Genomic DNA, 72,089 nt, shown 5'->3' with positions numbered 1-72,089 from the left:
ATGTGTGGCACCCAAGTGTCCCATCAGCCCATTCCAAACCGTTTATATCAGCATGATCTTCGTGCTAGACGACCTGCAAGGGTACTGGACAACACCACAAGGCATCTACACCGGATGTGGGACCCTTGGGGCTCAATGCTGTTCACTGATAAAAGTGGATTCACACTGATCAGAAATCATGGCCTCCAACAATGTTTTAGACGTCAAGGAGAGTACTATGCATCAGCAACTGTTGTCATCAGATGAGCCTTTGGTGGAGGTAGTGCTACAGTGTTGTCAGGTGTGTCTAGTCAATACAGAACTACCCTACACTTTGTGAATGGTACAGTCACAAGCCCCTACTACTAGAATAACCTCATTAATCCGATCATTGTGTTTCTGCATAAACCACACCGGCATAACTTAATTTTCATGCCCGACAAGGCTCCAGATCTTCGAGGTCGCATAATTAGGGAACATCTGCTGGAGACTGGAGTACTCAAATGAAGTGGCCTGCACTTTCTCCAGACCTTAATCCCATAGAAAACCTATGGGTTCCTCTGAGTTGCGGTTTGGAGGCTCATGTGATGCCCCTGGACTATCAGGTCGTCACAGGGTACTACACAAACTGCCCTTCCGTGCAGTATTCCAAGTCCCTCATGGTTCTGGGTCCCTATCTAATGGTGTTGCCTCCAACAGCAAATCAAATCCTAGATACACACTACACCACACCCACCAGCAGGGCTGTATTTTGCCTTCATGCTGCCCTAGGCACTTTAAGTGGTCGCGCCCCTTAGTGACAACGTAAAACTGAGTTTTTGCACACGACATCTGTTTAAGGCAGATCTACTCTGTAAAACACTTTAAAAAGTATCAATGAGAAACGAAGGGCACTAACCCCCCCAAATGGGGATCACACCACAGGCACACCAAAACATAGCACGAGTATAAAATATTCCCACCACACCGTCCCCACTTATATACTGTGACTGTCACACTGCCCCTAATAAACTACACACTGCCCTCCCTTATAAATTATATTCACCACACCTTCCTCGAAATATGATCTGCACATTGTCCTCACATCATGCTGCCCCCTCCTCACAATGTCCCATGCATACTGCCCCCTACTCACAATGTCCCATGCATGCTGCCCCCTCCTCACAGTGTCCCATGCATGCTGCCCCCTCCTCACAATGTCCCATGCATACTGCCCCCTCCTCAGAATGTCCCATGCATGCTGCCCCTTCCTCACAATGTCCCATGCATGCTGCCCCCTCCTCACAATGTGCCATGCATGCTGCTCCCTCCTCACAATGTCCCATGCATGCTGCCCCCTCCTCACAGTATCCCATGCATGCTGCCCTCTCCTCACAATGTCCCATGCATGCTGCTCCCTCCTCACAGTGTCCCATGCATGCTGCCCCCTCCTCACCGTGTCCCATGCATGCTGCTCCCTCCTCAGTGTCCCATGCATTCTGCCCCTTCCTCACAGTGTACCATACATGCTGCCCCCTCCTCACAGTGTCCCATGCATGCTGCTCCCTCCTCACAGTGTCCCATGCATGCTGCTCCCTCCTCACAGTGTCCCATGCATGCTGCCCCCTCCTCACTATGTCCCATGCATGCTGCTCCCTCCTCACAATGTCCCATGCATGCTGCCCCCTCCTCACAATGTCCCATGCATGCTGTTCCCTCCTCACAGTGTCCCATGCATGCTGCTCCCTCCTCACAGTGTCCAATGCATGCTGCTCCCTCCTCACAATGTCCCATGCATGCTGCTCCCTCCTGACAATGTCCCATGCATGCTGCCCCCTCCTCACAATGTCCCATGCATGCTGCCCCCTCCTCACAGTGTCCCATGCATGCTGCCCCCTCCTCAGTGTCCCATGCATGCTGCCCCCTCCTCACAGTGTCCCATGCATGCTGCCCCCTCCTCACAGTGTCCCATGCATGCTGCCCCCTCCTCAGTGTCCCATGCATGCTGCCCCTCCTCACAGTGTCCCATGCATGCTGCTCCCTCCTCACAGTGTCCCATGCATGCTGCTCCCTCCTCACAATGTCCCATGCATGCTGCCCCCTCCTCACAGTGTCCCATGCATGCTGCCCCCTTCTCACAGAGTCCCATGCATGCTGCCCCCTCCTCACATTGTCCCATGCATGCTGCCCCCTCCTCAGTGTCCCATGCATGCTGCTCCCTCATCACAGTGTCCCATGCATGCTGCCCCCTCCTCAGTGTCACACGCATGCTGCTCCCTCCTCAGTGTCCCACGCATGCTGCTCCCTCCTCACAGTGTCCCATGCATGCTGCCCCTCTCCATGAGCTCCTAATGCTGCCTTCCTCTTTTCCATAATGAACCCTCCATTTTGCCCCACTCATGCTAAGACCACCACACTAGCGCTTATGCTGAGACACCCCCCCACACACTACCCCACTCTTGATATTGACTCCCCTACATTACTCCACTCCATACTGAGCCCACACATGCTGCCCCTTCTCCATAATGAGCTCCCAATGCTGCCACCCTCTCATTCTGAGTCCTTACACTCCCCCCACCCAATCAATTTGTCATTGCACTATCCCTCAACCCTTGTCCTCTGTCTCTAGCATTAACCCCTATCTCCCACTCCCCCAGCAGCAGCCTCTCTCCCCCCGCCTCCAGCAGCAGCCTCTCCCCCAGCATCAGCCTCTCTCCTACCAGCCTCAACCTCTTTTCCCTCAGCATCAGCCTCTCTCCCCCAGCTTCAGCCTCTCTCCCCCTAGCCTCCCCCAGCATCAGCCTCACTCCCCAGTCTCCGCCAGCATCAGCTTCACTCCCCAGTCTCCGCCAGCATCAGCCTCACCCCCATCCTCCGCCAGCATCATGCTGCCCTAGGCACTTTAAGTGGTCGCACCCCTTAGTGACAACATAAAACTGAGTATTTGCACACGACATCTGTTTAAGGCAGATCTACTCTGTAAAACACTTTAAAAAGTATCAATGAGAAACGAAGGGCACTAACCCCCCCAAATGGGGATCACACCACAGGCACATCAAAACATAGCATGAGTATAAAATATTCCCACCACACCGTCTCCATTTATATACTGTGACTGTCACACTGCCCCTAATAAACTACAAACTGCCCTCCCTTATAAATTATATCCACCACACCTTCCTCGAAATATGATCTGCACATTGTCCTCACATCATGCTGCCCCCTCCTCACATTGTCCCATGCATGTTTCCCCCTCCTCACAGTGTTCCATGCATTCTGCCCCCTCCTAAGTGTCACACGCATGCTGCTCCCTCAGCATCAGCCTCTGCCTCCCCCCAGCCTCCGCCAGCATCAGCCTCTGCCTCCCCCAGCCTCTGCCAGCATCAGCCTCTGCCTCCCCCCAGCCTCCGCCAGCATCAGTCTCTGCCTCCCCCCAGCCTCCGCCAGCATCAGTCTCTGCCTCCCCCCAGCCTCCACCAGCATCAGCCTCTGCCTCCCCCCAGCCTCTGCTAGCATCAACCTCTGCCTCCCCCCAGTCTCAGCCTCTGCCTACCTCCAGCCTCCCCCCAGTCTCAGCCTTTGCCTCCCTCCGGCCTCCCACCAGTCTCAGCCTCTGCCTCCCCCCAGTCTCAGCCTCTGCCTCCCCCCAGCCTCCCTCCAGCCTCCCCCCAGTCTCAGCCTCTGCCTCCCTCTAGCCTCCCCCCAGTCTCAGCCTCTGCCTCCCTCCAGCCTCCCCCCAGTCTCAGCCTCTGCCTCCCTCCAACCTCCCCCCAGTCTTAGCCTCTGCCTCCCCCCAGTCTCAGCCTCTGCCTCCCTCCAGCCTCCCCCCAGTCTCAGCCTCTGCCTCCCCCCAGCCTCCCCCAGTCTCAGCCTCTACCTCCTCCCAGTCTAAGCCTATGCCTCCCTCCAGCCTCCCCCCAGTCTCAGCCTCTGCCTCCCTCCAGCCTCCCCCTGTCGTCTCAGCCTCTGCCTCCCTCCAGCCTCCCCCCAGTCTCAGCCTTTGCCTCCCTCCAGCCTCCCCCCAGTGTCAGCCTCTGCCTCCCTCCAGCCTCCCCCCAGTCTCAGCTTTTGCCTCCCTCCAGCCTCCCCCCAGTCTCAGCCTCTGCCTCCCCCCAGTCTCAGCCTCTGCCTCCCTCCAGCCTCCCCCCAGTCTCAGCCTCTGCCTCCCTCCGGCCTCCCCCCAGTCTCAGCCTCTGCCTCCCTCCGGCCTCCCTCCAGCCATCCCCCAGTATCAGCCTCTGACTGCCCCTCATCCACTATCCTCACATTGCAGCCTCTGCCTGTCCCTCGTCCACTATCCTCACATTGCAGCCTCTGTCTGTCCCTCGTCCACTATCCTCACATTGCAGCCTCGTCCTCTCCCTGTCCCTCATCCACTATACTCACATTGTAGCCTGCCTGCCCCTCCCCCAGAATCCTCACTTCACAGCACTGGAACTTGCCAGCGGTTACCTGCTCTTGTGCCTCCCGCCTCCTCTTGCTGCTGCCGCTCCTCCTACGGTGTCCGTCATCCTCCTGCTGCTGCTGGCTCCGGTGAGTGTTCTGTCCTCCGCGGCATCTGCAGCATTGGATGCCACAGCATGGAGCTGATTGGCATGCCCCTGACCCCGGAAGTGCAGGCGCCGGCACTTTCGGGGTCAATCAGTTCTCTGTGCCCTGCGGCGCAGGCGCCGGCACTTTCGGGGTCAATCAGTTCTCTGTGCCCTGCGGCGCCCACAGTTTATCTGTATTCGCGTCTTAAAAACGCAGATACAGATAAATGGAAGTGCGTCTCTCACCCCCGGCCCCCTTCCCCTGCCCCTCCGAAAACACAGCGGATTTAATAGACTGTCCGGAAGGGGAGAAGATGTAAAAAAAAAAAAAAATTTTTTTTTTTGCAGCCAGAAAGTGCCGCCCCCCCCCGCAACGTGGCGCCCCAGGCATGGGACCACAGGTGCCTAATGGTAAATACGGCCCTGCCCACCAGGCACACCAGTGGACGGCTTGAGTGGAATAGAGTCGCCCACCTGGGGGGTTAGGGAGGGCAGGTGAGTAGTGTAGTCTTTAGTCATTTAGTGAGGAACCCTCGAGCTGTGAGGAGCTCAGAGGAGGTTGGGAGTGGTGGCTCCCAAGTGAAGCAGTCTAGGTTGCAGATGGTGGTCTGGACCTAAAGAAGTTGGACCCCCGATCGCAGGGGATTGCGGCTAGGTGCCTGAACCTGTCAAGGAGGACAGTCAGCAGCCTGGCACTGTCACCGGTCCGGGACCGAAGGCACGACGGAGTACACAGACCATAGGTCGGGGAGAAGCTTCAGGGAACCCAACAATTTACCTGAGGAGAACGGAGCCTTTATGATCTGTTCCCACCGCTCCAGAATCGGGGCACTAGTGCAACGAGGGAGATAGGGCCTTCCAATCAAACGGTCCAGAAAATCCCAAGCGTGAGCCCTGAGAGCAGGCTCCCACACTTAGCCACAGTGGGGAGCGGGGCCCGGCAAGTTTCAGACTACTGGGCCACCACGTTGAACTTAGTGCCAGGAGGCAGGTCACGGATCACCAGGCAACACTATTGGGGATGGGACCCGGACGAGCTCCCCTCAAGCGGCATCGATACCCCAAGATTTGGTTTACCCGGTTGTCAGCATCTGCTTATTGACTGAGTGAGTACCTGAGTGATCCTGCATCCCCACTATCCAGAGCCCTGGGGCCTTCCCCTACCCGTGGAGGGTGACGACATCTAGCTACCCACTCCTTCTCCCCGGGTACTCTCAACGGCAGCGGCAGTACTCCCAATTACCGTACACCACGGGTGGCGTCACGAACTATATCTCCCCTGTAAATAGCCCCTTTCTGCATTCGAGTGTGGCCCCTAGCCTCCGGATCCGGAGACCCTCGAGCCACGAATAATCACCCCCGGATCCGAGCGGTTCAGACCGCTGCAGGGGTGGCACACTCATATCCCTGCACCCCAGAACCTTAATGACCTGAGGGCCACCTTTCAAGAAGAGTGGGATGCCATGCCTCAGCAGACAATAACTCCACTTGTGAACAGCAAGAGAAGTCGCTGTGAAGCTGTAATTGATGCTCAAGTCCACATGAGAAGTTATTGAGACACTGAAATTTTTTGAGGAGGTATACCCACCACTGTTCTGGGCTTTTGTTTCAATAAATTGTATGAGATGAGGAAATCACCATTGCATGCTTCTACTTAAATGTCCTACTTTCACGATAAAATATCACTATAGCGTGAACTTTTTACGCTTTACATAATTTTCACCAAAAGTTAACTTTTTGTAACCAGTATATTAAATAATAATATTTGGGCACCAAGCTTAAGGCCACGTCACACTAAGCAACATTGCTAGCAACATTGCAAGCAACATCGCTGCTGAGGCACGACTTTTGTGACGTTGCTAGTGATGTCGCTGTGTGTGACATCCAGCAACAACCTGGCCCCTGCTGTGAGGTCGCTGGTTGTTGATGAATGTCCTGGGCCATTTTTTAGTTGTTGCTCTCCCGCTGTGAAGCACAGATCGCTGTGTGTGACAGCGAGAGAGCAACAACTGAATGTGCAGGCAGCAGGAGCCGGCTTCTGCGGACGCTGGTAACCAATGTAAATATCGTGTAACCAAGAAGACCTTTCCTTGATTACCCGATATTTACCTTCGTTACCAGCGTCCGCCGCTCTCAGCTGCCAGTGCCGGCTCCCTGCTCCCTGCACACATAGCCAGACTACACATCGGGTAATTAACCCGATGTGTACTCTGGCTAGGAGTGCAGGGAGCCAGCGCTAAGCGGTGTGCTGGTTGGTTACCCGATATTTACCTTAGTTACCAAGCGCAGCATCGCTTCCACACGTCGCTGCTGGCTGGTTGCTGGTGAGATCTGCCTGTTTGACAGCTCACCAGCAACCCGTGTAGCGACGCTCCAGCGATCCCTGCCAGGTCAGGTTGCTGGTGGGATCGCTGGAGCGTCGCTTAGTGTGACGGTACCTTTAGGTGCCCATTTATGTCCTAGTTATTTTGTGGGCTGTTTTCAAGAATTATTCACTTTAGGGCAATTCATTTTATAAGTACATCACACAGCAGGATATCAGATAACACAGCAGGACTTCAAATACAGAACACATGGACCAGGCTGTAGTCCAGGGGAATGCCAGTAACTGGATATATTAGGCTATGTGCCCACGGGAGCTTGCATCTGCGGATTTTGCCGCGGAAAACCTGCGTATTTATCTGGATTTTCCAGATAAATCCGCAGGTTTTAGCATGTACAGTCACTCCCCATGTTATCCTATGGGACATGGGGAGTGCTGTGTCCACGCTGCGGAAGGTGCAGCCGCCGAACATGCTGTGGATGTCCGCATCCGCATGTAAAATTGCATGTCAATTATTCATGCGGAATTACCTGCGGATGTCCTGGCCCTCCGCTATGGAGATAGAGGCCGGGACGTCCGCAGGTAATTCGCATGAATTACCACATGTTTCCCGCAGCTATTCCGCTTGAATCTCGCAGCTAAAAATAGCTGCGGACGCCGGCGGGCAGCTGCGGGAAACATGCGCTCGTACCTGCGGATACATCCGCAGGTACGAGCGCCCGTGGGCACATAGCCTTACGGTCCTTGAATACGCAGGTACCAGAGTACACCAGGACAAAGGTTAACTGGACCACAGACAGGATACCAGACACAGACAGGGGACCAGACTCAGGGAGTATTCCGGACTTCAGGAACAGAAGACCCTAACCCTTCAGCAGAAACACAAACAGGACAAACACGAATGGAATGGATTGGAATACAACATAGCGCTCTGCACCTCCTATCGGGGAGGAAGAGGCGCCTTAAATAGCTGGTGCCTCCTAGCGATAGGCTGGGGACACCTTAGCAAGGTGCACACACCTCCCTATAAAGGATTAGGAAGTATGTGAGCTCCCCCTAGGCTGGAGAGCAGGAAACCCCACACAACATGTGCAGCGCCTGCAGCCTAGGTGGGAGTAGAGCCAACCATCACGTGGGCATCCACAGGGAACCAAGCCAGGGATTGCACTTATACGGATACGGCAAAGCTGTGGAAAGATAAGGCGCAATAGGGTCTTACCCGGTAGACAAAGGGTGGCGAATGTCAGGAGAAACACTCACCTGGTAGGGTTGTGACAGTCACAACTCCTTTAAAAGCATGTAGATAACGTGGACGGCAGCGGACCCGCAGCAGGAGTGGTTTAAATCAGCAGAGGAAATGCAGGATTAAAATACCGCGCCAAACCACAGGAGTCCAGGTGGAGATAGTAAAACTCTTTTCTTTATTTTCACAGGTCTTTACACAGGTCTACGCGTTTCAAGGACATATCCGTCCTCTTCCTCAGGACAAATGTGCAGAGAATACTATAGCGGAAAAGAGGCTGAAGGCTCCTATATGTATGTTGAGAAAAACGCCACGTAATCACTAATGACGTCATCGTTCTCCTCGTGGCTGATAAGGATGTGAGGAGGTGAATAAAGTTCTGGATGTTGAAGACAGAAAAAAAAGGGGGAAGAAAAGAAAAAAGGAAAAAAAGAAAAAAAGAGAAAAAAAGGGAAAGAAAGAAAAAAAAGAGAAGAGGGAACCGAAAAAGGAAAAAAAAGGGGAGAAAATATATATATAGAAAAGAAAGGAGGAAAGAAAGGAAAGAAAAGAAAAAGATGGGAAAAAAGAAAAAGAAGAAAAAAGAGAATGGTGAAAAAAGAGAGAGAGAAATGGTGAAAAAATGCTGTGAAGCAAAAAGATGAAAAATAAACCGGGAAATATATAGAAAAAAATGAAAATGTGATGACTGGTGGGGACAAAAATTAATGATGATAATAATAGAGAATGAAATAAATAAAAAGGAAAATGTTGGAAATGAACAATAAACTTTAAAAATGAAATGGTGGAACAAGAAAAAGAAAAATATCCATCAAAAATATATATGAGGCATTTGAATGCATTTGTTATTAAGAGAAGAAAAAAATTTTTTTTGTGACATTTATGCGAAAAAGGTGAAAAACCTGACCTTAATAAAATTGGGCATAGAAAAATTAGAATAATGGTGTTTATTTACATTCGCGTGTATAATTAACTGTGTAAAAAATTAGGATGAGAAGTGTAAAAAAAGGATGTGCTGAAAACTTCAGGTGAAGTACTGACAGTTGTTTGATAGCAGCTCAGTGGCGCATATATTCAGCTAGTGGCAAATGATATGGAGCAGGAGCGGTGTCAGCCCGCAAAGAAAGGTTAAATAAGGTTGACAGCGTGGGAAAAAGTTATGTGCGCCTGCGCCAAGGGTGATCTGAGGTGAATGAACATGTGGAACAGAAAATAAGGGAAAAAAAGAAGAATGCCGGGCACCTGCACTGAAAGGCAACTAAAAATGGATATCGTGAGAAAAAAGTTGAGTTTTAGTGTTGTGATAAAGATCTGGAGATGCGCAGATCACAGCCGTATTATCGGCTGGAGATTGTGACAGTGATTAAATATAGAAAGACACGTGAAGTAAGTGAAAAAGGGGAGATGGGGAAAAAATTTTATTCAAGCATATGAAGTGCAGTGGAAAGAGGGTCACATATATAAAAAAAGGGGGGGGGGGAGGAAATGGAGAGGAATGTGGGCTGAAGACAAACCTCTATATCTTAGTAAAGGACATGTGTTAGATATTAGATCATTCAGTGAAATCCCTGCAACAACGCATGGGAAAAAGAAAATCTTTACAAGTAGCCAAAGAAGTCACCAGAGGGAAGGGGACTAGGAAGACCTGGCAAAATATACCATGATACATAATTAATTAAAAAAGGGGAGGGGGGGGGAATAAAAGGATAAAAATAATTTTATTTTAAAACAGGAATGATAAAAGAGGAACGATTAAAAAGAGTGATGAAAGGAGAGGGTTATGAGGGACACGGAGATCCGGGGAAAAAAATTTTTTTTTAAATATATGCAAATATAAAACCACTATGTGGAGTGGATAAAAAGGGAAAAACAAAGGGGAAAAAAAGGGGGGGCCTCCTGACTGACAAGGAGTCTTCTATAAAAACATTACTATCATGCGAGATAATGTGAAATTAAAAATGTGTATGTAGATGTAACCAAAGAAGAGGGGGGGGGGGGGTTATAAGAAAATAGAAACACGTGTACATTTGAAAAGGGTGTAGCTAACTAAAAAACGGGCACTAAAAGCATTTTTTTGAGATTGATCATGAGCATCATAAAACCAAAAAATAGACATGGAGACAACATAATACAACACCCATAAAATCCTGATAAAAGAACACTAAAAGGATAAATCAGTTATCAAATTCAAGCCCATGGGTTTCAAGGTATCCAATTTGTGTATCCAAAAAGATTCTTTCTTACTGAGATTGTCCATTCGATTAGAGCAATCAGAGGGAATTTGTTCTATGGGCGTGATGGTAAAAGCCATAGTCTTATTATGGGCTAAAGTGCAGTGCTTAGAAAGTCCATGCTGCATGTAGCCGGTCTTGATGTTGTATCTATGAGAGTTCAAACGGTTGTGCAGAGCTTGGCATGTTCTGCCTATGTACTGTTTGCCACATTGGCAGTCAATAAGGTAAACCACAAAGTTTGATTGACAGGTGAGATGGGATTTGATGGAGAACATTTCTGCTCCCTCGGAAGAGCAGAAACTCGTACGCTTATGGCAAATGATTTTGCAGCATAGACAGTTCCTCAAGCCACAGCGATAGGACCCTGGGAGTGCAGCAGGATAGTTATTTCTCAGAGGGACTTTTCTGAGACGACTGGGAGCTATGACATTTTTTATACTGGGAGCCCTCCTAAAAGTGATGCCCGGCAGGGGAGGGAGAATGGTTTTTAAGAAAGGGTCATTAAGCAGTATCTTCCAGTGTTTTGTGAAAATATTCCTGATTCTGAGATTGTCACTGCTATAAGTAGTGAGGAAATTGAGATTAAAAGGGCAAACATTTTCATCAGGGACAGAGGTAGTGGGGATTGTGGGTGTGATCAAATCTTTTTGTTCCAGACTGGCAGAAACACGATATGCCTTTTGGATGAGATTTTTGGGATATTTCCTTTCTAAAAAACGATTTCTTAGGATAGTCGCCTGGTTTTTAAAATCATCTAAACGGGAACAGTTTTTTCTAATGCGCTTGTATTGATTGGCAGGGATGTTTGTCAGCCATTTGTTATAATGCTCACTACTAAAGTGGATGTACCCATTGACATCCACTTGCTTGAAATGAGTTTTGGTGATGATTTTATTGTCATGATGGAAAACAGTGAGGTCCAAAAAATTGATTTCAAATTTATGAGAGGTAGATGTAAAACTAAGTCCCCAGTTGTTCTGATCTAGATGTTGCAGGAAGGAATCTATGTTATTATGTTTATTATCCCAAATTATAAACAGATCGTCTATATAACGCTTATACAATATTATGTTACCTTCAAAAATACTGTTCTGGATAAAAAGGTGCTCAAAAATTCCCATAAAAAGGTTAGCGTAAGAACATGCTGCTCTAGAGCCCATTGCTGTGCCGAGTTTCTGATGATAAAGTGTGTTCTCAAAGATAAAAAAATTATTATTTAAAACAAATTCCATACCCTCTAGTATAAAATTCTTCTGAATGGACGGAATTTTCTCATCCTCTTCTAAAAAAAGTGATAAGCTTAGTAGACCCAGGTGGTGCGATATATTCGAGTATAATGCTGAAACATCTATGGTGAGAAATAAAAACGAATCCTCCCATTTAATATTGCATAAAGAGTTAATAAGTTGAGTGGAATCCCTCAAATAACTGTACAAAACGTGTACATAGGGCTTCATGAGTTGGTCAAGATAGGCAGCTAGATTAGCAGTGAGTGAATTGATGCCTGAAATAATCGGTCTCCCAGGCGGATTTATAAGGTTTTTGTGAATTTTAGGTAGATGATAGTAATGTTTTTATAGAAGACTCCTTGTCAGTCAGGAGGCCCCCCCTTTTTTTCCCCTTTGTTTTTCCCTTTTTATCCACTCCACATAGTGGTTTTATATTTGCATATATTTAAAAAAAAAATTTTTTCCCCGGATCTCCGTGTCCCTCATAACCCTCTCCTTTCATCACTCTTTTTAATCGTTCCTCTTTTATCATTCCTGTTTTAAAATAAAATTATTTTTATCCTTTTATTCCCCCCCCCCCTCCCCTTTTTTAATTAATTATGTATCATGGTATATTTTGCCAGGTCTTCCTAGTCCCCTTCCCTCTGGTGACTTCTTTGGCTACTTGTAAAGATTTTCTTTTTCCCATGCGTTGTTGCAGGGATTTCACTGAATGATCTAATATCTAACACATGTCCTTTACTAAGATATAGAGGTTTGTCTTCAGCCCACATTCCTCTCCATTTCCTCCCCCCCCCCCCTTTTTTTATATATGTGACCCTCTTTCCACTGCACTTCATATGCTTGAATAAAATTTTTTTCCCCATCTCCCCTTTTTCACTTACTTCACGTGTCTTTCTATATTTAATCACTGTCACAATCTCCAGCCGATAATACGGCTGTGATCTGCGCATCTCCAGATCTTTATCACAACACTAAAACTCAACTTTTTTCTCACGATATCCATTTTTAGTTGCCTTTCAGTGCAGGTGCCCGGCATTCTTCTTTTTTTCCCTTATTTTCTGTTCCACATGTTCATTCACCTCAGATCACCCTTGGCGCAGGCGCACATAACTTTTTCCCACGCTGTCAACCTTATTTAACCTTTCTTTGCGGGCTGACACCGCTCCTGCTCCATATCATTTGCCACTAGCTGAATATATGCGCCACTGAGCTGCTATCAAACAACTGTCAGTACTTCACCTGAAGTTTTCAGCACATCCTTTTTTTACACTTCTCATCCTAATTTTTTACACAGTTAATTATACACGCGAATGTAAATAAACACCATTATTCTAATTTTTCTATGCCCAATTTTATTAAGGTCAGGTTTTTCACCTTTTTCGCATAAATGTCACAAAAAAAATTTTTTTCTTCTCTTAATAACAAATGCATTCAAATGCCTCATATATATTTTTGATGGATATTTTTCTTTTTCTTGTTCCACCATTTCATTTTTAAAGTTTATTGTTCATTTCCAACATTTTCCTTTTTATTTATTTCATTCTCTATTATTATCATCATTAATTTTTGTCCCCACCAGTCATCACATTTTCATTTTTTTCTATATATTTCCCGGTTTATTTTTCATCTTTTTGCTTCACAGCATTTTTTCACCATTTCTCTCTCTCTTTTTTCACCATTCTCTTTTTTCTTCTTTTTCTTTTTTCCCATCTTTTTCTTTTCTTTCCTTTCTTTCCTCCTTTCTTTTCTATATATATATTTTCTCCCCTTTTTTTTCCTTTTTCGGTTCCCTCTTCTCTTTTTTTTCTTTCTTTCCCTTTTTTTCTCTTTTTTTCTTTTTTTCCTTTTTTCTTTTCTTCACCCTTTTTTTTCTGTCTTCAACATCCAGAACTTTATTCACCTCCTCACATCCTTATCAGCCACGAGGAGAACGATGACGTCATTAGTGATTACGTGGCGTTTTTCTCAACATACATATAGGAGCCTTCAGCCTCTTTTCCGCTATAGTATTCTCTGCACATTTGTCCTGAGGAAGAGGACGGATATGTCCTTGAAACGCGTAGACCTGTGTAAAGACCTGTGAAAATAAAGAAAAGAGTTTTACTATCTCCACCTGGACTCCTGTGGTTTGGCGCGGTATTTTAATCCTGCATTTCCTCTGCTGATTTAAACCACTTATACGGATACGGCAGAGAAGAGGAAAGCAGGTACACTGCGCAAGGTGCAGAAGGGTGCCGGCATACTCGAGAAGCCGTCGTTATACCTAGTAGATGGCAACAGATTTTCATCAAGAAAATCTCGGAACATTTGTCCGTTCATCCTTCCTTCAATGATATGAAGTTTGCAAGTGCCAAAAATGCTGTGCATTATAGTATTCAAAGAGCTCAATTTTAGTCTCATTCGACCAGACTATATTCTGCAATCTCTAAACCCACTTGAACATGCTTTTTGTTCAGCAATAGAGACTTGGGTGGTGAACATGCATACAGGCTATGTAGGCTGAGTGCATTACTTATTGTTTTCATTGAAACAATTGTACCTGCTGAATTCAGGTATTTCTGTAGCTCTCCATAGGTGGTCCTTGGCTCTTGGACAACTCTTCTGATAATTATTTTCACACTTCTGTCTGAAATCATATATGGAGCACATGACTGGTTACAGTAAAACATTGTTGTTTCCACTTCTGGATTATGGCTCCAACAGTGCTCACTGGAATCTTCATTAGTTTAGAATTTCTTCTGTAACCAATGCCATCAGTATGTTTTGCAACAACAAGGTTGTGAAGGTCTTGAGACAGCTCCCTAATTTTACCCATCATGAGATGTTTCTTGTGTGGAAATTTGGTAATGAGACACATTTTTATAAGCCATCAATTGAAGCGGCTGATATTATTTTTCACTAAGGGCTGCTTTACACGCTGCGACATCGCTAGCAATTGCTAGCGATGTCGAGCGCGACAGCACCCGCCCCCGTCATACGGCCGATATGTGGTGATCGCTGCCGGTTTCGACTCCTCTTCCTCCTTTGCACTGATGTGACCTCCCGGCTCTGTCTCTCAGCGTGTACGACCATTCTGCTACCTCCCCGTCTAGATACTGGTGACATCTAGTTGGCAGACGTCGCATTACACCTAGGAGCTCCAAATCTCTACATCCTGTGTACCTGCGCCCCCTGGTGGTAACATTACACCTAAACGTATGCACTGATGTTAAAGAATTTGCTCTACCTTTGGTATGCAGTCACTTAACATCTGTCTGTATGTATCTGCCGTGAGTCTAAGCAGCAATGAATATCTTTCCTCCAAAAAAACTGGCACTTTATATTTAAAGTATGCACAAGCAGGCACTATTTTCAGTAAAGATTGAATAATTTATTTATTGTTTATTTTCTTGCTTGCAGCCATTTACACGTTATATAGATATGGAATAACTTAGTACACGGAAGAAAAAAAGCTGTTATATGCCTGTGTATTTCTTTCTTAGTATTTATACAAAATTTTTATTATTAAAAAAAAGACATTTTTTTTTCATTTTTAGTGCAATTAATTTAATGTGGTTATATACCTAAATCCGGTCTGTACTGATATTTCTTAATCTTTGTGTGTGGAACAACTCCTGTTTTTATCAGCAATCATTTGATCTAATCATAATGTTTTCTTAATATTATTGTTTTTAAATTGTCTGAAATGAAAAATATTTTTCAATGCATAATATGCTCAATTATTCTTGCATGTATAATTAAGGATGTGGCTGTGTACAGAATTAAACTCCTGTTAAATAGTAGTCATTACATCGCTACCATCATTTACAGGGAGTGTGGTTAACGTCATATTAAGTTTGGCTGTTTTAGTAGGATTTTCCTGACATTTCTGGAGTTAAATTGTACAGCTAAAGACATGGAGTGTAAACAGCTTACAACACAGCAGAGGGATATCACTGCTGAAAGATATCAGTCAGGTGAGGATCCTACAAAAAATATTTCTAAGGCATTAGATATAGCAAGGAACACTGTGCAGACTGTCATCAAGAAGTGGCCTAAATTTCGCACAATAGTGACATTAGTTAGAATTGGACAGCCCTCAAATATTGATCAAAAGACAAGAAGAAAATTGTTCCAGGAGGCTGCAAAGGGCAATATTACTTTTTGGGATGAGGGAAGACTAAAGGTTTATTACTTTATGGAGGAGCCATTTATAAATGTCAAGGGGATCATTCAAGAGGCAGTATCATATTATAGTGGCAATATTACTTTCCTGCTTCAACATTTTAGTGTATTTTTAAGTAAAAAAAATAGATGTACCATATTTTGAGGAATACAAGACACACCAGATTATAAGACACCCCACAAATTTAGAGAAAGAAAATAGGGAGAGAATAAGAATTTTTAGTATTAAAAAAGGCGATCCATCTTAAAGGGAACCTGTCAGGTCCACTATGCATCCAGAACCACGAGCAGTTCTGGGTGCAGATTGCCTAAGTCTCCCTGCCTAACTGTCCTAGTATCTAGTAGCATAGATAAAGAGATCTTTATAAAAAGTCATTCTAAAGATCCTTTATGATATGCTAATGAGCGAGGGCACTAGTCGCAAGGGCGTTACTTCACCAGACTAGTCCGCTCTCTTAGCATGTTAGCACACTAACATGCTATTCAATGCCCAGCGCCATCAGCGGTGACGTGCGTACATGTGTCTTTTGTCACCGTTTCAAACACTGGATTTAGGGTCAGTGCACATGATCAAAAGTCACTGCTCTTTTGGTCATGTACACTAGACCTCTCTGAAGCCGGGATGCGTATAGCTGGCTTCATAGTGAGCATAACCCGAAGTGCTGAGACTTCTGATCATGTGCACTGACCCTAAACCCAGTGTCTGAGGCGGCACAGGTATACATGTCACTGCTGAGCAATGGGCATTGAATAGCATGTTAGTACACCCCTGTGAGCGTGCTAACATGCTAAGAGGGCAGACTAGTCGGGGAAGTAACGCTCTTTCGACTAGTCCCTAGCCTCATTAGCATATAATGAATGATCTGTAGAAATACGTTTTCTACAGATCTCTTTATCTATGCTACTAGAATCAGGGACTGCTAGGCAGGGATTAGCAATATGCGCCCATGACTGCTCGTGGTTCTGTGTGCATGTTGGACCTGACAAGTTAATTTTAAAATTCAAGTCTGTTTTGTAATTTGGATATAGCTTACTGGGGGGGGGGGGTGGACCTCGGTTGTAGCTAAAACAAGTTTGCGACGGCATGGCATGCTGGTGGATCGAGGTTGGGAGGAGGGGGTGTTACGGCTGCGTGATATGGGCACCATTGATCTCTGGTCAGCGGACGAGATGTGCTTCAGGATAATGGCTGCAGAGGTAGAGCACACACAGATGGAAATCTCAGAGAGCTGAGATCTCAATCTGCGTGTGCACCGCTTCCACAGCCATTATCCTGAAGCACATCTCGTCCGCTGACCGCAGATCAATGGTGCTGGTATCACGCCGCCGTGACACCTCTCCTCCCAGCCTCGGGCTCGCAGTATGTCGTGCTGCTGCCGACTTCTTTCAGCTGGGACCCCGCTCCTCCGCACCCTCAGTAACCTATGTTCAGATTATAAGACGCACCCTCATTTTCCCCCAATTTGGGGGGGAAAATGCTTCTTATAATCCAAAAAATACAGTACAGTGAGTGTGTCACCTCAAATTTATACTTCAATACTGTACAAGAAAATAGGTAGAAATAGGGTAACAGCCTCAACATTGTGATTAGCAGCAGGATAGGAAATATCTGTTTCCTGTGAATAGGTGGGGATGGAGCTGAAAATGTGAGACGTTAAAGTGATTCTGTCAGCACAGAATTACTCTTGAAACGAAGTACAGGTTCTCAGTGCATCATGGTATGGACAAACATATAGATGCGCCTTCACACATACTTGTTTCCCTCTCCCGCTAGCCTTCTTTGGCTCTATGAAACCAGAGCTCTTAACCAAAGAAGAAGGGAGGGGTGGAGATAGAGGGGAAAACCAGCAGGTGGGAAGGTGTATTTAAATGATATTCCATGCCATGATTCATGAGCGCCTGTACAAATTGACAGTATAAACTAAGAACATAGTCTTGTAGGGGACGTAGCCACTATAAAATCACACCTTTCGTGTTCTAACCACTAGCTCTGTTCTTCAGAAGCTGAAGACTCATCAATTACATTAATAAGCGTATACCATCCTGATGTTGGTCGGGCTGCTCGGATCCGGAATCGTGGTGGCTCGAGGGGCCCGGACCAGAGTTGGCAGACACTTTGATCCATGAAAGGGGGGTATTTACAGGGGAGAAGTTTGTGACGCCACCTGTGGGTTGCGGTAATGGGAGTACCACCACTGCTGTAAGGAGTACCGGGGCAGATGGAGTTAAGAAGCCTGATGTTAGTCCCTCCACAGGTAGGGATGGCCCCGGTCTCAGGGGTGTTGGTGGTTGCTTGGGAGCAAGGTGCAGGGGATCAGAGTACTCACTGTGGGTAGTAGTGGTGCTGGATGAGGATTATAAAGGCGGCACACACGCTGCAAGTAAACCAAGTTCTCTGTGTGCCACAGTCAATGCGGGGAGCCCATCCAGGTATCCGCTCCCATAGATGTCACTTGGCAATCCGGAGCCTACCTCTGTGCACAATTTAGTTGTCTGTTTGTGGCCTCGTGGCTTGAAGCTGTTAGGGCCCCTGCTCACTTTGTGAAGTGTAGCTGTGCTCTTGAGGGCTGGCACTTGGGACTTTAGTGGGCTTCATTTTGGCTGGAAAACCCTGTCCCCCTCGTTGTGCTGATTCCCCCAATCTCTGAGCTCTATGGGAAGGTCCCTGAAGGTCTCCTTCCTCTGCAGGTTAATTGTCAGGATGTTGAATCGGATCCTGACCTAGGGTCCTGTAGCCCGTCGTGCTCAGTACCAGTCAGTTTCTTTTGGGCTTGCTGGTGCCGACAGTCCTCCTAGACTATGTTCGTTGCACCCCTTTCCAATGTCACTGCTACCGGTCCCCGACTCCTCTGGTCCCGGACCACCATCTGCGACCCAACCTCGGTCTAGCTCCCCGGGAGCTCACTCTCCCCCAGCTCCTCTCTCTTTGAGGGCTCTCACTACTCTCTTGCTTCCTCCCTCCCACCAGTCTGCCTGAACCCTAGGTGGGTGGCCCCTTTCCAGCTAGACCAACCCAGTGGTGTGTCTGAAAGGTCATGATGTGAGGTGTTGATTGGGATTTGTGGTGCTGATGGTAGTGACACCGATTTCTTAGGAATCTGGAACCATGGGGAGTAGGCCCTTCACCCTGGGTAAGGATGCAGTATCCTGTGGCACCCTGATGTACTCAGGGGCGCCACATTCCCCCTTGGTTAAACGTAGCTTGTCCCCGAGCTACAGGACACACAGAGTTTTTTATTGAACTGGAACTGAAAAAAGGATAACATATTAAATATAAAATACTCTTCCCACACAGGGGAGGCAATACACTTAAACGTTACAAATTCACAGAGTCCAACACTAGAACACTTGGGAGCGCTACCGGTTGTAGTGGTAGCCGGGGTCTCAGCCTACTCCGCTGCAGCCCCTTCCTGTGATAGTCCATTCCCATTGTCCCTTTTCCCTTCAAGCTGCCACCCAAAACACCTGAACCCCTGGTGCCACCGCTAGCCATGGTGTCACACCACCCCGAGTTCCTTACATTGTCTGTGGTGATGGAATTGAAGTCCATTACCATTGGCTCTCTCCTGGGGAATGCACAACTGGTGCAGTCATTTTTAACCATTATGCGACACTCTTCAACACTTTTGCATTCTTGGTAAACCACCTGGGTAATCATTACCCTTGCGTCACCCTCCACCAAGGGTCTCTGGTACTACCTGCTAGTGGCGCACAACCCAGGACCCTGATGGCCTTTTTATCTTTAACGGAGCAATATAAAAAGGTTCAACAAGGATGGCACAATACACATTTTAAACATTAACTTCCTTGCTGCCCTCCACCGGTGACCCCTGGGACCATCTTGCATCACCCAGGTCCCTGGTGGCCTTTTTACTATAACTAAACACATTAAAAAGGTTCAACAAGGGCAACAAGACAAAGATTTAATGTTCCAACCTTAAAGTTCTTAACGACTCGATGGGAGCGATGCAGGTTAAGCTACCACTTTTGCCCTGAGAAGCGGTTCCGGCACCCTAGTGTCGGGCGTTCCCCGAACACACCCAGGCAAAGTGTCCTGGCAAGCCGCAGTGGCGACAGATTGGTAACAGACATCAAGGGTGTCAGCTGGAGGCTCCTCATATAATGGGGACTCTTCCTCGTGCTCCACTACCAGCATCTCTGGCACCGAACGTGCTGACAAGGAGATCCGGTAGCCGTTTTCTCCAAAGCGCGGAACCCAAGCTTCCTCTGGTGTGCCGGAGCCGGAGTCTGTCTCCTCCGGGTCCGAGGCGGTGAGGATCAGAATGTGTCAGGTTTCCGGGTTTTCCAGTTCTCTGTTGAAAAAGCTTGCCCTCAGTTAACATGGAGTTTACTGTTCTGTTGCCCTACTTCCTGTCCAGCTGCTTAAAAGGCCGCCTCTAAACCTAGTCCAGTGCCTGAGTATACTGCTTGCTGTGTGCTCCTGCTTTGCTGCTGCTAATCCTGTTAGCCTTTGGATCCTCCTAAAGACTACCGACCGACCGACTCTGGACCTTACCCGGTTTCTCAAGTTGTGCCCGGATTCCGTCTGCCATCTTCGGTTAGCACTCTGCCCGGTTCTCTCTGGTTCGTAACCACTCTGGACATTCATCCCGTACGGACACTCCTGGACTTTTACCGTTTGCCCCTTGTGTCCCGGCTGCTGCGCATTTAGGCCTTCCGGGGTGATTGCCGGACAGTCCCTGTATAGGGGTTCGCTCTGGTGGTCTCCCTGGGGGAGTCCGGTGCGTGGCCCCGGGAATTCCCTTCGCTCCGTTTTGGGAAAGTATTGTGTCTATTTGTACTGCTGTGTTTTCCGTTGTGTATCCGTGGTTACATATTATAAAATATCTTGTACCAAGAACTCGTCTCTGATTGTCATTGCCCTACGCTATCGAAATCCTCAGAACATATATAAGTATTACATTATACTCAGGCAGCCACTGAGAGGATTTCGCTGGGGCAATGACTGAGACACGAGTAGATCAGCTCTTCTCCATGATTAACTCCTTGCAGCAGGAGATGGAGGCAGTGCAGAATAAACTTAGAGATGTGGAGGCACAGCTGGGCCATGATCACCAGGTACTGGGTCCGGCTATACAGGATTTGCAAGTCAGAGTGGAGGCTCAGGAAGCCGTTCCCACTACGTCCGTATCAACTGCCGGTATGCCTAGGTTACCCCCATTCCGTTTCAATGGTGATCGTAGTCAGTTCCGTGGATTTGTTAATCAATGTATACTGTTTTTCGATGTACATTCTGATTATTACCGTTCTGACCGGTCCAAAGTGTTATGTATAATCATGTTATTAACCTCACGAGCACTGGCTTGGGCTAATCCCATGATAGAGAATCGGGACATCCGTTTGAATCACCTGGATGACTTTCTGAATGCAATGGCACAAATGTTTGATGATCCGAATCGCCGTGCTACCGCTGAAGCGGCTCTCCTTTCCTTACGTCAGGGAAAGCGGTCTGTCATTGAATACGCCACTGAGTTCAAGAGGTTAGTGGTAGACACCGATTGGGGAAACAATGCCTTATTGTCTGTTTTCAGAAAAGGTTTGTCCGGTACCATCAAGGACGAGTTAGCCCGTTCCGAATCTCCAGGGGATTTTGAACTGTTTCTCCAGCACTGTGTGCGCATTGATACCCGTTTGACGGAACGTAGACAGGAAAAATGGGCAGCTGTAAACCGTGTAAACAATATTGCGTTTCCTTCCAGAGAACCCGCTCTCAGGACGCCACGGGAGGCTGAGGACGTACCTATGCAAGTGGACTCTCTGCAAAAACGAGAGACCAACGAACGTCGTGAACACCGGCTCCGTGAGCGTTTGTGTTTCTATTGCGGTCAATCGGACCATTTCTTGATCGACTGCCCGAAACGTCCAAATCGCCCAAATAAGGTATTGGCAGCCATGGCAGAGTGTGACAACACGGACGAAGAGTCCGATATCTCTGAGGCAAGTGGACACTTGGATGCGGTGTTTCCCTTGACGGTAATGTCTACCTCACCGAAGGACTCAGAGGGGAAATATACCCATTGCTCACTCCCCATTCAGATCCGTTGGGAGGGACAGCTAATTCCTACCTCTGCAATGATAGACTCTGGGGCAGGGGGAAATTTCATGGACTCTTCCTTTGCCAGGAAACACGGTATCCGGACTCAGCAAAGATCCTCACCGGTTACCATGGAGACGGTAGACGGATCTCCGTTAATCTCTGGACCAGTGGATCGGGAAACCGTACCGCTCGAATGCGTGATGAAGCCAGGTCAGCAGGGGACCCTTGTTTTCATGATAATTTCTTCTCCTCATTTTCCGATTATTTTAGGTATTCCGTGGCTACGGTCTACAAATCCCGTCATCGATTGGGAGACCAAAGAAATATCCTTCCCACCGCAGAGTGGTCCGACCATTTGTCCAACTGTTCCGGTTCCAGTAACATCAAATACGGAGGGCACTGTACAGGTACCTGTTTTACCCCCGGTTTACCGTGACTTCGCTGATATATGCGACAAAAGAAAAGCTGATCGGCTTCCCCCGCATAGACCGTATGATTGCCCCATAGACTTACTCCCAGGGGCGGAGATTCCGTTTGGTCATGTCTACCCGTTGGCGGCACCTGAGCTAGAAGCACTAAAAGAGTATATTGATGAAAGCCTAGCCAAGGGATTTATTCGTCCGTCTACCTCACCCGCAGGGGCACCCATCTTTTTCGTGAAAAAGAAGGAGGGGACTCTGAGACCCTGTATTGACTATCGGGAACTAAATAAGATAACCATCCGGAACCGGTATCCGTTACCGTTGATTCCTGAGCTATTGGAGAGGGTCCAACAGGCAAAAATATTCACCAAATTAGACCTCCGTGGGGCATATAATCTGCTTCGTATACGTCCCGGAGACGAGTGGAAGACCGCGTTCCGATGTCGGTACGGACATTTTGAGTACCTAGTGATGCCTTTTGGACTTTGTAACGCTCCCGCGGCATTTCAACATCTAGTTAACGATATTTTTAGGGATATCATGGACCAATTCATGGTGATCTATCTGGACGATATCCTAATCTTTTCTGATTCTTTACAGGAACACCAGGAGCATGTTAAGACCGTACTTACCCGTCTGAGGGAAAACCATCTGTACATTAAACTGGAGAAATGCGAGTTCCACTGCTCACAAATACAATTCTTAGGTTATGTCATCTCTCCTCAGGGACTGAACATGGAATCTAGCAAGATACAAGCCATTCTCGACTGGCCGGAACCGGGAAACATCAAAGAGGTACAACGCTTTGTCGGTTTTGCCAACTTTTACCGACGCTTTATCCGTAACTTTTCAGAGATTGTTCGTCCCATCACTCTGTTAACCAAAAAAGGACAGAAGTTTGTGTGGTCCGCCCAGGCCCAGGAAGCATTCCATCGTCTCAAGGTATGTTTTACCTCAGCGCCAATATTGGTACATCCGAATCCCGCACTTCCCTTTATCGTGGAGGTTGACGCTTCCGACTATGCATTAGGGGCCATTCTGTCTCAAAGGACCGGGGACAAGAGTCTCTTGCATCCGTGTGCCTTCTTTTCCCGCCGGTTGTCCCCTGCAGAAAGGAACTATGACATTGCGGACAAGGAATTATTGGCGATTATTTCCGCTTTCAAGGAGTGGAGACACCACTTACAGGGAGCCGCACAGCAAGTGATAGTACTCACGGATCATCGTAATCTGGAATTTCTTAAGTCTGCCAGGTGCCTGTCTCCACGGCAAGCCCGTTGGAGCCTATTTCTTAACCAATTCAATTTTATCGTTACATACCGTCCAGGTTCACGTAATGGGAAAGCCGATGCCTTGTCCCGAATCCACGCCGTGGACTCCGTGCCTGGAACCCCGTCTCAGACCGTGTTATCGGATGCCAATTTCGTTGGAGTAATCCAGGACCAGGACTTGTGGAAGGACATCAAGCTGGCCTATGATGGTGACGTATTTCTTGCCGCCCCCCCGAATGATGTAACTCTTGTTCTTCGGAATGGTGTGTGGTTGAGAGAGCGACGCATTTATGTCCCGGAGGCCGTAAGACTTCGGGTTCTCAAGTTGGTTCATGACTCCGTGTTGGCCGGTCATAGGGGGGTACAGAAGACGCAGGAATTTCTGAGCCGGTTTTTCTGGTGGCCTACCTGTTTAAAGGACGTGAAGGACTATGTCCACTCATGTGTGGTTTGTGCCCGGTGCAAGGTCCCTCGTGTGGCTCCTACGGGACTCCTCCAACCGTTACCCGTGCCATCTCGCCCTTGGGGGTCTATCTCCATGGATTTTATTGTGGAGTTGCCAGTCTCAGGCGGGCATAATACCATTTTAGTGGTGGTGGATCGATTGACTAAAGCTGCTCACTTCATTCCGTGTACCGGTCTTCCCTCAGCCGCAGAGACAGTGGATTTGGTTATCCAGAACGTATTCCGATTGCATGGGGTACCAGACGAGATCATCTCCGATCGGGGCGTGCAGTTCACGTCTAGATTCTGGAAGGGGTTTTGTACGGCACTCCAGATTGATGTCTGTTTGTCTTCTGCATACCATCCTCAGACAAATGGGCAAACCGAGCGGACAAATCAAACCCTGGAACAATACCTTCGCTGTTATGTCAGCCATCTCCAAGACGATTGGTTGAAGATGCTTCCGTTGGCGGAGTTCTCCTACAACAACACTCAGAGCAGCTCCACTAAGGTAACGCCCTTTTTCGCTAACCTGGGTTACCATCCGACTATTTTGCCTAGGTCACCGGTTGCGGTTTCGGTGCCAGCGGTGGAGGACAGATTGACAGAACTACGACAAAATCTGGAGGTTCTAAAGGACACCGTGGCTACGGCCCAGGAGCGTTACAAGAGGTCGGCAGACACTCACCGGAAACCGGCACCCATGTACAAGGTAGGGGACTCTGTATGGTTATCCACCAAAAACCTGAGATTGGGTGTTCCTTCGCAGAAGCTGGGACAAAAATTCATCGGTCCGTTTAAGATCACCGGGATCGTGAGCCCTGTGGCCTGTCGGCTACGGTTACCGCACCATCTAAAGGTACACCCGGTCTTTCATGTGTCTCTCCTCAAACCCGTTTCCCCTAATACGTTTCATGGTCGTGTTGTGCCTCCTCCTCCGCCTGTGATGGTCGACGGCGAGGAGCAGTTCGTGGTTGAGGACATTATTGACTCCCGGCTCCATCGTCGTCGGCTTCAGTATCTGGTACGTTGGCAGGGGTACGCCCCCGAGGACGATTCCTGGGAACCGGTGGGTAACATTCGGGCACCCCGGAAGATTGCTCAGTTTCATCAACGTTTCCCGGACAAGCCAGGCCCTGATCCGTCCTGAGGCCGTCTCTGGGGGGGGGGAGTAATGTCAGGTTTCCGGGTTTTCCAGTTCTCTGTTGAAAAAGCTTGCCCTCAGTTAACATGGAGTTTACTGTTCTGTTGCCCTACTTCCTGTCCAGCTGCTTAAAAGGCCGCCTCTAAACCTAGTCCAGTGCCTGAGTATACTGCTTGCTGTGTGCTCCTGCTTTGCTGCTGCTAATCCTGTTAGCCTTTGGATCCTCCTAAAGACTACCGACCGACCGACTCTGGACCTTACCCGGTTTCTCAAGTTGTGCCCGGATTCCGTCTGCCATCTTCGGTTAGCACTCTGCCCGGTTCTCTCTGGTTCGTAACCACTCTGGACATTCATCCCGTACGGACACTCCTGGACTTTTACCGTTTGCCCCTTGTGTCCCGGCTGCTGCGCATTTAGGCCTTCCGGGGTGATTGCCGGACAGTCCCTGTATAGGGGTTCGCTCTGGTGGTCTCCCTGGGGGAGTCCGGTGCGTGGCCCCGGGAATTCCCTTCGCTCCGTTTTGGGAAAGTATTGTGTGTATTTGTACTGCTGTGTTTTCCGTTGTGTATCCGTGGTTACATATTATAAAATATCTTGTACCAAGAACTCGTCTCTGATTGTCATTGCCCTACGCTATCGAAATCCTCAGAACATATATAAGTATTACAGAATGACTTGATCGACATCCGCGGCCACCGCGGACGGTTCATCACCGCTGGCCATCTCCTCTTTCAGTGGCATTATGGGCGCTGCCGCTCGTGTGACCGGAGAGGCTCTTGCTGCGTCCGCATTACCTTCATCTGGCGGGGGAAGCGCAACTACGCTCCCATCATCCGGTGCCGACATCTTCCTGCTGCCCCTTAGTTTTCGTCACCGACCTCTCTGGAACAGGGGATCACTGGGAACTTCCGGGTCCGGCCACTACCGGTTACCGGCCGCGCTTTCTGGACGAGGGGCGGGGCTTCGGCATTGCGCCCTTTTGCTAGGAATGATGGCGCAGTTGTTGCCTTCAGGCGCCAAAATGGCGTCAAAATGCCGGCAATTCAAACGGACAGTCACAGCACAGTTTGGAACATTTCTGCAAGGCGCACGTCACCCGGTCTAATGGGTCCAGTCCTTATCCTGTTCGTGACGCCAAATAAGATTCAAGGTGTACCGCCCCGGTATTGATCGGGCTGCTTGGATTCGATATCGTGGTGGTTCAAGGGGCCCAGACCCGGGTTGGCGGACACTTTGATCCGTGAAAAGGGGGTATTTACAGGGGAGAAGTTTGTGATGCCACCTGTGGGTTGTGGTAATGGGAGTACCACCACTGCTGTAAGGAGTACCGGGGCAGATGGAGTTAAGAAGCTTGATGTTAGTCCCTCCACAGATAGGGATGGCCCCGGGCTCAGGGGTGTTGGTGGTTGCTTGGTAGAGCAGGGTGCAGGGGTTCAGAGTACTCACTTTGGATAGTTGTGGTGCTAGATGAGGATTATAAAGGCGACACACACGCTGCAAGAAAACCAAGTTCTCTGTGTGCCACAGTCACTGCTCCCAGTCACTTGGCAATCCGGAGCCTACCTCCGTGCACAATTTAGTTGTCTGTTTGTGGCCCCGTGGCTTGAAGCTGTCAGGGCCCCGCTCACTTTGTGAAGTGTAGCTGTGATCTTAAGGGCTGGCACTTGGGACTTCAGTGGGCTGCTTTTTGGCTGGAAAACCCTGTCCCCCTCGTTGTGGTGATGCCTCAATCTCTGAGCTCTGTAGAAAGGTCCCTGAAGGTCTTCTTCCTCTGCAGGTTAATTGTCAGGATGTTGAATCGGCTCCTGACCTAGGGACCTGTACCCCGTCGTGCTCGGTACTGGTCAGTTTCTTTTGGGCTTGCTGGTGCCGACAGTCCTCCTACACTATGTCTGTTGCATCCCTTTCCAATGTCACTGCCACTGGTCCCCGACTCCTCAGGTCCCGGACCACCATCTGCGACCCAACCTCGGTCTAGCTCCCCGGGAGCTCACTATCTCCCAGCTCCTCTCTCTTTGAGAGCTCTCACTACTCTCTTGCTTCCTCCCTCCCACCAGTCTGCCTGACCTCTAGGTGGGTGGCCCTTTTCCAGCTAGACCAACCCACTGGTGTGTCTGACAGGACATGATGTGAGGTGTTGATTGGGATTTGTGGTGCTGATGGTAGTGATACCGATTTCTTAGGAACCTGGAACCATGGGGGGTAGGCCCTGCACCCTGGGTAAGGATGCAGTACCCTGTAGCACCCTGATGTACTCAGGGGCGCCACAAGGGTGCTTGGAGCAGTGATCACTGTCTGCAGAGAAAACTCAGGAACGCCAGTGCTGTCAATCATTAGTGAAGGAGGTGGAAACATGCAAAAACAGTGGGCGGAAGAGTGCACTAAGTAGGCGTACACCAAGCATCCTAATTAGCATATGTTTATTACTCTTTAGTTTCTGCAGCATGGAGGCAGCAACTAGAACATTAGAGATATGATTGTTATAGGTGTATGCCCTGTAAGGCGATGTGCTTAGTTTATATTGCCAGTTTGGGCTGTCCGACTGCCTCTAAATGTGTCTCTGTTGTGAACTCAGATGAGTAATGGCTGGGAGTAGTTGTCACGCTGGTCTGGGCCAGACGGAGAAGATGGGATAAGTGAAAGGACACCAGCTGTGAGTCAGTACATATTCCGTATTGTTGTATGGTCTCCAGGACTGCCATATACCACGATATGGTCACCGTGTGGTCTTTTGGTCTTTGTATACTGTATCTTTTATGCAGTGACAGCATTGTAGGTTTGAATAGCTTTTCCCTTTGTTCAGCCCTCCCAGGTGTAGTCCCACTAGTGTGCTCCATTGATGCAGGCACATGTGTAGTTCTCCAGATTGACCAGTAGATGTCCCTCATGCTCTCCTTGCTATGCAGTCAGTGAACTTCTGGTGTTCTTGAGAACTGCGGTTATTTTCCAGTTTCTTGCCGTTCTGCAGGTTACTATGGAGGAATGTGAGATGAAGGCATAGCTGCAGACGAATATTTGCTCTACTATTCCCCGCTGAAGACCGTCCTGTGCAACAAATCAGCGGCTGCAGAACACTCCGTGACGTCAGAGTCCACAGCCAGCACCGGAAGTACTTGTTCGGCCATGTTTGTTTTGGGCAACGGAACCATACTAGTATTATCGATACCATGCCGTACTTCTTGTGTGCGCGGACACATATGCAGTGGTGCCGGCACACGGGTGGAAATAGACCCCATGGCCTGCATATAGTGCTCGGAAAGTCGGGCATCTGGTATCGGCGCGATGTGATGACGTAGTAAGGCCCCCGCCCCCTTTGCGAGCGGCGCATCATACGATCAGCGAGAAGCCTGGACTGGTAACGTCGGCTCTCCAACACGAGCGAAGTAGCGGGGAAGGCGCAGCGGCCATGCTCCTGTGCACCGCGCCACCTCCCAGGCTCCGGACACCATAGCAGTGCGGCTCCAGCGGCGGGAAGGCGGGAGAATGAGCGGCACAAGGGACGAGAGGCCGGAGGACCCCGCGGATGAAGATGTCAGTGATGACAGAGAGGAGGAACCGCAGCCCAGCGCAGAGCCGACTAGCCCCGCCCCTGCGGAGCCGACCACTGACAGCGTCACCACCTGTGCGGACAGTTCTGTCGGGAGCTTGTTTTACTGGCTGAAAGGCAGATGCCTGGGCCGGGGTCTGTGTGTGGACCCAGCCCGGGACAATTACTGGGCTATGACCAGTCTGTACCGCTCCATTCAGCCCGCGGACTCTGTGAATCTGAGCACAAGGACTCATGGAGCAGTGTTTAACCTGGAGTATTCCCCGGATGGGTAAGAGCAGCGCATCACACATACCTGTACAATACCAATTACATACATGCCTTCTCTGTCAGTCTGCAGCGGTGAGATCACCCCAACAATGCACACGACCGCTGCAGCCAATCACTGCAGTCCACTGTACTTATCAGCATCATCGCTCAGCACTGAGACGTGCTCCTCATAATATCATTGTGAGAACAAACAAGGTTCAGATTACATGTTACTAAAAGACGTTCAGCGTTCCTGAGAACAGGGGTGTGTAATTGTATAGTCACGCATCGTGAGGGAATCGGCCATCTCTACAGTCTGGCATCAGGTGCTGGTCTGGGCGATGAGCGCAGTGCTTACAAGCTCTTTCCTATAGAGTGTATCTTCAGTGCCTCTGCTTGTAATAGTGCAGAGCACACCGTCAGGCCAGCAGTGCCAGGATGGTGCAAGCGCAGGGCGTTCCTGAAGATTAACGGTGAGACAGCCCCCTTGTAGGAGGATTCCGTCCTTTAAAGGGGGGGTCTGGCACTTAGTTTTTATGGTACATTGTAAAACAAAAAAACAGGCAGGTAGTTGCTAACAGAGGTAGGTACCTACCTGACGTATCCGACACTGACTCCTGCTGGTGATTCAGCTGCTCCCTGTCAACAGAGCAGCTCTTTTTTCCCCACTTTGCTTTGTCAACAGGTCATAGCTGCCAGCTTCATGCTGATTGACAGCTGGCTTCTTCCAGTTAGGCAGCGGGGAGGCGGTTGTCAATCAGCATGAAGCCGGCTGTCGACAGAGAAGAGCATAACAAAGAGTTGCCCTATTGAAACGACGTCAGCAGAAGCCACTGAAACCCCAAAAGGAGCGCTCTGTGACGGCGGATGATGGCTTCGTGCACAACAGGCTGGTAGGTGGCAACTACCTGTCTAATAGTTCTGAGACACATTGGGAACAAATGCAATAACTAGTGCTGAGCGAGTGTTCGCAGCACTGCTTGTTACTCGATCGAGCATCAGGGTGCTCTGGTACTCACGGAGCTTGGCTGAGTGTCATGTCTGATATTCCATCCATGAAACAACGACCACAAAGCACAGGCTCGCTTCACTGCATGATGTGTGCAGGCCCCCGGGGAGAGCCGGTCAGAGCCCTGAACAGACCAGTCATGGACTTTCCATAATTCTTATTACTCCCGTCAAGCTCATCTAAGCGTCTGATCATCTCGAATTGAGTAGCGCTCATTTAAGCATTTTAGTGCTCGCCCATCACTAGGTATAACCCTATGTACTGGTACATGATTCCTAGTCGCAGGGTGACATTTTTACATCCTCACAGCAGGGACATTGAAACCTTACACAGTTCTCATTGATATCAGAGGGCTGTCCATATAGTGTACATACGATGCTGCACAAACGTTTTTAGGCAGCAGTGGGAAAATGCTGCACAGTAGGAATGCTTTCATAAATGGCGGTGTTAAAGGGAACCAAACATCAGCATTTTCCTATATAAGGTGCAGCCAGTGCAGTACTGGCACTATCAGGCACAGTGTGTACATACCATCAGGGGGCAGCTCGGGTGTTTAGGCAGTGAAATTCAACTTTATAAAGTTTGAAAATTCAAGCACTTTTTGACTGACGTGTGCACCTCTCCAGATAATGTCCGGGCGGGTTATGCACGTGTATCCCCGCCCCCCCGCCGCCTGTTTCTCCCTTTCACTGGCCGTATGTAAATTTCTAATTTTCTGTTACATGGCGTCTGAGTCAGCGCCTGCGCATAGCGCTTATCTCCGGCGCCATGTTTCTGAAGCCCACAGTTATGGTGCATGAGAGGACGGCGCATGAGAGGGCGGCGCATGCGCCCTCGCTTCTTCAGATCTGTTGTGACCGCAGGAGCGTGCGTGGTCACAACAGGACTGGAGAATAGCTAATCTTACCCTGATTAGCTGCAGCAGACGTCTGCTACGATATCGTCTGCTGCAGCTAATCGGTAAGATCATCTGTTTTCCAGTCCTGTTGTGACCGTGCGCGCTCCTGCAGTCACAACAGATATGAAGAAGCGAGGGCGCATGCGCCGCCCTCTCATGCACCATAATACTGTGGGCTGCAGACCAGAAACATGGCGCCAGAAATGAGCGCTATGCGCAGGTGGTAAATCAGACGCCGTGTAACTGAAGATTAGAAATTTACATACGGCCAGAGGGAGGGAGGAACAGGCGGCGGGGGGGCAGGGATACAAGTGCATAACCCGCCCGGACATTAGCAGAGAGGTGCGCACGTCAATCAAAAAGTGCATGAATTTTCAAACTTTATAAAGTTGGATTTCACTGACTAAACACCCGAGCTGCCCACTAATGGTATGTACAGCCTGTGCCTGATAGTGCCAGTACTGGCTGCACGTTATACACGAAAATCCCGATGTTTGGTTCCCTTTAATAGTGTATGAACAAGAGAGAAATGTAAATCATGTCGATATTTGATGTGACCGCTTCTTGCCTTCAGCAACGAAGTATCAATTCTTCTAGGTCCACTTGTACACAGCTCTGGTAGAATCTATGCAGGAAGATTGTTCCAAACATCTTGGAGAACTAACCACAGATCTTCAGTGACTGTAGACGCGTGCAAAGCCTGTCTCTTTGTGTCCCCAGACTGACTCCAGAGACTTTGATGAAAGGGTGGTGACGCCAAGTGTTGATGTGACCTACATTTCTCTTTTGTGCATTCACTTTGCGTTTTATTAATTGATAGTTTATTTTTATCACTTCATTTATTAACGCATTCTCAGGGGTACATTCACACGCAGTTTTTGCTGCTTTTTTTGGGTAGTTGGGAAAAAGGCAGTGTTTTGCAGCAAAGTACATGATTACCTTGTGAAATGAGTGCATGAAAACGTGTAATGTGTATCATTTTTCATGTAGAATAAAATGCTGCTGTAAACCCTCTGTATGAACATACCCTTATTTTACTTCCCCAGACCTGCCTACAAAGTTTGCACAATATGGTATATGCGCAGTCTTCCCGCGTGGGGTATATTTTTCCCGAGCTGCCTTTGCTCTGGTTTATAGTTGAGGGAGCTGGGCAGGGGAACCTCCTTTTATTATTTTAGAATTCACTTTTTGGGTCTTTTTAGAATGTTTTGGGTGTTTTGTTTTTTTTTCTCTAAATCAGACAAGCCCCGTCCATATAGAAAACAAGTGTGCTAGCGGGATACCACCTTTGTGCACTATTACACATAACACTATGGAATTCATGACTGGCATGTTGTTTGGATTGCATAGCAATAAAGTATTTATTTCTGCATGCATTTGTATATTTTGGACCTTACACACCAGGGAGTTCAGTGTCCTGCGTACAGACTAATTATAAAGAAGTTAGAAATTTTACACAGATATATCTTTATACTGACTGGGGTTTTAACTCTGCTTAAGGTCACTAAATGGTTACATGACAATCTTCTGCCCTCCACTTGGAGGAGCAGCACGCCGTTACCCTCCACCAGGGGGAGCACGCCGCCACTGCCCTCCACCAGGGGGAGCACGCCGCCGCTGCCCTCCACCAGGGGGAGCACGCCGCCGCTGCCCTCCACCAGGGGGAGCACGCCGCCGCTGCCCTCCACCAGGGGGAGCACGCCGCCGCTTCCCTCCACCAGGGGGAGCACGCCGCCGCTTCCCTCCACCAGGGGGAGCACGCCGCCGCTTCCCTCCACCAGGGGGAGCACGCCGCCGCTTCCCTCCACCAGGGGGAGCACGCCGCCACTGCCCTCCACCAGGGGGAGCACGCCGCCACTGCCCTCCACCAGGGGGAGCACGCCGCCACTGCCCTCCACCAGGGGGAGCACGCCGCCACTGCCCTCCACCAGGGGGAGCACGCCGCCAGTGCCCTCCACCAGGGGGAGCACGCCGCCAGTGCCCTCCACCAGGGGGAGCACGCCGCCAGTGCCCTCCACCAGGGGGAGCACGCCGCCACTGCCCTCCACCAGGGGGAGCACGCCGCCGCTGCCCTCCACCAGGGGGAGCACGCCGCCGCTTCCCTCCACCAGGGGGAGCACGCCGCCGCTTCCCTCCACCAGGGGGAGCACGCCGCCGCTTCCCTCCACCAGGGGGAGCACGCCGCCACTGCCCTCCACCAGGGGGAGCACGCCGCCACTGCCCTCCACCAGGGGGAGCACGCCGCCACTGCCCTCCACCAGGGGGAGCACGCCGCCAGTGCCCTCCACCAGGGGGAGCACGCCGCCAGTGCCCTCCACCAGGGGGAGCACGCCGCCAGTGCCCTCCACCAGGGGGAGCACGCCGCCACTGCCCTCCACCAGGGGGAGCACGCCGCCACTGCCCTCCACCAGGGGGAGCACGCCGCCACTGCCCTCTACTATGTGGAGCTTACTGGAGGTTTTCCTATAGAATTTTAATGAGTCTTATATAAAACCATACTTGTACAATAAAGTCTGCCTTGTTATGGTGCAGGCTGCCATAATGTTATTATTTAACAGAGGCTGGGAGCTTTTTAGTAGAGAAATAATGATTAATTGGCACAGCGAGGATTTGGGTAATCTATAGTGGCACGTTTGCTATTTGTTCTCATCCCTGTTAATAATTGCCCCAGTATAAAGGGTGCTTTACACGCTACGACATCACTAGCAATCTCGTTAGCGATGTGACACACCAGATCGCAGATGCGATCTGCCGAGATCACACACAGGTCGTTTTTGTAGCGCCGGTCACATGTGCGATCTGGCGTGTTACATCGTTAACGAGATTGCTAGCGATGTCGTAGCGTGTAAAGCACCCTTAAGAGGCTTGTGTGATTTGGTATCCTTCTCGCCAGTATCCTACTTTTCTGGTTCTGATGGATATTTCCCTCAATCAGGAAATCAATCACCAGATCTGATCCTGCCGTTCATGTATGCTACTCATATGATTTACCATATTCTATATCTGATGCTTTTTTTCTTTATTTTTTTTCAGCTCTGTACTGACAGTTGCATGTGAACAAACAGAAGTCCTACTATTTGACCCCCTGTCTTCAAAGCACATAAAGACCTTATCAGAAGCACATGAAGATTGTGTAAATAACATCAGGTCAGTGACAGGCATACATTTGTTCTACATCTCAAAAAGATGGCTCTGTGTGTAATGCTAGGTTTACTCTAGACATGGTGGCCATTAAATGCCAATCTGCTCTTTGTTTGGCGGTCACTAGACAGGCAGACCTCGCTTCCAATGCACTCAGATCAACTAGTATTAAATCGTTTTATGCACGTAGGCGATCATTTTTTTTCGGAAGAATGTGTTCTTTACAAGGGATAATGTGCTGCCGAGAATTATTTTTAAGCAAGCTTCGAAATCATTTTGCCTGATAAACACATGTTTTGGTGATTGACAGTCTGTTTACATTGGACGACTATCAGGAATATAAACAGTGCATGACACGTTCTACGTCATTCACATAGGCCGGCATTGAGGTCCTGCGCAGGCGCACTTTGATCGTCCCTGAGTAGGGCAGATCAAAGTATTGTAGTGCGCCTGCGCAGGACCTCAATGCTGGCGAGTGTAGATGACGTAGCCAGGCTTCAGAAGAAGGAGGACAAAGATGGCCGAAAGAAGAGGCTTCGGTACCAGAGAACAGACACCTGTCCGAGCAGTCTGCACCGCCCCCTTAGGTGAGTATGATAAAGTGATTTTTATGTTCTACACAGCGGCCTGGGCTCTTATATACAGCATGTTAGAATGCTGTATATAAGAGCCCACTGGTGGTGGCCGCAGCTTATAGTCACCAAATCTGGTGACAGGTTCCCTTTAAGCTTCATGGAAATAGTCTGGGGGCATTTACTATTTTTACCTTCTCTTTACTGCACCTCTGTCATATGCACATATGGGGGATTTTTAGTGTGTGTTTCACATAGAAAAAACCCGTATCATATGAGTACTTATGAGCATGGTGCTTAAAATCTTCAAACTTCTATGGATTTGTTCCAGATTTTCTGCAGGTTGAACCTATTGCGACATCTGCAATTGTAAGTCATTTGGAGACAGTTTCAGGCCACACATGCATTTTAATACATCTGATGAGTTCACATCAGCCTCATGTACACACCCGAATACTCCCTTCCATTTGTGCCTTACATCCTTTTAACCGTCTATATTCATGTTAGTAAGAAGTAAACAACAGAAGAGTAAGACTGCAGGATCAGACTTCATACAGTGCTGGCCAAAAGTATTGGCACCCCTGCAATTCTATCAGAGAATACTCTGTTTCTTCCTGAAAATGATAATAATACCAAAGAATTTGTGATTGCAATCTTCATTTAATTTGTCGTCAATGAAAAAAAAAAACAAAATATGTCAAAGTCAAATTGGATATAATTCTACACCAAACATAAAAAAGGGGTGGACAAAAGTATTGGCACTGTTTGAAAAATCATGTGATGCATCTCTAATTTGTGTAATTAACAGCACCTGTAACTTACCTGTGGCACCTAACAGGTGTTGGCAATAACTAAATCACACTGTAGCCAGTTGACATGGATTAAAGTTGACTCAAGCTCTGTCCTGTGTCCTTATGTGTACCACATTGAGCATGGAGAAAAGAAAGAAGACCAAAGAACTGTCTGAGGACTTGAGACTCCAAATTGTGAGGAGGCATGAGCAATCTCAAGGCTACAAGTCCATCTCCAAAGACCTGAAAGTTCCTGTGTCTACGGTGCGCAGTGTCATCAAGAAGTGTAAAGCGCATGGCACTGTGGATCACCTCCCTAGATGTGGAAGGAAAATAAAAATTGACGAGAGATTTCAACGCAAGATTGTGCGGATGGTGGATAAAGAACCTCGACTAACATCCAAACAAGTTCAAGCTGCCCTGCAGTCCGAGGGTACAACATTGTCAACCCGTACTATCCGTCAGCATCTGAATGAAAAAGGACTGTATGGTAGGATACCCAGGAAGACCCCACTTCTTACCCTGAGACATAAAAAAGCCTGGCTGGAATTTGCCAAAACTTACCTGAGAAAGCCTAAAACGTTTTGGAAGAATGTTCTCTGGTCAGATGAGACAAAAGTAGAGCTTTTTGGGAAAAGCCATCAACATAGAGTTTACCGGAAGAAAAAAAAGAGGCATTCAAAGAAAAGAACACGGTCCCTACAGTCAAACATGGCGGAGGTTCCCTGATGTTTTGGGGGTTGCTTTGCTGCCTCTGGCACTGGACTGCTTGACCGTGTGCATGACATTATGAAGTCTGAAGACTACCAACACATTTTGCAGCATAATATAGGGCCCAGTGTGAGAAAGCTGGGTCTCCCTCAGAGGTCATGGGTCTTCCAGCAGGACAATGACCCAAAACACACTTCAAAAAGCACTAGAAAATGGTTTGAGAGAAAGCACTGGAGACTACTAAGGTGGCCAGCAATGAGTCCAGACCTGAATCCCATAGAACACCTGTGGAGAGATCTCAAAATGGCAGTTTGGAGAAGTCACCCTTCAAATCTCAGGGACCTGGAGCAGTTTGCCAAAGAAGAATGGTCTAAAATTCCAGCAGAGCATTGTAAGAAACTCATTGATGGTTACCGGAAGCGGTTGTTCGCAGTTATTTTGGCTATAGGTTGTGCAACCAAGTATTAGGCGAAGGGTGCCAATACTTTTGTCTGGCCCATTTTTGGAGTTTTGTGTGAAATGATCAATGATTTGATTTTTGTTTCATTCTCTTTTGTGTTTTTTCATTGCAAGCAAAATAAATGGAGATGATAATACCAAAGAATTTGTGATTGCAATCATTTTCAGGAAGAAACTGAGTATTCTCTGACAGAATTGCAGGGGTGCCAATACTTTTGGCCATCACTGTAGTTTACTTGTAGTCTGTTACCATGGAGACACAATTGTTTGCATTGCAGCTATACGCAAAGCTGTTTTTTTTTTTTTTTCAGATGTATGGGGCAATTAAAAAAAAAAAGGTTTAAAAGGTTGGTAAACCTTTTACTGCTAAGGACATTTATAATATAACTTGCCTGTAAAAAAAAAAAAAAATATGCTGCAACTAGAATATAAGGGTCAGAACCTGGTTAGTGTCCTATAAAATCTTTAAATCACACCTTTGACATTATATCAGGATCAGAGTTCTAGGTGCAGTACTTTGCTGAAGGACTGGGTTGATGTTGAGGAGTGGGATGGAAACTTTTACTTTCTGGCTATAGGCCTGTTTATAGGAAGTAGAAGCCAGAAGGAAGATCACTGTCATCTCCATCGCTATTCAGCCGTCCAGTGACCCTAGGGGGCGATGTATGAAGTTTTCTTTATCGAAAACCCTTTTAAAAATCAGGTCCTGTGTAAAGATGAGCAAATGATCCTGTGCCTAATAGAATCTACTAAGTACTGTATCTTATGACTCAACGTGAGTTTTCCCAGTTACACAAGTTATGCCCTATTTACAAGATTGGGGATAATTTACTGATTGCTGCTGCTACAAGTGCTGGGACCACCAGTAATCCCAAGAATGAGGCTCAAGAATCTCCAAGAAAAGGGCTCTGTGGAGTCTGGTCTTGAATAAGCGGAGAAGTGCACGCTCAACAATTGCTTTATCTATTGTCTTTGTGACCACTGGAGAAAGCCAAGCACAAGCTCAGCTATTTCCAACAGTTCCACTGACCACAAATAGAGCGGAGACTGAGCATGTGCACCATTGCTTCATCCACAATGGGGCTCAGCAGAGCCCCTTCCTTGGGATCGCTATGTCTCAGAGGATGAGCCTCCAAAAATCAGTAAGTTATACCCTACCATAAGCCTCCTTTAAGGCCCTGTTCACATTTCTTTCGCAATTTTGCCATGAGGCTTTAGTTATTTTTGATGGTCAGAATAGGGTAGCATGCAATAGGATTGTATCCAGATCTGACAAATGGATCTTAACTTATCCATCATGGCTTCTGTGAAAACACAATTATGTTTTGTTTGTGAAAAGTGCTTTAAAGGGGTAATGCCCCTTTAGGCTTGTATGGCATATCCACAGGTTAGATGAAGATCACACCTCCGTGACCTGCACCTACATCTAAACTGGGGCCCCTGTCCTCATCCTGCCTTATGAGCAGGCTATCGATGTAAATCGGAAAACCCTTTTAATTGTTCCCTGTTAGACTAAAAGCCAGTGCTGCCTATCATAATAGAGTAACATGCCAATTGTCTCTCCAGGACAGGAGACAAACTCTAGCGCAGCGCCACCTATTGGAAGTAGCGATCCTAAAAGTTAAATTTGGATTTTTAACAATCCTTTACATATAACTTAGGATATATATGCCAGATCAGAATCCCAATTTGCAGACACGGTGTTTTGGGGTGCTTGCCCCTCGTCAGTGCAAAGTATGGGGTGTCTGATCTGGCTCATGAGAAAGCTATGTGGGGATCACGGGGAGTAACATGCTGCACCCATCTTCAGAACAATAACCAATTTTACTTTTTGCACAGGTTTCTGGACAACAGAATGTTTGCCACCTGCTCAGATGATACCACAATAGCCCTGTGGGACCTGAGAAAGCTAAACACTAAGGTGTGCACACTACACGGGCATACCAGCTGGGTAAAGAACATAGAATTTGATACCAATACAAGGCTTTTGGTAACGTCTGGATTTGATGGCAACGTCATAATCTGGGATACAAATAGGTGAGTTAAGGATTTTATGTTGTCATTTTAATCTATATAAGAAGACACATAGGCCCTGTGCGCATGCTGCAGATTTTACCGCGGAATTGCCGTGGATTTCGCTGAAGGAATGCTGCAGAAAATGTTTATAACATTTCTGCAGTCAATCGCCAGCAAAACCTATGGGATTAAAAAATGCTGTGCGCACACTGCATTTTTTTTTTTTTTTTGTCCCTGCGGGTTTTGCCGCTGAATTTCCGCTGCGGAATTAATGTGCATGTCACTTAATTTCAGCAGGTACCTGCGATTTTTGCCATAATGGTTAAAACACTCAGGGACCAACCTGTGGCAAAAGCGCATGCGGATTTTGGTGCATTATTTTTTTCTCAGGTGCGGGATTCTTTCAGAGGGTCTGGAATTTTCTTAAGAAAATTCCATTTTCTAGTGCGCACAAGAGCCTTATATAGATATTGTATGAGGATGATGCCGTTTCTGATGCCCAATGCGGTATAATAATAAGCAGGAAAGAGGACAAGTATGAGCATGTAATAGTAAGAGTTTAAAGCACACCAATCACCCGGATTTTCAGATTTAACCTAAAGCCAGTGCTATAATGGCACTATCAGGCTGATTCTATACATACCTTTAGGTGTCAGCTCGGATGTATAGGTTTTGAAACACAAAGTAAAGTTTGTAAAATGAGCAGCTTTTTGAATGACAGCAGCTGCCAATCAGATGAAGCTGGGGTGGATATTCATAGTGATTCCGCCCCCCCCCTGCCTATCCATCCTCCTGCTTTTATTTATGCTAATTCTAATATAGAATCATTTTACTAACTGACTAGAAGGACCTTGCTGACATCATACCCATGTGACCAGAAGGGTCGGGGCCTCAGCCAACAGAAAAATAATGTTGCTTCCTGGTATAAGCTGTGTTGGCTGAGGTCCCCGCCCCCTCTGGTCACATGGGTATGATGTCAGTAAAACTATTCTATAATAGAATTAGCATAAATAAAAGAGGAAGGAACAGGCATGGGGTTAGAAATCACTATCAAACCCCACCCTAGCTATTACCTGATCCACAGCTGCTGTCATTCAAGAAGCTGCTCATTTTACAAACTTTACTTGCTTATATTTCAAAACCTGTACATCCGAGCTGACCACTAAAGGTATGTATAGAATCAGCCTGAGCGTGCCAGTATAGCACTGGCTTTAGGTTATATAGGAAAGTCCTGGTGATTGGTGCGCTTTAAAGGGAGTCTGTCACCCCTGAAATGCAAATGAACTACTTATATAGGCATGTAGGGGACTTGGGGTCCAATTCCGTAAAGCTGTCATGCCAGAATTCTGTTGTAAAAGCTTTCAAAAGTTGCAAACTTTTGCCACAACTTTTTTTTTTTTTTTTTGACCGTATACTCTTCAGCCATGTTCACAGTGTTATTGCCAGTATTCATCGCTGGCTTCTGGCTGCATTACAATGGCAGCCCAAGAACCAGTGATGAGAGCTGGCAATGATTTAATATGTATGTGGCTGCATTGTCCGTGCAAAGGTGCACAGTCGCTAATTGAGTTCAGCCCTGTCAATCTAGATATGACAACCGGCAGCTCTACAACTCCACATGGATAATGCAGCTGCACCATTTAGATTCATTGCTGACTGCATCCACCACTCACTACTTTGCTGCAAGCAGGAGCCAGAGATGAGAGCAGGCAATAACGTGTGTGTGGCCGCAGAGTTTAGGCAGCACTTGATTGATCGCTGTCATTCAGGATATGACTGTATGCAAAGTGAAGGGTCTGATGGTGCACGGAGCCCATGGCCATGGAGAGGGTGCAGTAAAGCACATCATTTCCATACACAATTTTTAGATAGGAAGTAAATCACTAAAACAGGTATGATTTTTATAGAGGTTAAAGGGTTATTCCCATTTCCAAGATCCTATCCCAATATGTAGTAGGTATAATAAATTAGAATGTAGTATAGTTCTTCTGATTCACTACGTCACTTACCTCATGTTCAGGGCATTGCAGGACCTTTAGGTATCCATGGTTATGACCACCCAAATAGTCACAGTTAGTTGCTCGTGGTCATAACAATGGATACCTAAGGTCCTGCAATGCCCTTCACACAAAGAAAGAGATATAGTGAATCAGAAGAATTATCCTACATTTCTAATTGGAGGTTTTTGCTATTAATAATAATAATATAATATTACTATTATTATTACTACACCTACTACATATTAGGATAGGATCTTGGAGATGGGAATACCCCTTTAAGTCCCCTACTCTTTATATGTGGTTTAGTTAGCATTTTGGGGGTGACACGCTGTAATGTGGTAATGCAAGTAATTTCATACATAGGTAATGGGTAGGGAAAGTTTAAAAATTGTGTTTTTAATATTTTTTGGGAGGAGGAGAATACAAGAAATTGACTGATGGTAAATTCTGACACTGATGAAATTCTTACCCAAAATACTGATGACAATTGCTTGTTTTTCATGCACAAGTATATATGGATGTCTGAATGAGGCCTATGTATTAGAGAAGAGTGCTGATTAGAGATGAGTGAACCCGAGGTTTGTTGTTCGGTGTTTACACAGAATTAAAAAAAAAAAATACAACAGAGTTTGGGGTTTGGGTGCTTTATGTATGCAAACTACTTGCGTGAGCATTGCGGTGCTCTGCTCAGTGGGAACCACTTGCGGTGTTTGAACGGCTCACACTGGGGATACAACGGCGTGATTTGGATTTAGTGTGCAACCAAAAATAAATATAGAAAAACCCAGCCCACCCGCCCCCAAAAGTGTTCTGTGTATGGCTGGCTGCATGTGGGCGGAGACCAAACTGCCCAAGCAGTGACTTCAAATGAAGTTGAGGTCAAGTCAGAGTCCAGAACTAAACTTTATCTAAAGTCCGGCTGCACCCGCCGAACCGAACTTCCACGGGTCCGCTCATCTCTAGTGCTTCTAATGCCTTCAATGACACATGGCATGTTTCTTTTTTTTTATTACTTAAATGATTGGATGTTTCTGTTGAATGTGTTTGGACCATTACATGTAATGATTGTGTGTGTGTGTGTGTATACACTGAGGAAAATACGTATTTGATACACTGCCGATATTGCGAATTTGCAAGTTTACCCACCTACAAAGAAAGGATAGGTCTGTCATTTTTATCGGAGGTACACTTCAACTTTGACAGACAGAATAAAAAAATAAAAAACAATAAAATCACATATAATTTTTAAATAATTAATTTTCATTTTATTGCATGAAATAAGTGTTTGTTACCATAGAAAAACAGAACTTAAATTTCACCAATCACCAGGTTTTTCGTATATAACCTAGTGCTAGTATAGCACTGGATTTATCAGGCTGATTCTATACATACATTTAGTGGTCAGCTTGGATGTATAGGATTTGACATCCAAGGAAGCAAAGTTTGTGAAATGTACATCTTTTTGATTGGTAGCAGGTAATTTCTGAGGTGAGGTTTGACAGGGATTCCCGCCTCCTGTCTGTTGTTCCGCCCCCTTTTATTTATGCTAATTTCATTATAGCATTTTACTAATGGTTGTGACTATATCCCAGTGGCTAGAAGGACTTTGGGCGTGACCGGCTTGGTTTGTGAGCGTGAGCAGCTTGGTTAGTGGCCGTGGTGATGTTTCCTTCTGTCCACTATAATGATGCAAAGGGGGGCTGAGCCCCCCAATGCACCCCCTCATCTAGGGGTCTTACCCCCAGACCCCCACTTCTATTATAATCAACTCCATGCCCACGTGAACTTAAAAAAATAATGTTGCTTCCTGGTATCAGCTATGTTGGTGGAGGCCCCCTCCCTTCTGGTCACATGGGTATGACGTCAGCAGAGGTTATTCTAGCCACTGGGATTTAGCCATTACCTTTTACTAATATCGTCTGTAAGATAGCTAGAAGAACCTCTTCTGATGTCATACCCATGTGACAAGAAGAGGCAGGGCCTCAGTTAACATAGCTGATACTAGAGAGCAACATTATTTTTCTAAGTCCACGTGGTCCTAGAGTTGACTACAATACAAGCAGGGGTCTGGGGGTAAGACCCCCAGATGGGGGATTGCAGGGAAGGGGGGTGGGCGCAAAGCTCCCCTTTGCATCATTATAGTGGACAGGAGGAAACATCGCCATGCCCACTAACCAAGCCAGTCATGCCCAAGGTCCTTCTAGCCACTTGGATATAGCCACAACCTTTAGTAAAACACTATATTGGGATTAGCATAAATAAAAGGGGGAGGGACAACAGGCAGGGGGCGGGAATCACTGTCAAACCTCACCTCAGCTAGTACCTGCTGCGCAGCTGCTGCCAATCAAAAAGCTGTACATTTCACAAACTACTTTCTTTGATTTTAAAACCTATACATCCTAGCTGACAACTAAAGGTATGTAGAGAATCAGCCTGATAGTGCCAGTATAGCACTGGGTTTAGGTTATATACCAAAACCTGGTGATTGGTGCACTTTAAATTTGGTACAGAAACCTTTGTTTGCAGTTACAGAGGTCAGACATTTCCTGTAGTTCTTGACCAAGTTTTTACACACTGCAGCAGGGATTCTAGCTCACTCCACCATACAGATATTCTCCAGATCTTTTGGTTTTGGGGCTGTTGCTAGGCAACATTGAGTTTTAGCTTCCTCCAAAGATTTTCTATTGGGTTCACGTCTGGAGACTGGGGTAGGCCACTCCAGGACCTTGAAATGCTTCTTGCAGAGCCAGTTCTTAGTTGATCTGGCTGTGTGTTTCGGGTCATTGGCATGCTGGAAGACCCATATTCAATGCTCCTACTGAGGGAAGGAGGTTGTTGGCCAAAATCTCGCAATACATGACTCCATCCATCCTCCCTTCAATACCGTGCAGTCGTCCTGTCCCCTTTGCAGAAATGCAACCTCAAACTATGATGTTTCCACCCCCATGCTTCACGGTTGGGATGGTGTTCTTAAGGTTGCACTCCTCCTTCTTCCTCTAAAAACAGTGAGTGGAGTTGATACAAAAAAAAATCTATTTTGGTCTCATCTGACCACATGCCCCCTCTGGATCATCCAGATGGTCATTGGCAAACTCAAGCAGACCTGGATATGTGGTGGCGTGAGCAGGGGGACCTTGAGTGCCTTGCAGGATTTTAATCCATGAGGGCATAGTGTGTTACTCACTGTACTCTTTGAGATTGTGGTACCACCTCTTTTCATGTCATTGACCAGGTCTTCCTCTGTAGATCTGGGCTGATTTCTCACCTTTCTCAGAATTATCCTTATTCCACAAGGTGAGATTTTGCATGGAGCCCCAGACCGAGTAATATTGACAGTCATCTTGTTTCCTTCATTTTCTAATAATTGTGGCAATGGTTGTTGCCTTCTCACCAAGTTGCTTTTCTATTGTCCTGTAGCCCATCTCAGCCTTGTGCAAGTCTATATTGTTTTCACTGGTGTCCTTAGACAGCTCTTTGGTCTTGGCCATGATGGAGAGGTTGGAGTGTGATTGAGTGTGTGGACAGGTGTCTTTTATACAGGTAACGGGTTCAAACAGGTGCAATTAATACAGGTAATGAGTGTCGGAGGGCTTTATAAAGAAAAATAACAGTTCTGTGAGAGCCAGAATTCTTGCTGGTTGGTAGGAGATCAAATACTTATTTCATGCAATAAAATGCAAATTAATTATTTTAGAATCATACAATGTGATTTTCTGGATTATTTTTTCTGAATCTGTCACAGTTGAAGTGTACCTCAGATAAAAATTGCAGACCTCTCCATTCTTTGTAGGTACAGTTATTATTATAGCGCCATTTATTCCATGTACAATAATCAGGCACAGACTGGTACAGGAGGAGAGGACCCTGCCCGCGGGGGCTCAGTCTACGAATATTGACCTAGTTTATTAAAAGAATTCAGCAGTGCCAATAATGTATTAAGATGGATACTGGAACAATAATCATTGCACAAATGACATCTAACATTTTTCTCTTGTGTTTTTTTTTTTTTTGTATCCGGTTTCTATGTTCTGTTCTTTTATTTTTTCCTTGGTTGTATTTTATAGGTGTACCGAGGATGGCTGTCCGCACAAAAAATTCTTTCATACTCGTTTCCTGATGCGCATGAGACTGACCCCCGACTGTTCCAAAATGCTGATTTCTACTTCCTCTGGTTATCTGTTAATCTTGCACGATTTAGATCTGACCAAGTCCCTAGAGGTGGGAAGTTACCCCATCTTGAGAGCAAGAAGAACAGCTTCCACATCAGGTAGAAGAAACTAAATCTACATATTGTGTGTAATAGGACCCTTGCAACTGGTTCTGTTTCCTCATACCCCATAGTGTCGTCTTTTTCTTATACCCCACTTCCAACTGGTTCTATTTGATCACATTTACTTCCGATCGTGAATTTCTGCCAGGCCACTGGACTCTCTACCCAGTCCCCTTCAATTGTGTGGCCAGAAGTAGCAGCTATCGGTGCAGAATACACTTGTGCCAACACTTGTGACTTTTTTCTTAGTTTTCTGCCCTAAAGTCCATTTCAAGCGTCATCCCTGTCCTATCAGGCACCCTGCAGAATAAATAGTATTTTTAGGGTTTATAGGGAACCTGTCAGGTGCAATATCCACCCAGAACCATGAGCAGTTCTGGGTGCATATCATTTATCCCTGCCTAACCGTCCCTGTATACACTAGCATAGATAAAGAGATCTTTAGAAAAAGTATTTCTAAAGATCCTTCATTATATGCTAATCAGTCCAGCGACTAGTTCCAAGGGCAAGAATTCCCTTGACTAGTCGGCCCCCTTAACCGCTGTGGGCGTACTAACATGCTAATGAATGCGCAGCGACGCCGCACATACCTCAGTCTTGATGATGGCCAGCGGAGGATGGATGCGCACTGGGCAAGATTCGGAGTCCCCGGGACTTCCAGTCATGCATATTATACCTCACTGAAGCTGGGAAGCCTTCACCCGCCAACAATTTAGTGCACATGATCGTAAGCCTCGGGAACTCTGGATCATGCGCAGTGCACATCCGTCCTTCGCCGGGTGCCATAAAGACTGAGGTATGTGCGGTGAAGCTGCGCATTCATTAGTATATTAGCACGTCCCTGTGGGCGTATTAACATGCTAAGGGAGCCGACTAGCCAAGGGAACTCATGCCCTTGGATTTAGTCGTGGGCCTCATTAACATATAATAAACAATCTTCAGAAATACTTTTTCTAAAGATCTCTGTATCTATACTAGTGTATACAGGGACGGTTAGGCAGGGATTAGGAATATACACCCAGAACTGCTCGTGGGTCTGGGTGCATATTGCACCTGACAGGTTCCCTTTTAATTCAGGGGATGGTCTAGGATGGCATTGGCTATGCTTCACAATTGGGGCTCTTGAGCTGTAGCTAGCCATTATAATGACTTCCATTGTCAGTTAATGATAGTAAAGTATGTTTCCGGCCACAATTTAATTGTATGGTAGTGTCCCTTTTAACCTACCATTAGTAGTATGTTAAAATCAGGTAAATGTGTGGTGTAATAAGTGTGAGCTGAAATTTCTGTGACACACGCAAATGAAGCTGATGTGGAGATGTCTCATTGCTTCTGTATTATCCACAGATGTGACCACATCACCTACTTCTTCTTCTGACTCCAGACCATCGAGCTCTCCTTGTCATCATAGTGATTTGATCTCCCTGTTTGAGAAGCATACTTCCCGAGCCTCCCAACGAGAAGGTATGTCCTCAAAAACATGACTTTCCTCGGCTGGACAGGATGACAGATCACGATCTATCTGCTCTTAGCCCATTTCATAGTCTGCATAAAAAGTCTGGTCTTGCACTCTGGTACTTTTAACCCCTTCATGAACTTTGACGTATATTTACATGCCTGCCTTTGATGGGGACCCAAATCTTTCCTTGCACATGTCGGCTGATCTAATCAGCCATCATGTGCCTCTAACAGCTGCGGGTGAGTGTGTTAACCAGTTAAATCTCACTGTCAATCTCTGACAGTGGGATTTAACAGGTCTCGTCATACCCTGCTCCCATCAGCGGCTCTGTGACATTATTGTGGGGCACCGATGGGCTGTCATGACAGCCGTTGGTCAACTGATGAACCTTGTGTCTGTTATGACGAACTTCCTGTGAACCCTGGCTGTGAGCTGACATTCATAGGAGATTGTGATTTCTGCTATACAGAGCGTGGCTGATGCCCTGCTCTGTACAGCACAAGCTATCGGATAATCGCAGCTTCAAGGCAACAAGTACATATAATTTAAAAAAATTAAAAAAAGTTTTGAAAAATAGAATTTAAATAACCCCCCTTTTGCCCCATTGAAAATAATACAGTTACAAAGCATACACATTTGATATTGCTGAGTTCAGAAATGTCTGATCTATCAAAATCTAAAATAAATTAAGCCCATCGGATAACAGTGTAACAAAAGACAATTAAAATCACCAAAATAACATTTTTTTCGTCACTGCAACATTGCAACAAGAGGTGATCAAAACTTCACACCTACCCAAAAATGGTATCCGTAAAAGCGTCAGCTCAGTGTGCAAAAAATAAGCAATCGCTTGGGTCCAAGACCCGAAAAAAATCCATTATGGTTCTTGGCAACAGAAAGCAAATTTTATTTTATTTTTTATTTTGTTTTTTTTTTTTTTACAAACTTCAGAATTTTTTTTCCCAACTTAAATTAAAAGAAAGGTATACATATTTGGTATCTACGTACTTGTACTGATCTGGAGAATCACATTGCCAGGTCAGTTTTACCATATAGTGAACACTGTAAATAAATAAAAAAAAAATAGTGGAATTTCTTTTTGTTTTTCAATTTGAGCGCACTTTGAATTTTTTCTATATGTACGCCATATGTTAAAATGAATGGTTTTATTCAGAAGTACAACTCGTCCCTCAAAAAATATGAGGGCGTATGGCTATATTGACTGAAAAATAAAAAACGGAAAATAGCAAGGTCATGAAGGGGTTATGAAAAGCTACAGTATTTTTCGTTTTATAAGACGCACCGGAATATAAGACGCACCCCAAACTTAGACATAAAAAAAGGTAAAAAAAAGAAAAATGGGGTCCGTCTTATACTCCGGTGTTCTCTTACCGGAGGGGGGCAGCAGTGGTGGTGAAGCGTGGTCACAGGAGGCACAGGTTGTGCTGGCAGGCGCGGCGGGTCAGTGGCAGCGGGGTCCGTGGTTGCAGGTGCCGTGGCGTCCGTGGTTGCAGGCGCGGTGGCGTCCGCGGTGGCAGGAGCCGTGGTGTCCGTGGTGGCGGCAGCAGCCATGGCGGGTGAGCCGTGCAGCAGGCCAGTGCAGGGATTGTCCGCGGTCCCGGTTCAGTGGTGGCAGCGGCGGCGACTGCTCAGTGGTGGCAGCGGCGGGGACTGCTCAGTGGTGGCAGCGGCGGGGACTGCTCAGTGGTGGCAGCGACAGGGACTGCTCAGTGGTGGAGCAGATGGATGTGGTGTTTTCCCAGTGTGTCCGCGGTCCCGATTCAAGTAATGGCGCCCGGAGCGACGCATGCGCAGATGGAGCTCTCATCCAAGGGTTCCATCTGCGCACGCGCTGACTCCCGGAGCAGCGCGTGCGCAGATGGAGCTCTCATCCAAGAGCTCCACCGGCGCCATCATTTGAAAGTGGGACCGCGGACAACTGGTAATATGCTGCACAGCCGCCTGCCCCGCATGCACAGAGTGGCAGCCAGCAGGCTGCCCACCCACCCAGCGTACAAGCCGCCGGGTACCTGTGCTTGCGTGCGGTGGCAGCCGGGTACCCATGTCTGTGTGCGGGCGGCAGCCAGGTGCTGTGTGCGGGCGGCACCTGGGTGCCTGTGTGAGGGCGGCAGTTGGCTGCCGCCCGCACGGGCACCCGACTGCCGCTCGCACACAGCACCCGGCTGCCGCCCGCACACAGCCATGGGTAACCCGGCTGCCGACCCCACACAGCACCCGGCTGCCGCCCGCACACAGCCACGGGTACACGGCTACCACCGCAAGCAAGCACAGGTACCCGGCCGCTTGCATGCAGCCACAGGCACCCGCCTCAGACAGGACCCAGCCCCCCCTCCCCCCCAGGTACCGCTTTATAAGACGCACCCCCCATTTTCCTCCCAAATTTTTGGGAGGAAAAGTGCGTCTTATAAAGCGAAAAATACGGTATATTACTGGCTATATTACTGGCTTGTTTACTGGCTTGTGCATAATATATATATATATATATATATATATATATATATATATATATATATATATATATATATATATTATACAATATACAGTATATAGTATACAATATACAGTGTTTAGTGAACACTGTAAATAAAAAAAAAATAGTGGAATTTCTTTTTGTTTTTCAATTTGAGCGCAATTTTGAATTTTTTCTATATGTACGCCATATGGTAAAATTAATGTTTTGATTCAAAAGTACATCTCGTCTCGCAAATAATATGCCCTCGTATGGCTATATTGACTGAAAAATAAAAAAAACGGAAAATGGCAAGGTCATGAAGGGGTTATGAAAAGCTATATTACTGGCTTGTGCAGGAGGCAGTGGTGTACTCTGTGAACTATACGGGCCTTATTCATGATTTGTGACGGATTTGTTTTTTTCATATATAATATTATATTTCATATCTTTCCACATTAGGCAATTCCCCTCGTAACAGCCTTGAAGTTTTAACTCCTGAAGTCCCAGGTGAGAGAGACCGAGGCAATTGTATTACTTCACTTCAGCTCCATCCCAAAGGCTGGGCTACACTATTACGCTGCTCTAGCAATACCGACGACCAAGAGGTAAGTGCTTCTATATCCCTAGAAGAGTCGTCGGAACCTGGCCATGTGCATTGTACAATCTGCCCTATTAAATAATCTTGTGTAAGAATGGTTGTATAATCCTTTGTGAGGCCATATTACCATGTGCCGTAATGCTGCCTTTTTTCCTGCAGCACAATACCAATCTGCGCTGATTATTGAATTTTTTAATATTTTTTTTTTAGGAGCATTTTTTTTTTAAACTGTTCACATTTCACTTAACATTTTTACTAATTAACCTAGTTTAATTAATTCTGCCAATACTAGATCCGCATTATCAGCTGCTGCTGAGAAAAAAACACTGGGCAATTGGCAATATAATAGATTAGAATAAAAAAATGTCATGTTTCATGTAAAACTGACATCTTTTTGGTGTAGTTATGACCTTGTCTGTGTGCTACATTGATATCTACTGAAGCACAAGTCAAGGCTAGGTATTTCCTTCCCCATTGTTCCGACCATTAGGGGCACCTTAGATTATGACTAGGGATGATCGAATACCTCAAATATTCGGCTTTGCGAATATCCGACGAATAGGTCGCCGCTATGCGAATATTCGATGCGCGATGTAAGTCTATGGGAAGCCCGAATAGTTCCGATTAGTTGTTATTCGGGTTTCCCATAGACTTACATTGCGCATCGAATATTCGCGAATAGTCGAATAGCGGCAACCTATTCGGCAAATATTCGCGAAGCCGAATATTTGAGGTATTTGATTATCCCTAATTGTGACCCCCAACAGGGACAGTGTTGCTGATATATGTAAAGTCCTATAGAATTAACAGCACTATATAAATTAATAAATATTATGTTCAGAAAGCTCTGCAAGTGTACCATTCATTTGAAACCACCTTAATCAAAAGGTGCGTGCGTGCATGTGTGCTTTTTTTTAATAGAAATGGCCCATCCACAAGAGTATTGCTATTTCTGGGGTAGATCCATTATTCTCACCATGTATTGGAACTTTAATCTGTGGCTCATGACAGGGGATCCACTGTGACATACAGCTGAATGTAACATCCAGATATTCCTGGTGTAATAATAAACCCCCTGAGACTGTACTGCCCCCATAGACTGACTTGGATCTATGGCAGACATGTCAGAAGTGGGTAGCATGTTTTAACCCCTTTAACAGGCTCTTTCAACATGCTTAGCATGTTACACTGGTCACGTCATCAAATAGTGGCTACTGAGCTCATTAAAATTAGCTTTTATTTCTTTTTCATTTCTCATTTACGTCGCGGAGATATTGGCTTGTAAAGTTTGTTATAATTTATGATGAGACCAACTGGGTGTTACCAGAGATTCATCTTTTGGGGGATGTATTTTGTCTACTGCGTGACATTGACCAATCATAAGCAGGCTGCACATATAGAGGGAAAAAAGAATATACCCCTGCAATAGCTTAAAATAGGCTTTTTCCTATGTGAGACATGTACCAACTGACAGTATGCTGTCACTCTAGAGCTATATGTGATTATAAAGTGCTGGGAGATGACAGTTGGTACTGATAAGATCCCATGTAGAACAGAGGAGGAGGTGTGGAGCTCTGCCCCTAGTTCTCCCTTCTCCTCCTGTAGCATTTCATCAGTAGCAACTGCCATCTAACTGAATACAGATTTTCTTTGTCGCTCCATTGGGAGACCCAGACAATTGGGTGTATAGCTACTGCCTCCGGAGGCCACACAAAGTATTACACTTTAAAAAGTGTAACCCCTCCCCTCTGCCTATACACCCTCCCGTGCATCACGGGCCCATCAGTTTTTAGCTTTGTGTTGAAGGAGGCACACATGCACACAATGCTCCACATTTTAGTCATCAGCAGCTGCTGACTATTTCGGATGGAAGAAAAGAGGGCCCTTAACAGGGCCCCCCGGCATGCTCCCTGCTCACCCCACTGAGTCGGCGGTGTTGTTCAGGTTGAGGTACCCATTGCGGGTACAGAGGCTGGAGCCCACATGCCGCTTTCCTTCCCCATCCCTTAGGGGCTCTGGGTGAAGTGGGATCCTAACCGGTCATCCAGACACTGGGACCGGGCTCCCTCCGCAGCCCCTGGTGGTATCTGCCGGACAGGAGACTGAGTATCGTCAGGGACAAGGCCCTGCAACTACAGGTACTCTGTGTCCCCTTTGGGACGGTGCATGGAGCACCTGGGCCTCAGACGCTGCAGCGCCTGCAGTGTTTGTTTTTTGTCCGGGACTACCGCGCCGGCCATGCCTGCTTGTCGGCCGCGGTTTCTACTTTAGTCCCCGGCTTTTGCGGCCTAGTACATTAAACGCCCGCCCACGGGCCTGCCAGTCAGGGGCAAGGGCGGGACGGTCGGGCTGACGCCGACAGTGAGGGCTGGAGCACACATAGCTGTCCTCCTCCCCCCTCACTATTCCCTATGGGGCACCAGATTCCCGCACTTTTGTAAGTCCGCCCACGGCTCCCTCCTCCCCTGTGAACGCCGACAGCCATGTTTTAACACATCCTGCCGGTGGAGGACGTCTGGCTGCAGCTCTGGGAGACCCGAGGCAGAAAGGGAATCTGGTGGCCACACACCGCTGGAGCGGTTGGTAAGCCACACCGGTTACCGGTGCTGGTCCCCCTGGGGTGCTGACCTGTATATAGATACATTATATTTGTATACTTTTCCGGTTCAGCTGTATTGTTAACTTGTGGCTATATACCCTCAGTGATCACGCTCCTGGGAGACAACAGCATGTCGTTCACAAGGAGCAAGGGGGCCAAGGCACAGGGTTATTTTGCTACCTGTACCTCTTGTGCGGCTATGTTACCTGCAGGTTCCACCTACCCTCACTGTGAGCAATGCTCGGCCCCTGTGGCACTCGCTCAGCCGCAGCCTGAGGCACTAGGGGGTCCCTCGGCCCAGGTAGAACCACCGGCCCCCCCTGTCCAGATGGCAGGGACAGAGTTTGCTGTTTTAGCTGACAAACTCTCTGAGTCGCTTTCTCATTCCATGACTCAGTCTATGGATAAATGGTCTGTTAAGTTTCTAGAGGTTTTGCAGTCCAGACCGGCCCTTATACAGGCCCCGGGCACTGCGGGATCACCCCCAGGCCCCTCTCGGTCTGCGACTAAGCGTGTTCCTGGTGTGGCCTCTAGTTATTACGTGCAGGACTCCGGCACGGACCGCAGTCCCAGACCAGCTAAGCGGGCTCGCTTAGAATCTTCCCCGACTTCTTCACGCAGTTCGGGGTCTCAGCTTGAGGATTCTCTAGAGGAGGAGGAGGAGGTCGCAGATCAGGACTCTGATCCTGACGTTGCTCTCAATCTGGATACACCTGAAGGGGACGCCATAGTAAATGATCTTATAGCGTCCATCAACCAGGTGCTAGATCTGTCTCCCCCAACTCCGCCTACAGAGGATTCGGCTTCACAACAGGAGAAACACCAGTTTAGGTTTCCTAAACGTACACGGAGTGCTTTCTTCGATCACTCTAACTTTAGAGATGCTGTCCAGAAGCACAGGGCTTTCCCGGACAAGCGCTTTACTAAACGCCTTAATGACACACGTTACCCCTTCCCCGCTGACGTGGTTAAGGGTTGGGCTCAGTGTCCCAAGGTGGATCCTCCAGTCTCTAGACTGGCGGCTAGATCCGTAGTAGCAGTGGCTGATGGTGCATCGCTCAAGGATGCCACGGACAGGCAGATAGAGCTCCTACTGAAATCCATCTATGAAGCCATAGGCGCGTCTTTTGCCCCAGCCTTTGCAGCTGTGTGGGCACTCCAGGCTATCTCAGCTTGTCTGTCTGAGATTAATGCGGTCACCCGTACCGCTGCGCCACAAGTAACATCTTTGACTTCTCAGGCGTCAGTATTTGCATCCTACGCCATGAATGCTGTCCTGGACTCTGCTAGCCGTACAGGGGTAGCATCCGCCAATTCTGTGGCAGTCCGCAGAGCCATGTGGCTACGCGAATGGAAGGCAGACTCTGCTTCCAAAAAGTTCTTGACCGGTTTGCCTTTTTCTGGCGACCGACTGTTTGGCGAGCGGTTGGATGAACCGCATCCTCGGTCGGTGGCAGGCTCTCCCGCTTTTGCGACGCCTGGTGGCCACATGTCCAAGACCGTTGGGTGAGGGACATTCTGTCTCACGGTTACAGGATAGAGTTCAGCTCTCGTCCTCCGACTCGTTTTTTCAGAACATCTCCGCCCCCCGAGCGGACCGTTGCACTTTTTCAGGCGGTGGACACTCTGAAAACAGAAGGAGTGGTGATCCCCGTTCCCCTTCAGGAACGCGGTCGCGGTTTTTACTCCAATCTGTTCGTGGTGCCAAAAAAGGACGGCTCATTCCGTCCCGTTTTGGACCTAAATTGCTCAACAGACATGTGACAACCAGGAGGTTTCGCATGGAATCCCTCCGATCTGTCATCGCTTCGATGTCCCAAGGAGACTTCCTAGCATCAATCGACATCAAAGATGCCTATCTCCATGTGCCGATCGCTCAAGAGCATCAACGCTTCCTGCGTTTCGCCATCGGGGACGAACACCTTCAGTTTGTGGCACTGCCTTTCGGCCTGGCGACAACCCCACGGGTCTTCACCAAGGTCATGGCATCCGTCGTAGCGATCCTTCACTCTCAGGGCCACTCGGTGATCCCTTACCTAGACGATCTCCTAGTCAAGGCACCCTCACGGGTGGCTTGTCAACACAGTCTGACCGTTGCTCTGGAGACTCTCCAGAGGTTCGGGTGGATCATCAATTTTCCAAAGTCAAAATTGTCTCCGACCCAGTCACTGACGTACCTCGGAATGGAGTTTCATACTCTCTCAGCGATGGTCAAGCTGCCGCTGGACAAACAGCGGTCGCTGCAGACAGGGGTACAATCCCTTCTTCAGGCACAGTCGCACCCCTTGAGGCGCCTCATGCACTTCCTGGGGAAGATGGTGGCAGCAATGGAGGCAGTTCCATTTGCGCAATTTCATCTGCGTCCACTCCAATGGGACATTCTCCGCAAATGGGACAAGAGGCCGACATCCTTGGACAGGAACGTCTCTCTGTCTCTGGAAGCCAAGACCTCTCTTCAGTGGTGGCTTCTCCCCACTTCTCTGTCGAAAGGAAAATCCTTTCTGCCCCCATCCTGGGCTGTGGTCACGACGGACGCGAGCCTGTCAGGATGGGGAGCGGTTTTTCTCCACCACAAGGCTCAGGGAACCTGGACTCCGACAGAGTCCTCCCTTCAGATCAATGTTCTGGAGATAAGGGCAGTGTATCTAGCCCTCAAGGCGTTCCATCGGTGGCTCGAGGGCAGGCAGATCCGCATACAGTCGGACAACGCCACGGCGGTTGCGTACATCAACCACCAGGGCGGCACACGCAGTCGTCAAGCCTTCCAAGAAGTCCGGCGGATTCTGCTGTGGGCGGAGGCCACAGCCTCCACCATCTCCGCGGTTCACATTCCGGGCGTAGAAAACTGGGAAGCAGACTTCCTCAGTCGCCAGGGCATGGACGCGGGGGAATGGTCTCTCCACCCGGACGTGTTTCAAGAGATCTGTTGCCGCTGGGGAACGCCGGACGTCGATCTCATGGCGTCTCGGCACAACAACAAGGTCCCGGCATTCATGGCACGGTCTCAGGACCACAGAGCTCTGGCGGCGGACGCCTTAGTTCAGGATTGGTCGCAGTTTCAACTGCCTTATGTATTCCCTCCTCTGGCAATGCTGCCCAGAGTGTTGCGCAAGATCAGGTCCGACTGCCGCCGCGCCATCCTCGTCGCTCCAGATTGGCCGAGGCGGTCGTGGTACCCGGATCTGTGGTATCTCACGGTGGGGCAACCGTGGGCGCTCCCAGACCGACCAGACTTGCTATCTCAAGGGCCATTTTTCCATCTGAATTCTGCAGCCCTCAACCTGACTGTGTGGCCATTGAGTCCTGGCTCTTAGCGTCCTCAGGGTTGTCTCAAGATGTCATTGCCACTATGAGACAGGCCAGGAAGCCAACGTCAGCCAAGATCTATCACAGAACTTGGAGGATCTTCTTAGCCTGGTGCTCTGAGAGGGGGTTTATCCCCTGGCCGTTTGCCTTACCCAGGTTTCTTTCCTTCCTTCAATCGGGCTTGGACAAGGGTTTGTCCCTCGGCTCTCTCAAAGGTCAAGTCTCGGCGCTTTCCGTGTTTTTTCAAAAGCGTCTAGCCAGGCTTCCGCAGGTCCGCACGTTCCTGCAGGGAGTTTGCCACATAGTCCCACCTTACAAGCGTCCGCTGGAACCCTGGGATCTCAACATGGTTCTACGGGCTCTTCAAAAACCACCTTTTGAGCCGCTGCGGGATGTCTCTCTATCACGTCTTTTGCAGAAGGTGGCATTTCTAGTGGCGGTTACTTCACTCCGTAGAGTGTCAGAGCTTGCAGCGCTGTCATGCAAAGGCCCTTTCCTGGTATTTCACCAGGATAAGGTGGTTCTGCGTCCGGTCCCGGACTTTCTCCCTAAGGTGGTGTCCACTTTTCATCTCAATCAGGATATCTCCTTACCTTCATTTTGCCCTCATCCAGTTCACCAATGTGAAAAGGATTTGCATTTGTTAGATCTAGTGAGAGCACTCCGGATCTACGTGTCTCGCACGGCGCCCCTGCGCCGCTCTGATGCGCTCTTTGTCCTTGTCGCTGGCCAGCCTAAGGGGTCGCAGGCTTCCAAGTCTACCTTGGCTCGGTGGATCAAGGAACCGATTTTTGAAGCCTACCGTTCTTCTGGGCTTCCGATTCCTTCAGGGCTGAAAGCCCATTCTACCAGAGCCGTGGGTGCATCCTGGGCATTGCGGCACCAGGCTACGGCTCAGCAGGTGTGTCAGGCGGCTACCTGGTCGAGTCTGCACACCTTCACGAAACACTATCAGGTGCATGCCTATGCTTCGGCAGATGCCAGCCTAGGTAGGCGAGTCCTTCAGGCGGCGGTTGCCCACCTGTAAGAGGGGGCCGTGTTACGGCTCTTTTTATCGAGGTATTCTTTTACCCACCCAGGGACTGCTTTTGGACGTCCCAATTGTCTGGGTCTCCCAATGGAGCGACAAAGAAGGGAATTTTGTTTACTTACCGTAAATTCCTTTTCTTCTAGCTCCTATTGGGAGACCCAGCACCCGCCCCTGTTCCCTTCGGGCTGTTTGTTCTTTTGTGTACACATGTTGTTCATGTTGAATTGTTCTTTTGGTTCATGGTTTCTGTTCTCCGAACATCCTTCGGATTGAATTTACCTTAGACCAATTTATAAGTTTTCCTCCTTCCTGCTTTGGCACCAAAACTGATGGACCCGTGATGCACGGGAGGGTGTATAGGCAGAGGGGAGGGGTTACACTTTTTAAAGTGTAATACTTTGTGTGGCCTCCGGAGGCAGTAGCTATACACCCAATTGTCTGGGTCTCCCAATAGGAGCTAGAAGAAAAGGAATTTACGGTAAGTAAACAAAATTCCCTTCTTTCCTGTGAATTGACAATTTTGCCAGATGTGAGCAATGCAATAAGTTTAGAAATAAAGCATTGTATAGAATAATTCTGAGCTGATCTAATACTTTTCCTGTGTTTTTTCTTATCAGTGGACCTGTGTGTACGAGTTCCAAGAAGGCGCTCCCGTACGCCCCATCTCTCCACGCTGTTCTTTGCGGTTAACGCATTACATAGAAGAGGCCAATGTTGGCCGGGGCTACATTAAAGAACTCTGTTTTAGCCCAGATGGACGTATGATTGCCTCCCCTCATGGATATGGAATCCGGTTGTTGGGATTTGATTCCCAATGCAGTGAGCTTGTAGACTGTATGCCCAAAGAAGCCGGGACTTTACAAGAAATCCGCTCCCTATATTCTCATAAGGATGTGGTCCTGACAACCAAGTTTTCTCCTACACACTGTCAGATAGCGTCAGGGTGCCTTAGTGGACGCGTTTCCTTGTACCAACCGAAGTTTTAATTCCAGCATCAGACTGGAAATATCAGGTTTTCAGTAATTTAAAGGGACTCCACACACTTGGCCTTTATCTAAAAACTATGAAATCTTCATAGAAAAATCTTTGAATAAAGGACAATAAACTTGGCCAATGGCGACTTATTCTTCAGTTGGGTATCTTGTTTTCTGATTTGACTTAGCACAGGCTCCACTCTCCAGGTGAGAACGGCTCTGCGTAGCTTCACTTTAGTAGTACCACTAACATAAAGAAGCCCATATGTAGTCATGACTGTAAAAGACTGTGGCTGTATATTTGGCATTATTTATTACTGTACAGTATGGTAAAATATTATGAGTGTGACTTTGAGCTGTGCATGGTGTTAATTATCGATTCCGTGATCAGGTTTCACGTTCCCACTACAACACGTCTAGATCTTACTGCATTTATGTATAATGTAGTTAAAAGCTGCTGCAAGGTCTGACTACCATGACATTTGTTAAGCCCATATACTTGCCATGGCTAGTGTGCAGCTGGTATTTTTAGATTTTTATTTTTTTTCTTAGTAACCAAGTTTTACTATTATTTTTTTTTATTTTTTTTTTTTTATTTTCTTCGTGTCATGTTTATTCAAAATGTGTTTCCTAGTGGACAACAACGTTATTAAACTCCGAAAAGGTGCATTTATGCTATCGTTTGTCCCGAATATTTGTTCTCAAGAGTTTTGTTTTTATCATGACTGTATTGTTATAAAGAATAAATGCCAGAACATCTATCTAGAGAACAGTGCCACCTAAATCTAGAGAACAGTGCCACCTAAATCTAGAGAACAGTGCCACCTAAATCAGATTACCGTATTTTTCGTCTTATAAGACGCACCCCAAATTTAGAGAGAAAAAAAAAAAAAAAACGGGGTCCATCTTATACTCCTGTGAGTCCACTCAACCACCGCGGCAGCGGTGGTGTGGTGGGGTCTGTGCTTTTTGGAGGTGGCTGATTACACGCACAGCCCCCCTGTGCCAATTCTCCACCTCCTGGTAAGCTACATTCGGTTTTTAAGACTCGCCCATTTTCCGCCCAAATTTTTGGGAGGAGACATGCGTCTTATAATTAAAAAAATACGGTATATTCATTGTGCGCGCAATGACTGAAAGAGTCTGTATCCTGCGGACCTGGATTGTACGTGCAAAAATGGCAGCCACAAACAGATACAGTAAAATCTCTCCAAAGCCCTTTATATATTAAACATTCTTTGAAGACCTTCTCCCGAGATGACCGCCTTTCAATTCAATTTTCATAGTGAGCTTTCAGTGTTTATTGGTGGATATTGGCCAACAATCAGGTCTTTATACAGTGTGTCCACCTATATCCTGTCCACCGCCTTTAACATGAGAACGGCGGCAGCTATCGGCATAGAAGTGGTGTCTAGGTATAGTAAAGTATCCATGCGCTACACAATGAGACCACCTATAGCGTCACCTGGTGGAAAACAACGGAGTTAGCATTTTATTTCAAAAACGGAACGAGAGAGAAATAAGTAAATTACAAAGTTGTAGGGCATCATCAATTCAATACGAATCGACACCTTGCATACAGAAATGCTATGATTAGAACGTGTATAACTCACAAGGCTGCGGACGTGAAGCGATACCTCATGGAGACCTTCCTACAAGTCATTGGTTATGGTGGCTGTGTGGAGTGGCCTCCACGCTCACCTGACCTGACCCCATTGGACTTCTTTCTGTGAGGTCACATCAAACAGCAGGTGTATGCGACCCCTCCACCAACATTGCAGGACCTACGACGACGTATCACAGATGCTTGTGCAAACGTGTCACCTACCATATTGCATAACGTGCAGCAAGATACAGTATGCTGTCCAGAGTCCAGATGTGCATTGCAGCTGATGGTGGGTACTTTGAGCCTCAAAGTTAAAGGAACGCCATATGCGTGACCAGCATTCAATGTTTTGGGGGGTTCATGGGTTTCATATCATAGCATTTCTGTATGCAAGGTGTCGATTCGTATTGAATTGATGATGCCCTACAATTTTTTAATTCACTTTTTTTCTCTATATCATTCCGTTTTTGACATAAAAATGCTAACTCTGGTGTTTTCCACCAGGTGACGCAATAGGTGGTTTCATTGCATAGCGCATGGCTACTTTACTATACCTAGACACCACTTCTATGCCTATAGCTGCCGCCGTTCTCACGTTAATGGCGGTGGACAGGATATGGGTGGACACACTGTATATGTTGGATCTTTTCTCTTCCATAGTCGACAATCGTTTTGGGTGAGGCAAGAATCAGGGATTAGGCTGGAATGACACGTGCCTCTTTTATATAGTTTTGTTTATTCAAACATGAGAAAGGATCCAAAAGGAATGAAGGATCAATACTTTCGTGCTTAGCTCAAAATGTGAATGTGTAAATCCAGCTTTGGGTCTCCTAAAAATGGAAGAGCACTAAACATCTATATATATAATTGCCTTATTCTGTCTGTCTGTCTGTCTGTCTGTCTGTCTGTCATGCTCCAAACTTGTGTCCTTGCGGTGACACAAAGCTGATTGGCCGCTGGGCTCGCCATGGCCCCGCCCCCCACACGGATTGGCCTCTCGCCCTGGCTCTCTGCAGGCCCCGCCCCCCTCAAGCAATGCACGCTCGCTCTGGCCCAACTGACACGGAGCTCCGACTCCCAGGTGAGTACATACACACACATCAGATCACACTCACTCTCACACACACCTCACACATCACATCCACACACTCACAACATCCTGGGATATCGCAGACGTAACCTTGCGATGCTGGGATCTTGACGGAGCCCGTGAACGCTGGTAACCATTATACACATCGGGTAACTAAGGTCCCTTGGTTACCCGATGTGTATCATAGTTACCAGTGTACACCGGCTCACTCTCACACACACACCTCACACACACATCACATCGCATCCACATACTCACAGCATCCGGAGATATCGCTTGCTTCTCGGCCTCGATACTGTGCTGTTGTGACCTTCCAGGACCTGCCGGAGGATCACATGGCCAGAAGCATGTGGTATCTCCGGATGTTGTGAGTGTGAGTGTGTGTGTGTGAGTGTATGCGATTTGAGTGTGTGTGAGTGTATGCGATCGGATCTGTGAGTGTCGGCAGAGGAGCACGGCGTGCTGGAGGAGGCTGGGAGGAGAGAGGCTGATCTTGGGGAAGGCTGGGAGGGGGAGGCTGATGCTGGGGGAGACTGGGAGGGGAAGGCTGATGTTGAGGGAGGCTGGGAGGAGAGAGGCTGATCCTGGGGAAGGCTGGGAGGGGGAGGCTGGAAGGAGAGGCTGATGCTGGGGGGAGAGAGGCTGATGCTGGGGAAGGCTGATGCTGAGGGAGGCTGGGAGGGGAAGGCTAATGCTAAGGGAGGCTGGGAGGAGGGAGGCTGATGCTGAGGGAGGCTGGGAGGAGGGAGACTGGGAGGAGAGAGGCTGATCCTGGGGAAGGCTGGGAGGGGGGAGGCTGGGAGGAGGGAGGCTGGGAGGAGAGAGGCTGAGGCTGGGAGGAGAGAGGCTGATGCTGGGGGAGGTTGATGCTGGGAGGGGGAGGCTGATGCTGGGGGAGGCTGGGAGCACGATGGGGGGTGTGCAGCATGGGGGATGGAGCACGTTTGGGAGTGCGCAGCATGGCGGATGGAGCATGTTTGGGAGTGCGCAGCATGGCGGATGGAGCACGTTTGGGAGTGCGCAGCATGGCGGATGGAGCACGATGGGGGGTGCGCAGCATAGGGGATGGAGCACGATGGGAGGTGCACACCTCCCCCCAACACACACACACTGGGAACCACAAACACCGCCGTACACAGACACCCACACACACACAGACAACGCTGCACACACACACACAACACCCAACACACAAACACCGTGGCATACATAAATATACGCACATACCACGCAACACACACACATTGCACAAAACATACCTCCCCCCCAAAACACACCACACCCACACAAACCGCGCAACACACACACACACACACAATGCTACAGACACATAGCGCTCCACAAATAACGCAACACACATACAACACCGCTCTCACCCCCCGTCACACCCAGACAACACCCAGAACATGTACAGAGCCCTACACAAACACTTGGTAACTACACACAACAACATCTATATTTATCTATATTTATTTATATATATATATATATATATATATATATATATATATATATATATATATATATATATATAACATATATATATATATAAACAAAAATCATACATTAACTACACAATACGTAAATTCTAGAATACCCGATGCGTAGAATCGGGCCACCTTCTAGTAGAACTATAAAGGCTATGTACCGACCTGTACACACAGAGTGGAATGTGTCATGAGTTTTCTTTTCTTTCCAGTTTAGATCTTGGCTGGAAAAGCCTTCATCTAAAATCTAAGGTACAGTAAAGGTTATATACACCTCTGTGACTGATCCTATAAAATATATTGTGTAGCTCAGTGGTTAGCACTGCAGTCTTACAATGCTGGGGTTCTGGGTTCAAATTCCACCAAAGACAACATCTGCAAGAAGTTTGTATGTTCTCCCCATGTATGCGTGGGTTTCCTCCAGGCTCTTCTGACATGCTAAAGACCTACTGATGGGGAATTTATACTGTGAGCCCCAATGGGGACAGAGATGGTCACATCTGTAAGGCACTGTGGAATGAATGGCTCTATATAAATGAGTAAAATCCATTTTAACTGGCCACAAGGATGACTGGAGCTGTAACTGAATGATAACATATATGTATTTGGTATGGCTGTTCCTCATGTAAAATCCACAAATTACTGTAATTTACACTGTCATTTTTTTTTTTTCTCCCAACCTTTCTCTGCCAAGAACATATCTTGTGTTTTTGTTTGGCATCTCACCAGCCAAGGAACTATTGAGCTCCATCCTGATTACTGGTATCCATATCTCTACCAGCATTGCAGATACAGCACTGATCCATTGCTCATCTTACGGAGATCAAAATTGCAAAGTAGTGACTCAGCCGAGATATCCGTGCTAGGCCTCGGTTCCACTTGCATTTTGCACGGACGAGTTCAATCTGATAAAACATCGGATTTCTCTCTCTGCAGAATGAATCACAGCCTCCTGTATTTGGCAGCGATTCTTGGCTCACCCACCTCCACCCCCCATACAAGTCTATAGGAGTGTGTGAAACATCGCACTGCACTCGCATGTCATCCGTCCGCAGTGAGATGTTTAGAGACAGGCCGGGGAGGAGATGGGGAGAAAGCGTTCCCTCCCTCTTTTCCGCAGCTGTAATATGATCGCAAAATTGTATCACAGTCACATGACCCTTGGCTGACGCTCGCAGCAGAAGGTCATTAGCATATCGCGTCGGAAGCTATGCACAAGTGGAGCCGTACCCAAAAAGTAAGAGCTGCATGAATGACTGGCCCCACCCTAATGCACAAATGGCGCAGATGGTTTGAACAATCATTTAACCCAACGTCTCAAGACGTCGGAAAAACAGGGTACTTGTTCTGTACCGACGCTTTGAGACATCAGGCCGAAAAAAGCCTGTAGCGCCCCCCCACTGACGGAAAATCTCCGGGGTTTCAGCTACCGGGGGTAGCTGAGAGCCTGGAGATCATGATTCAGGCCGTTTTTTCCGGTCCCCGATCACGTGATCACCGGTATACACCGTATACCGATGATCACGCTACAGTATATGACAGCGTCGGAAAAAAATGATTTATAAACGTATAAAAAATCCCTCACGGGACATCTCCTCCAGGCCGCCAAGACAGTGATCCCACAACGTTGGCAAGACTCCTCTCCACCGACCATAGAGGAATGTGCGACAGAAGTGATAAGATTTGAATATGAATGCAATCAAAACAGGGGAAGACACTCAGGGAAAATCCACAAACACTCAGCGAAGAGGCTGAGACCCTTGTGCTATACAGGGTGGCCCCTTACAACATGAGACTGCTACAATATATACACTATATGTTACCTACAGGCATGACCGGATATTCCAACCGCCAACTACCTATTAATACCCTTAAACATGAAAAAAATTGGATGGGTGTGAAATACAAGCCGCCCACGGTATAGCACAACAGTTTACAAACTTAAAATAAATTTACTCTAACCCCCAATTGACTATTCCTCTGCCCCAATATAAATATAGTGCCCATTAATGGAGGCTTTGTCCCACGATTCACCTTGAATAACCAAACAATTTAGTATATACAATGACTTAGCAAAGAGCATAAAAACATAAATAACAGATATTTTGTCCAACACAAGTTCCCTCCTGGATGAGCTCGATTATGCCCTAAAGTCTGTGATGGGTCTTAGTAACATCCGGGTGTGAGGTCGTTGTGGTCCACAGAGAAACCTCAATGGCAAAGAACTAAATAATGTAGTCTTGGAAACGATGGTACCAAATGGTGATTGTGGCAGTAACTGTGGCCTGACAGTGTTACTATGCCTAACTAAACTAACTACAGGCCCTGCCTCAGTCTCAAATATTCTGGCGCCAAACTGATGTGAGGTGCGTGCACGGTTACCCACTGCGATGGCGCAGTGGGCCTTACTTATCTTACCGTCCCGGGTCTGCTCTGGACAATATGTCTGAAGTACAAAGTCAGATGAGAGACCACTGCAACAGCTGAGCAGTACTGCTGGTCACTGTGGCTTGTCTCCTTGGCAACGTCCTATCAACTTCGCAAAAGCGTTCTTTCAGCAATCTTCTCCCAACTGGTAAGGATACGGAAACAGTGTCACAGCTCTGATCAAGATGATAGATTTCTAGTCGCAAATATTATCTCTTCCCTCTTCTGCACGTCCTCTGTCTCTGTATTCATTCACTGCCAACTGCCAACCACTTCCAAGATGGCTGCTCCTCTACTTCCTGTGATGTACTTCTTTTTATCAGCCTGTAGCTCCGCCCCCATCTGAGCTATCTACTGCAGTCTTTCATTTGTGCTGAGAAACAGCGTCCTCTTATGGTTGAATAATGACATTTTTGTCCCTTATAAAGTACTAGAAGGTGGCCCGATTCTACGCATCGGGTATTCTAGAATTTACGTATTGTGTAGTTCATGTATGATTTTTGTTATATATATATATATATATAGATGTTGTGTGTAGTTACCAAGTGTTTGTGTAGGGCGCTGTACATGTTCTGGGTGTTGTCTGGGTGTGATGGGGGGTGAGAGCAGTGTTGTTTGTGTGTTGCGTTGTTTGTGGAGCGCTGTGTGTGTAGCGTTGTGTGTGTGTGTTGCGCGGTTTGTGTGTGTGTGGTGTGTTTTGGGGGGAGGTATGTTTTGTGCAATGTGTGTTGTGCGGTATGTGCGTATATTTGTGTGTGCAGCGTTGTCTGTGTGTGGGTGTCTGTGTAGGGCAGTTGTTTGTGGTTCCCAGTGTGTGTGTGTGGTGTGTTGTGCAGTGTGTGTGTGTGTGTGTGTGTGTGTGTTGGGGGGAGGTGTGAACTTCCCATCGTGCTCCATCCCCCATGCAGCGCACTCCCCATCGTGCTCCATCCCCCATGCAGCGCACTCCCTATCGTGCTCCATCTCCTATGCTGCGCACCCCCCATCATGCTCCATCTCCCATCCTGCGCACTCCCAAACGTGCTCCATCCGCCATGCTGCGCACTCCGAAACGTGCTCCATCCGCCATGCTGCTCACTCCCAAACGTGCTCCATCCGCCATGCTGCGCACTCCCAAACGTGCTCCATCCGCCATGCTGCGCACTCCCCATCGTGCTCCATCCCCCATGCTGCGCACTCCCAAACGTGCTCCATCCGCCATGCTGTGCACTCCCCATCGTGCTCCATCTCCCATGCTGCGCACTCCCAAACGTGCTCCATCCGCCATGCTGCGCACTCCCAAACGTGCTCCATCCCCTATGCTGCGCACCCTCCATCGTGCTCCATCTCCCATCCTGCGCACTCCCAAACGTGCTCCATCCGCCATGCTGCGCACTCCCAAACGTGCTTCATCCGCCATACTCCGCACTCCCCATCGTGCTCCATCCCCTATGCAGCGCACTCCCCATCGTGCTCCATCCCCTATGCTGCGCACCCCCCATCGTGCTCCATCTCCCATGCTGCGCACTCCCAAACGTGCTCCATCCGCCATGCTGCGCACTCCCAAACGTGGTCCATCCGCCATGCTGCGCACTCCCAAACGTGCTCCATCCGCCATACTCCGCACTCCCCATCGTGCTGAATCCCCCATGCTGCGCACTCCCAAACGTGCTCCATCCGCCATGCTGCGCACTCCCAAACGTGCTCCATCCGCCATGCTGCGCACTCCCAAATGTGCTCCATCCGCCATGCTGCGCCAGCATCAGCCTCTCTGCCCGCAGCATCAGCCTCTCTGCCCGCAGCATCAGCCTCTCTGTCCCCAGCATCAGCCTCTCTGTCCCCAGCATCAGCCTCTCTGTCCCCAGCATCAGCCTCTCTGTCCCCAGCATCAGCCTCTCTTCTCCCAGCATCAGCCTCTCTCATCCCAGCATCAGCCTCTCTGTCCCCAGCATCAGCCTCTCTGTCCCCAGCATCAGCCTCTCCTCTCTATCCCCAGCATCAGCCTCTCTCCTCCCAGCCTTCCCCAGCATCAGCCTCTCTCCTCCCAGCCTCCCCCAGCATCAGCCTCTCTTCTTCCAGCATCAGCCTCTCTCCTTCCAGCCTCCCCCAGCATCAGCCTCCCTCTCCCAGCCTTCCCCAGCATCAGCTTTCCCCTCCCAGCCTCTCTCCTCCCAGCCTCAGCCTATCTCCTTCCAGCCTCCCCCAGCATCAGCCTCTCTCCTTCCAGCCTCCCTCAGCATCAGCCTCCCCTTCCCAGCCTTCCCCAGGATCAGCCTCTCTCCTCCCAGCCTCCTTCCTCCCAGCCTCCTTCCTCCCAGCCTCCTTCCTCCCAGCCTCCTTCAGCATCAGCCTTCCCCTCCCAGTCTCCCCCAGCATCAGCCTCCCCCTCCCAGTCTCCCCCAGCATCAGCCTCCCCCTCCCAGCCTTCCCCAAGATCAGCCTCTCTGCTCCCAGCCTCCTCCAGCACGCCGTGCTCCTCTGCCGACACTCACACACACGATCGCATACACTCACACACACCCGATCCCGACACTCACACACACCCGATCCCGACAGTCACACACACCCGATCGCATACACTCACACACACAGACACTGACGATATCGCACATACGCGCTCACAGTCACAACATCCGGAGATACCACATGCTTCTGGCCATGTGATCCTCCGTCAGGTCCTGGAAGGTCACAACAGCACAGTATCGAGGCCGAGAAGCAAGCGATATCGCCGGATGCTGTGAGTATGTGGATGCGATGTGATGTGTGTGTGATGTGTGTGTGAGAGTGAGTGTGATCTGATGTGTGTGTGCTGTTATGTGTGTGCGTGTGGATCTTCTGCAGCTGCAGGACCTTGATGCGCTTGTAACCATGCCAACGTATCCCGTCCCCCGCTCGCACGGGAGCCCACACCACCAGGGGGGGGGGGAGTACAGTACTCACCTCCGTGACAGTCGTGTCAGTTCGGGGAATGCGCGAGGGGAGGTGGGCGGGGCCAGAGCTAGCGTGCGTTGCGTGAGGGGGGCGGGGTGTGGCGTGGCCAAATTGCCAATGCCTGCAGGGTGCCGGGGCGAGAGGCCAATCTGTGGGGGGGCGGAGCCTGGGCGAGCGGCTGGCCAATCCGTGTGGGGGCGCAGCCTGGGCGAGCAGCCAATCGGTGTGGGGGGGGCGGGGCCATGGCGAGCCCAGCGGCCAATCAGCTTTGTGTCACCGTAAGGACACAATGTCACCGGAAGGACACAATTTTGAAGACAGACAGAATAAGGCAATTATATATATAGATTATCACATCATTACTGACAGCAAGCAGGTGGTAAAGTTACATACAATAAATACTGTTCACATTTATGAGACACAAATATATACGTCTAAACTATGCTTGTGAGGTGATACCGGGGCTTGCCATGCACATCTTTAACCAGGTACATATTTCTGGCCATGAACAATGGGAGCTGTTTCACCATCTCACAGAAACATGGTGCCCGCCTTGTGCCGCTGTGACAACCCAGCAACAGTTCCACAGCAATGCCCCAGCATCGCTTCACTGATGCCACCGCTGAAAGCCGCAGACAGCACCAGCTTTCTATTACTCCGCTTCACCTCCGCAGCGCTCCCCTCGGCGACAGTGGCGGGACCAGCCTCTAGTGACTCCGCTCCATCGCCGCAGCATTGCCCAGTAAACTAGATTCGGTTTGTAAGATTCACCCCTATTTTCCCCTCAATTTGGGGGGGGGGGGAAGGCGTCTTATTAAGCGAAAACTACGGTAATTAGTCAAATTCCTTTTGAGCCCCTGAAATGAGAAGGTTTTGTAGAAAAATGGTGGCAATTCCTAAATGTTTCACAGGATATTTTTGTTCAACCCCTTTAAAGAACCTGAAAGTCATCACTTCAATTGCATTGTGTTTCATTTTAAATAAAAAAAATAGTGATTTGCAGAGCCCAAGTCACGAAGATTCAGTCACTATCCAAACATTTTTTTTGCTCAACTGTACATTTAAATGCCGAAGGCATAGCATGTCGTGCGGGTGTCAGAACCAAGAGGCCGGTCTACGACAACTTCTCTTCTGCCCCATAAACTGAGTTAAAAGGTCTCTCATTACATGAATATGTATAGGGAGATACTGGTCACTCATTCAAGGGGAGTGGCCAAAAGAAGAAGTCATCAAACGCCAGACGTTTGGACTAGTTATCCAAGTAGAATGTTTACCGGCCGTCTTTTAAATATATATTTTCACACAGAATTAGGATATATGAGATTCCATGAGACAAGTGGTAGAAGGCTTTTGTCCTTACCCCTAAGGCCTCTGTCTCCTGCAGGATCCAGGAGCTGAATTATACAATTTTAGTTCGTTGATATAGAACTCCTCCTAAGTTGCACAGGATGTATCCAGAGGTCCCAAACGTTTGCTGAAGTTGCGCTGGGTATGTTGGGACAATACATACATATCTGGTGGAGCTGCCCCGGAGTTCAACCCCATTGGAACAAAGTATTTCACCTATATAACCATTTGCTCTCCTGGATTAAACTTGTTATCGAGGTGGCTCTCTGGTCTATGTTTACAGGATCCGTGTCCAGTGTTAAAAGAAACCTGTCAGGTGCAATATGCACACAGAGCCACAAACAGTCCTAGCTGCATATTGCTAATCTCTGCCTAACCGTCCCTGTATACACTAGCATAGATAAAGGGATCTTTAGAAAAGTATTTCTAAAGATCTTTTACCGTATGCTAATGAGGACAGGGACTAGTCCCCTGGCATTAGTGTCCCTGGCTAGTTGGCTCCATTAGCATGTTCGCACACCCACAGGAGCATACTAATATGCAAATGAATGCGCAGCGTCAGCTGACGATGTCACCTCTCCGTCACCATCGCGTTCGACGCTGGATTTCGGCTCAGTGCACATGACCCAAACTCCGGGGTCATGCGCACTATGAAGCCAGGTGTACACGTTACAGCTTCAAACTCATGTACTGCGCATGACCCAAACTCCGGGATCAAGCGCACTGAGCTGAAGTCCAGGAATCAGACCCGATGACAGCAGAGAGGGAAGTGAGAGCATCCTCTGACGCTGCATTCATTAGTATGTTTCCAGACTCACAAGGGCATACTGACATGCTAATGGAACTGGCAAGCCAGGGGAACCAACGCCCAGGTGACTAGTCCCTGTCCTCATTAGCATACGATATATGATCTTTAGAAATACTTTTTCTAAAGATCTCTTTATCTATGCTAGTGTATACAGGGACGGTTAGGCAGGGATTAGCAATATACATCCAGAACTGCTCCTGGTTCTGGGTGCATACTGGACCTGACAGGTTCCCTTTAGGCTATGTGCGCACGTTGCAGATTTACCAGAGATATTGCCGCAGAAAATGTGTAACATTGCTGCAGTTATTCCCCAGCAAATCCTGTGGGTTTTAAAAAAAAAATGCAGTGCGCACACTTTTTTTTATACTCACGGATTTACCCGCTGCGGAATGAGCAGGTCACTTCTTTTCTGCAGGTACCTGCGTTTTTTGCCATAGATAAGGGTAAAAATCCGCAGGGATCAACCTGCAGAAAATCCGCAGTAAAACCGCATGCGGTTTTGGTGCGTTTTTTTTTACAGCGGGTGCTGGATTCTTTATGAGGGTCCGGATTTTCCTTAAGAAAAATTCACTTTCTAGTGCGCACATGGCCTTAAGAGGGATTTGTTTCCACTCTTTATGATTACAGTCCGCCAAATTATCCCTAGGTTCTGGAGATCCACTTACGTATTGAAAAGGACTGACTGGACGCATGGAGAAAATTATGGCATTTGATTAGAAATCTGAATTCACATGGTTTGCAGTGTGATATCCTTTGATATTCTTTAAAAAGAGTCTCTGGGGTTTCAAACTTGGCTAATTCAGGATTTTCTGACTGGCTGAGCTGCTCTTGGGTACGTCTGGGGAGCGGGGGGGGGGGGGGGGAGGGGGAGACAGCTATTTAATTTTCTGGTCTCTATTTCTTTGGGGGGTTTTTGTCTCTTTTCCTGCCGGTTAAATATAGGAAATGTTTCCAATTTGTTTATATACAAGACATTATGACCTATATTATTGTAAAGATGTTATGTAGGCATTCTATCATGAAGGGGTGGGGAGAACAATCCCCAATGCTTCTCACTTCAATCTATTTCTATTTGTTGTCTACTCGACTGTCTTGTTATATTGTTCGTTATTTACACTGTTTAAAAAAATATATTGAACCTTAAATCTATATTTTCTCAAAAACGCCAGTGTTTCAGAGTAAACTAACACAGCAAGTTCCCGATTCATGCTGCCCATAGTTCAGACTACAGGCCATGTTCACTTTAACACTAGAACTACTGGACTCGTGACACCTATATAGAAATACATAGTGCAAAGTAGTCAAAATGACTACCTCAGTAGTTCTAGTGTTAAGCTGTGCACAATTAGTTCTTTTTCTCGCCACCTAAGGCCCTGTGCCCACGCTGCGTATTTTGACGCAGATTTTCAGAAATCTGCACGTCCATTGTGAAGCCAGCAAAGTCTATGACAATTCAGAAGTGCTGTGCCCACGTGAGTATTTTTCCCATGCAGATTTGGTGTAGAAAAAAAAAGAAATCTGCACCAAATATGCAAGGGAAAACTAAGCAACGTGGGCACAGCACTTCTGAATTATCATAGACTTTGCCGGCTTCACAATGGACAGGCAGATTTTGCTGCAATTTCTGAAAATACGCGTCAAAACTACACAGCGTGGGCCCTGGGCCTTACATGGGATGGTGTATCTATACTAGGGATGGGCGAGCACTACTATGCTCGGTAATTGGAATGAGCAGTTGGATGCTTGGATGGAGGCGACTCAAGTACAGAGTATAATGAAAGTCAATGGAGGACTCAAGTATTTTTCCGTAAGATTTCTCAGAAGAATGCTGCAGTTCCCCATTGACTTCCATTATACTCAGGTACTCAAGTCACACCCATCCAAGCATCGCACTACCACAAAACGTTTTATTTCCTAAGCCAGTGTAAATATATGTAGTGTAGTGCAATCACAAACTTCCCTTGGTTTTCAGCATCACTTCTATTCTGGTTAGGCCGTGGCCACACGGGGCACTACTTTGATGCTCGCATGACACTCGGCTCGGGCTGGCAGCACAGCAGGAGCAGAGTGTCATGCTAGTATCCATGCGACTGAGGTCCGACTGTGCGAGCGGACCTCAGCTGCTGGGGGCGGGCCGGCTCTGAGGAGGGGCGGGCTGGTGCTGCATAGGGGCAGGCTGGCACAGAGGAGGGGAGGGATTTATCTCCCTCTCTCCTCCGTAGCCGGCTATTGCGATTCTCGCCGTGCACCGCAAGTGCAGTGCGATTTTTCTCACCCCAGTCACTTAAATGGGTGCGAGAGAAGAGTCTCGCATTACAGTCGCAGCATGCTGCGATTGTTTTCTCGGTCCGATTAGGGCTGAGAAAATAAATCGCTCATGTGTGCTGACACACAGGCTAGAATTGGTCCAAGTGGAATGCGATGTTTTATCGCACTCCACTCGCACCGATTTTCTCCCCGTGTGGCTTAGGCCTTAAAATGACTATTCCAACTCACCAAATCACACAGGGGTTTAGTGAGACAGAAATGTCTTTTACAAGGAAAGCCTATAGAGCTTCATTCTACCAATCTATAGACTTCCATTGGGAAACCCATTTGGCAGCTCACACATTAAATCCCTGTATGATCCAGCAAGTCAGAAAAGTCATGTGACCTAGAAAAAGGATTGGAGCTGGAAACCAGGCAAGATTGCGATCGTTGTGTATACTACTGCATTACATGCACATTTGCCGAAGTTTTATGGGAGTAAAACTTTCACCTAATATATTGGCTCTATTAGTCATACAGCCTAAATGGAAAATAGATGAGACACTTGTTTGGATGAATGATGAGGTGTTTATTGCATACAGCAGCATAGGAAGCATGAAAGGTTGCCGCAAATGCAATTGGCCTTTGGAAAAGCTGCCAAGAGCAACCAGTCAGATCATTTATATTTTCTAACCAGCAATGGAAAAACATAAACCTGATAAATAAGTGAACCTGTCCCCTTGGAAAAATGCTATAAACTGCAGATATAGGATTAATCTACAGGTAAGTAGTGTTATAATGCTTCCTGGGAGCCTTAATGAATGTTTATCTGCAGGAGCCAAGGCTCTCAGGTCATGGGGGAAGTGCATGGAGCAGCTACAATCCCCCCTCGCAGCAGCGCTCTCGATATTGTGAGCACATCCCAGCACATTGATGGCTCACTTGGGAGCGAATCTATGCACAATGAGCTGTCTAAGTGCTGGGGCGTCCTTGTAGCCGCCGCTCACAGTATACAGAGGTACTGTGATGTGACTCTAGTC

At 47.8% G+C, this 72,089-nt stretch overlaps 1 protein-coding gene across 1 annotated transcript; it reads left to right on the top strand.

Moving 5' to 3' along the window:
* Positions 1-28,235: 28,235 nt before the first annotated feature.
* Positions 28,236-57,800, top strand: DCAF10 (DDB1 and CUL4 associated factor 10). Its single transcript, XM_075338703.1, has 7 exons — positions 28,236-28,843; positions 33,762-33,875; positions 38,242-38,439; positions 44,483-44,685; positions 46,036-46,152; positions 49,080-49,225; positions 56,771-57,800. Exons 1-7 carry the CDS (start codon positions 28,509-28,511, stop codon positions 57,137-57,139), a joined length of 1,482 nt encoding a protein of 493 aa, XP_075194818.1. The 5' UTR covers positions 28,236-28,508; the 3' UTR covers positions 57,140-57,800.
* Positions 57,801-72,089: the final 14,289 nt, after the last annotated feature.

The sequence above is a fragment of the Anomaloglossus baeobatrachus genome, chromosome 1, assembly GCF_048569485.1.
Source record: "Anomaloglossus baeobatrachus isolate aAnoBae1 chromosome 1, aAnoBae1.hap1, whole genome shotgun sequence".
In the NCBI taxonomy this organism is placed as follows: Eukaryota; Metazoa; Chordata; class Amphibia; order Anura; family Aromobatidae; genus Anomaloglossus; species Anomaloglossus baeobatrachus.
This window is presented reverse-complemented; position numbering and strand designations above follow the sequence as displayed.

What these genes read in the sequence shown, in the direction of transcription:
- DCAF10 (XM_075338703.1), top strand. Translation starts at nt 28,509, where the DNA reads ATGAGCGGCACAAGGGACGAGAGGCCGGAGGACCCCGCGGATGAAGAT. An exon ending in CTGGAGTATTCCCCGGATGG is followed by an intron (nt 28,844 to 33,761) that starts GTAAGAGCAGCG and finishes ATTTTTTTTCAG; the next exon opens with CTCTGTACTGACAGTTGCAT. An exon ending in AAGAACAGCTTCCACATCAG is followed by an intron (nt 44,686 to 46,035) that starts GTAGAAGAAACT and finishes TATTATCCACAG; the next exon opens with ATGTGACCACATCACCTACT.